At 38.2% G+C, this 72,089-nt stretch overlaps 2 protein-coding genes across 2 annotated transcripts; both read right to left on the bottom strand.

Moving 5' to 3' along the window:
* Positions 1 to 54,728: 54,728 nt before the first annotated feature.
* Positions 54,729 to 57,082, bottom strand: LOC148041905 (non-functional NADPH-dependent codeinone reductase 2-like). The gene is made up of 5 exons (XM_087683948.1): positions 56,820 to 57,082; positions 56,574 to 56,755; positions 55,973 to 56,216; positions 55,366 to 55,545; positions 54,729 to 55,148 (listed from the first exon to the last, which is right to left on the bottom strand). Exons 1-5 carry the CDS (start codon positions 56,949 to 56,951, stop codon positions 54,924 to 54,926), a joined length of 963 nt encoding a protein of 320 aa, XP_087540074.1. The 5' UTR covers positions 56,952 to 57,082; the 3' UTR covers positions 54,729 to 54,923.
* Positions 57,083 to 61,964: 4,882 nt separating this feature from the next.
* LOC148041904 (uncharacterized) lies at positions 61,965 to 63,194 on the bottom strand. Its single transcript, XM_087698726.1, has one exon. The coding sequence runs from the start codon at positions 63,192 to 63,194 to the stop codon at positions 61,965 to 61,967; it is 1,230 nt and encodes a 409-aa protein (XP_087554852.1).
* Between the last annotated feature and the right edge of the window lie 8,895 nt (positions 63,195 to 72,089).

The following is a 72,089-nucleotide window of genomic DNA, read 5'->3' as shown; positions in this document are numbered from 1 at the left end:
TTATCCTTCGTACCAAAGAGAAATCCTCGCCATGATTAAAGCCATAAAGGCTTTTCGGTTCTTTGTAGAATTTGTTCCTTTCACCATTAGAACAGACTTAAAGCATGTACCTGGCTACTTAACCAAAAAGGCACCTAATGAAATAGGGAACAAAAGACTTCTTAGGTGGTCACTCTTTTTTTATGCTCTTGATGTCACCTTCGAGCACGTACCGGGAATCCATAACACTGTAGCAGACCTACTTTCCCAAAAACCACCTTGACACAACCAACAGACATGTTGTACAATATTCCTTTACTTTTTCAAAAGCCATTTATTTGTTCCCACCTAAAGGCTCCAATGTAACTTTATTGATTCCCTCTCCACTCAGCCTCTGAGCAGGAAACCATATGCTCATCTCCATAGATGACAATGAAGAAGAGATAGACTCGTATGAGACAGAATCTTCTAGCTCAGAAGCTTCTGATACAACATAAGCAATATATGCAATACACTTCATAAAGCAAGTCTCAAGCAATACCACGTCTTCATCTCTTCTTGCCTTGACTCTTTCTCGTCACACCTGCACCACTGCATACTGGTTCTATTCTACATCGTCTCTCATTTCGGCTGAGCTCTCATCTGTTACTTTCTCTGTACTTCCGCTATTTTTTCGTTGTTTCATAAAGGATTAAATGCTTCTTGTATGGCAGCAGTCTTAGACACTAGACATTTAGAATTACAAGACATGATAGTAGGAGCTGCAGTATCACCTCTGTCTAATGGTCCAATATTCTTTGAACTCAGACCTAATTATGTCATAGCAGTTGATGATCCTTATCTTTCAGACCTTCTAATGTTACACATTCGAACTATAGGATTACAAATGAAAGCATCTTCTGCACATTTAGCTATCCAATATAGAATGGTATTTCAATGTATGTCTTTAGCCATACCCAGGGTGGTCAAAGGAGTTAATTCTTCAACAGATAAAGGACAAACTATTATTATGAAATCTGATGAAGTTACTCAGAGGTTCTTACCTGACTGTGTTAACTGGTCAGAAATAGAATTACCTATAGAATGGAACCTTGATATTAGCTCTATTAGGAAAAAGGAATTACTTCCTCCAAAAATTATCAAAGTCCAAAATAAAAAAGGAAAAACATTGCTACTTCCACAGAGACAGAACACTCCAGAACATCCGAAAGGCAGTGGTCCAACCACAACTAAAGGTTTCTCCTTCTTAGAGAACCAATCTTCTAAAATTCCATACAGAGCCTTGCTCTCATGATCAAGTTGTCCATGGAGTTTGCCAGCATTGTCAAAAGCTTATAGAAACAGCTTCCTCATCTATTCTCAATGTCATCCAGACTTTTGAGTATGAAGAGAACAACTATAAAGCTGCTCCTTATCTACGTCCTCAAAATGGTCATTCTTGGATACCAGAACTCCAGGCAGCCAATTGGACACATTTGGCCCTTTCAGGACTTATGGATAAAATGGATTCTCTTCAGCAAACCGCAGACCAATTACTTGTTTTATGTCAGCAGACACAGAAAAATATTATTGTGAAGCAAGCTACTAATGTATCTTCAGCAGTAGTACATACGCCAAGCATGGCTATAGATTGGTCTACCTTCTCCAACAAAAGGCTTCACAAAGGATGGACTTCACACTTTTCTTCACCAGCAACTGGCTCATTGAACATGCACATTTCTAGCAAAGGGAAAGAAAAAGAGATTATACCTACAGGCGAAGGTACTTCTACTCATACTTCTTCTATTGAAAGTCCTAAAGCCACTACATTTGATGAAAATGGTTTATTCTGCTATGAAAATCTCCAAGTTGAAGATGATTCTGAAGATCTCTTACAACAAATCCAAGACATATATTGTCAACCCACTGGTACATGGTCTCAGACCCCCACAGAACCCTTACTGTTTCAAAAGACAGTACAACCAGGCTCTACAGCAGTAGAACTATCCGAATACTTGGAGTTGATGTTTCCTGACTGGTCAGATTCAGATTACAAATTAGCCTTTGATGATATTGATCTTGACCTAGAAAAGATCATAAGAGTTCAGGAAGAAAATCTTGTTCTTGAAAATATGCCACTGTGCATCGACCCTGAACAACAAGATGATGAAGACCTTACAAGGAATGTTCATAACAGATTGAACTCTAGATATATGGGTGAAAGTCTTCAACAGACACCACCGGATCTACCCACTGTTGAAACACCAGCATGGTATGCTAGGGATCAGGCTTGCTTTGAAGAAAGAATATCCTTTACCCTCACATCTTCGGACGAAGATGGTGACAGTGTGATTGAAGAAGAATTCACACCCATCAATCCTCACCGGTCTAAATCTCCCACTGGTATTCTCAGAGCATAGATGAATGCACATCATTCTACTATGCAAACTTCTTCTTTGAATGCAACTACATCTGGATCTACCTCTAAATCATCCCATACCAAATTTTATACTAAGATTGGTGTTCCAGAGAAAGTTGGAAACTTCCCTATCTGGTGGATAGATGGGAAAACACCTGAAGAAATAAAACTTCTAATCTACATGATGTATGCATATGCAGGACAGAAAATAGTGGGCAAACCCCAAACTAGCAGGATTGACATTCTAAATGCCATTACACATGGATTTGTCAGTGGAATCAAGCATTGGTGGGGACATCAATACATCCACAGGTAAAAGCTGCAATAGCTCAAAGTCCAGATCGTGTACAGATATTCTTTGAGTTACTACTAGGAGAACTAGTAGGTAACAAACTTGATGATGTTCTAGAAGCTCGTGAAGCATTGTTCAAATCTAAGCTTTGCGACCCTCATTTGTATAAAGAATACTTGATATATATGAGGGATTTATTGTATGAAGGCTTAGGAGCCCATGATAACACCATGAAAGAACATCTTGTGTGTTCTTTTCTAGAACCCATTCCATTCTACTATAAACAGAAAATGAAAAATGAAAACAGAGATTTCACAGATAGTGTTGGCCAAATTATACAGACTATAGAACAAACAATCAAAGAAGTTTGTCAGCATTAGAAGATGACAGAGCTCAACCAAAGGTTTCCTCAATCTATATGCAAACAAGCACACAAATTCGACATGGAATTCGGATGTGACAAATGCTCATGTGACAACATACCAAAGTTCAGACATCATCACCATAGACATCACCATCTCCCCAGGTATCACAGAAACTATTCTCATAGTAAGTCTTTTTTCAACAAACAAGATGGTAGAAATCCAAAGTATTCAAGATACTTAAGAAACTCAAGAAAATCCTACAAATCTTCAAAAGGAAAATCACAGTATACACAAGAACATACAGATGAAACAAAGAAAAAGGAATTGAAATGTTTCATTTGCGGAAGTTCGTCTCATCTGGCGAACAAACGTCCAAAAAAGAAAGAACAGGCAAAAGCAAATGCAGCCAAAGTCAATATGATGCAACATCACATTGACTATGACAGCTGTTACTCATATGACAGCTATTCTAAAACGGAATACTCATATGATAGTGAGTATGATAAATTACAAACCATTGAACAAATACCTCATCGGCCATGGACATCCTATCCCTCTAAAAGATCTATTGCTAAAAAGGATCAAAAAGGCTAATGTATTTAGCAAGCTTGATCTTAAATCTGGATTTTGGCAATTACCCCTCAAAAAGGAAGATAGATATAAGACAGCCTTCTGTGTCCCCCATGGACACTACCAATGGACAGTCCTTCCCTTCGGCATTAAAGTAGCACCCACTAAATTCCAGGTCTGGTCTCATGCAATTTTTGGGAATTTTCCTTTTGAAGATTTGTAGGATTTTCTTGAGTTTCTTGAGTATCTTGAATACTTTGGATTTCTACCATCTTGTTTGTTGAAAAAAGACTTACTATGAGAATAGTTTCTGTGATACCTGGGGAGATGGTGATGTCTATGGTGACGATGTCTGAACTTTTTTATGTTGTCACATGAGCATTTGTCACATCCGAATTCCATGTCGAATTTGTGTGCTTGTTTGCATATAGATTGAGGAAACCTTTGGTTGAGCTGTGTCATCTTCTGATGCTGACAAACTTCTTTGACTGTTTGTTCTATAGTCTGTATAATTTGGCCAACACTATCTGTGGAATCTCTGTTTTCATTTTTCATTTTCTATTTACAGTAGAATGGAATGGGTTCTGGAAAAGAACACACAAGATGTTCTTTCATGGTGTTATCATGGGCTCCTAAGCCTTCATACAATAAATCCCTCATATATATCAAGTATTCTTTATACAAACGAGGGTCGCAAAGCTTAGATTTGAAGAATGCTTCACGAGCTTCTAGAACATCATCAAGTTTGTTACCTACTAGTTCTCCTAGTGGTAACTCAAAGAATATCTGTACAAGATCTGGACTTTGTGCTATTGCAGCTTTTACCTCTGGATGTATTGATGTCCACCAATGCTTGATTCCACCGACAAATCCATGTGTAATGGCATTTAGAATGTCAATCCTGCTAGTTTGGGGTTTGTCCACTATTTTCTGTCCTGCATATGCATACATCATGTAGATTAGAAGTTTTATTTCTTCAGGTGTTTTCCCATCTATGGACCAGATAGGGAAGTTTCCAACTTTCTTTGGAACACCAATCTTAGTATAAAATTTGGTATGGGATGATTTAGAGGTAGATCCAGATGTAGTTGTATTCAAAGAAGCAGTTTGCATAGTAGAATGATGTGCATTCATCTATGCTCTGAGAATACCAATGGGAGATTTAGAACGGTGAGGATTGATGGGTGTGAATTCTTCTTCAATCACACTGTCACCATCTTCGTCCGAAGATGTGAGGGTAAAGGCTATTCTTTCTTCAAAGTAAGACTGATTCCTAGCATACCATGCTGGTGTTTCAACAGTGGGTAGATCCGGTGGTGTCTGTTGAAGACTTTCACCCATATATCTAGAGTTCAATCTGTTACGAACATTCCTTGTAAGGTCTTCATCATCTTGTTGTTCAGGGTCGATGCACAGTGGCATATTTTCAAGAACAAGATTTTCTTCCCGAACTCTTATGATCTTTTCTAGGTCAAGATCAATATCATCAAAGGCTAATTTGTAATCTGAATCTGACCAGTCAGGAAACATCAACTCCAAGTATTCGGATAGTTCTACTACTGTAGAGTCTGGTTGTACTGTCTTTTGAAACAGTGAGGGTTCTGTGGGGGTCTGAGACCATGTACCAGTGGGTTGACAATATATGTCTTGGATTTGTTGTAAGAGATCTTCAAAATCATCTTCATCTTGGAGATTTTCATAGCAGAACAAATCACTTTCATCAAATGTAGTGGCTTTAGGACTTTCAGTAGAAGAAGTATGAGTAGAAGTACCTTCGCCTATAGGTATAATCTCTTTTTCTTTCCCTTTGCTAGAAATGTGCATGTTCAATGAGCCAGTTGCTGGTGAAGAAAAGTGTGAAGTCCATCCTTTGTGAAGCCTTTTGTTGGAGAAGGTAGACCAATCTGTAGCCATGCTTGGCGTATGTACTATTGCTGAAGATACATTACTAGCTTGCTTCACAATAATATTTTTCTGTGTCTGCTGACATAAAACAAGTAATTGGTCTACGGTTTGCTGAAGAGAATCCATTTTATCCATAAGTCCTAAAAGGGCCAAATGTGTCCAATTGGCTGCCTGGAGTTCTGGTGTCCAAGAATGACCATTTTGAGGACGTAGATAAGGAGCAACTTTATAGTTGTTCTCTTCATACTCAAAAGTCTGGATGCCATTGAGAACAGATGAGGAAGCTGTTTCTATAAGCTTTTGACAATGCTGGCAAACTCTATGGACAACTTGATCATGAGAGCAAGGCTATGTATGGAATTTTAGAAGATTGGTTCTCTGAGAAGGAGAAACCTTTAGTTGTGGTTGGACCACTGCCTTCGGATGTTCTGGAGTGTTCTGTCTCTGTGGAAGTAGCAATGTTTTTCCTTTTTGATTTTGGACTTTGATAATTTTTGGAGGAAGTAATTCATTTTTCCTAATAGAGCGAATATCAAGGTTCCATTCTGTAGGTAATTCTATTTTTGACCAGTTAACACAGTCAGGTAAGAACCTCTGAGTAACTTCATCAGATTTCATAATAATAGTCTGTCCTTTATCTGTTGAAGAATTAACTCCTTCGATCACCCTGGGTATGGCTAAAGACATACATCGAAATACCATTCTATATTGGATAGCTAAATGTGCAGAAGATGCTTTCATTTGTAATCCTATAGTTCGAATGTGTAACATTAGAAGGTCTGAAAGATAAGGATCATCAACTGCTATGACATAATTAGGTCTGAGTTCAAAGAATATTGGACCATTAGACAGAGGTGATACTGCAGCTCCTACTATCATGTCTTGTAATTCTAAATGTCTAGTGTCTAAGACTGCTGCCATACAAGAAGCATTTAATCCTTTACGAAATAGAGGAATAATACCTATGGCAATATAGCCGAGATGTAGGTAAGGGTATTATTTTTTGTTTTGTTGCTTTTGGATTTTGGGATAAACTAATGATAGCAAATTCACATGCTGATCTTCTGAAAGAGAGTCCCCAACAGTTAAAATACCTTGGTCTTCGATGAACATGGTAGATACCTTGAACTTAAAAATTCCATTTTCCCCATAGATTTGAGATACACCAATTTCTGGCAGAATCCACTTCGAACTAGGTTGAGCTTCATCAACGATAATTGTTGAGTTACCAAGAGACTTGTAGCGTTCTGAAAGTTGTCTGAAAGCAGAAGAAAACGCATTCCCGACTTGCTTGGAAGCCATTGAAAGGGTTTACTGGACGTGAGAGGACGGAAGTGCTCGAAAACGGCAACACGGCACACACAAAGCCTCAATGCCTCACAGATGAGCTATGCCTCATTATGTCACTGACTACCTCACTTCACTCAAGTATAGGAATGAAACTACTCTGCTCTGATACCAACTCACCAGAGTGCACAGCAGAAACAACGAAAAAGCAGCGGAAGTACAGAGAAAGTAACAGATGAGAGCTCAGCCGAAATGAGAGACGATGTAGAACAGAACCAGTATGCAGTGGTGCAGGTGTGAAGAGAAAGAGTCAAGGCAAGAAGAGATGAAGACGTGGTATTGCTTGAGACTTGCTCTATGAAGTGTATTGCATATATTGCTTATGTTGTATGTTTCCAAGAGTTGCAAATGAGAGCCTTTTATAGGCATATGGAGATGAGCATATGGTTTTCCGCTCAGAGGTTGAGTGGAGAGGGAATCAATAAAGTTGCTTATGTTGTATCTTTCCAAGAGTTACAAATGAGAGCCTTTTATAGGCATATGGAGATGAGCATATGGTTTCCCGCTCAGAGGTTGAGTGGAGAGGGAATCAATAAAGTTACATTGGAGCCTTTAGGCAGGAACAAATAAATGGCTTTTGAAAAAGTAAAGGAATATTGTACAACATGTTTGTTGGTTGTGTCAAGGTGGTTTTCGAGAAAGTAGGTCTGCTACAGTGTTATGGATTCCTGGTACGTGCTCGAAGGTGACATCAAGAGCATCAAAAAAGAGTGACCACCTAAGAAGTCTTTTGTTCCCTATTTCATTAGGTGCCTTTTTGGTTAAGTAGCCAGGTACATGCTTTAAGTCTGTTCTGATGGTGAAAGGAACAAATTCTACAAAGAATCAAAAAGCCTTTATGGCTTTAATCATGGCGAGGATTTCTCTTTGGTACGAAGGATAATTTTTCTGAGTGGGAGAGAAAATCCCTGAAGCATATCTATATGGGTGAAGTATGATTGGTTCTTTTTCTTCTTCACAAAAACATGCGCCCCACCTGGCATCAGATGCATCCGTATACAAAATTAAGGGATGTCCGGAGGGCAATCTTAGGTGTGGAAGATTGCTGATTAGCTGCTTGATTTGTTGTACATCTATAGTGTGAATGGGATCCCAGTGGAACTTGTCTTTCCGTAATAAGGGATATAAGTCCTTTGTGTAGTTTGCAATATTGGATGCCCAGGAATTAACCCAATTTAAGCAACCTAAAAATTGTTGTAATTGTTTTACTGATGTGAGAGTATCTGGCATATCTACAAGCTTTTTCAAGACATGGTCTTGAAGTCTGATCCATCCCTGTGAAATTTCTATGCCAAGAAAATCAATAGTAGATTGAAACATGAGGGACTTGGTTGGTGATAATACCATGCCGGAAGCTTCGACTGCAATGGCAACCTGGGATAGATGATCTAGATGATCTTCAATAGTTTCAGAAAATATTAGAATATCATCTATGTATGTGAGACAAAAAGGAAAATTCCCAAAAATTGCATCAGACCACTCCTGGAATTTAGTGGGTGCTACTTTAATGCCGAAGGGAAGGACTGTCCATTGGTAGTGTCCATGGGGGACACAGAAGGCTGTCTTATATCTATCTTCCTTTTTGAGGGGTAATTGCCAAAATCCAGATTTAAGATCAAACTTGCTAAATACATTAGCCTTTTTTATCCTTTTTAGCAATAGATCTTTTAGAGGGATAGGATGTCCATGGCCGATGAGGTATTTGTTCAATGGTTTGTAATTTATCACCATTCGCTTCTTGCCACGTTTCTGCTCGGAGTGCTTGTTGACATAGAAAGCCTGACATGCCCAAGGGGAATTTGTAGGCTCAATCAATTCTTTTTCCAGGAGAGATTGTATCTCTTCTTTACAGAGCATTAAATCCTCTTCCTTCATGCCTTGATGTACTGCCTTGGTAGGAATTGCATGTGGCTGGATGGGTAGAGAAATTGCATATTTCTGTTGTTTCTTCTTGTACATCATTGGATCGTCATGCATGAACTGTTCTAGCTTGTGTTTCATGTGTGTCATCTGTTCTTCATGCTTTTTCATTTCTTTCTATAGCCAAGATTCTCTAGCAATTGCTTTGTCATGACCAGTTGTCTCTATGATTGAGTAGATTGTTCTACCAATCCGAGGGAGTAGAGGGAGTTCTGTTGTCCGATGTTTGTAGGTGATGCCAAATTTGGTTGACCAAAAGGTGTATGGGACAAGATGATGTAGGATATCCGTGCCAATGAGAAGATCATATTTCATTTATCTCATAAGCTGAATTTCTATTGGTACTTTGATTATATCAAAGTGGAGATAAGCCTGGGTTACATGGATGAGTGTAATCCTCTTATTATTGGAGAGTTCTACTATAATAGGTGTGGAAACCTTTATACATTTTCTGGGAAAGAGCTCAAATGGAGCAATAGTAAGACTAGATCCTGTGTCTAGGAGAGCATCAACATGTAAAGAAAATTGTGGCATATTTGTAAGTTGAACACATACCATGGGAATGGGTCCACCAGTGTCTAAGGCATTGACTTTGAAAGTACATGCCTTATGTAATCTAATCTGGTTTACCGGGGTTGTAGAAGTAGGCCCTCTTTGGGAAGTAGAAGGCATTTCTTGTAATTTCCTTAGGATATCAGTTGTATTTTCTGCTAGATCTTTCTGGTTAGAGAGAATTCTTCAGTACACTTTGCATAAGGACTTGATTTCTTGTTGCATTTGGAAAAATGCATTGACCATTTCTTCTCCTGTATTTTGAGTAGCATTTGTTGTAGATTGTAGCAGCTGAGATGCAGTCCTTGGCTGATGTAGACTTTCCAATTTATGTGGTATGAACATATTTGCCTGAGTTTTTGTTTTTGGAGCTAAAGTTCCTGGTTTAGGCAAATCATAGGGGTTAGAGAAAAATTCTTTTCTTATTTTTTCCCTTGTCTTTTTGGTTTTGGAAGACGTTGTCTCAGTATCAGAGGTATCAGATGATTCAGAGAAATCATCTTTCTTTTGTTTGCCTTTGAGATCTTTTGAATAGGCAGTAAAAGCTGAAGCCATTAATTTGGGTTTTCTTCCTCTTGAGAAAAAAGACTTATGCGCATTGACTGGATGAAAATTGTGTGCAATGATGGTGTCTTCATCCGTGACTTCTATTGCGTCAGAAACAGTGTCGCCTTCTTCTTCTTCTTGGTCTGTACCTGCTTCCTCAGTAGTGCTTTCTTCTTCCTCAGCAGTGTGCCATGAGGTGGAAGAGTCTATAATCTCTTTTTCTTTCCCTTTGCTAGAAATGTGCATGTTCAAAAGTGTGAAGTCCATCCTTTGTCAAGCCTTTTGTTGGAGAAGGTAGACCAATCTGTAGCCATGCTTGGCGTATGTACTACTGCTGAAGATACATTAATAGCTTGCTTCACAATAATATTTTTCTATGTCTACTGACATAAAACAAGTAATTGGTCTGCGGTTTGCTGAAGAGAATCCATTTTATCCATAAGACTTGAAAGGGCCAAATGTGTCCAATTGGCTGCCTGGAGTTCTGGTGTCCAAGGATGGCCATTTTGAGGACGTAGATAAGGAGCAACTTTATAGTTGTTCTCTTCATACTCAAAATTCTGGATGACATTGAGAATAGATGAGGATGCTGTTTCTATAAGCTTTTGACAATGCTGGCAAACTCCATGGACAACTTGATCATGAGAGCAAGGCTATGTATGGAATTTTAGAAGATTGGTTCTCTGAGAAGGAGAAACCTTTAGTTCTGGTTGGACCACTACCTTCGGATGTTCTGGAGTGTTCTGTCTCTGTGGAAGTAGCAATGTTTTTCCTTTTTTATTTTGGACTTTGATAATTTTTGGAGGAAGTAATTCCTTTTTCCTAATAGAGCTAATATCAAGGTTCCATTCTGTAGGTAATTCTATTTCTGACCAGTTAATACAGTCAGGTAAGAACCTCTGAGTAACTTCATCAGATTTCATAATAATAGTCTGTCCTTTATCTGTTGAAGAATTAACTCCTTCGATCACCCTGGGTATGGCTAAAGACATACATCGAAATACCATTCTATATTGGATAGCTAAATGTGCAGAAGATGCTTTCATTTGTAATCCTATAGTTCGAATGTGTAACATTAGAAGGTCTGAAAGATAAGGATCATCAACTGCTATGACATAATTAGGTCTGAGTTCAAAGAATATTGGACCATTAGACAGAGGTGATACTGCAGCTCCTACTATCATGTCTTGTAATTCTAAATGTCTAGTGTCTAAGACTGCTGCCATACAAGAAGCATTTAATCCTTTGCAAAACAACGAAAAAACAATGGAAGTACAGAGAAAGTAACAGATGAGAGCTCAGCCAAAATGAGAGACGATGTAGAACAGAACCAGTATGCAGTGGTGCAGGTGTGACAAGAAAGAGTCAAGGCAAGAAGAGATGAAGACGTGGTATTGCTTGAGACTTGCTCTATGAAGTGTATTGCATATATTGCTTATGTTGTATATTTCCAAGAGTTACAAATGAGAGCCTTTTATAGGCATATGGAGATGAGCATATGGTTTCCCGCTCAGAGGTTGAGTGGAGAGGGAATCAATAAAGTTACATTGGAGCCTTTAGGCGGGAACAAATAAATGGCTTTTGAAAAAGTAAAGGAATATTGTACAACATGTCTGTTGGTTGTGTCAAGGTGGTTTTCGAGAAAGTAGGTCTGGTACAGTGTTATGGATTCCCGGTACATGCTCGAAGGTGACATCAAGAGCATCAAAAAAGAGTGACCACCTCAGAAGTCTTTTGTTCCCTATTTCATTAGGTGCCTTTTTGGTTAAGTAGCCAGGTACATGCTTTAAGTCTGTTCTGATGGTGAAAGGAACAAATTCTACAAAGAATCGAAAAGCCTTTATGGCTTTAATCATGGTGAGGATTTCTCTTTGGTACGAAGGATAATTTTTCTGAGTGGGAGAGAAAATCCCTGAAGCATATCTACATGGGTGAAGTGTGATTGGTTCTTTTTCTTCTTCACAAAGACATGCGCCCCACCCGGCATCAGATGCATCCGTATACAGAATTAAGGGATGTCCGGAGGGCAATCTTAGGTGTGGAAGATTGCTGATTAGCTGCTTGATTTGTTGTACATCTATAGTGTGAATGGGATCCCAGTGGAACTTGTCTTTCCGTAATAAGGGATATAAGTCCTTTGTGTAGTTTGCAATATTGGGTGCTGAGGAATTAACCCAATTTAAGCAACCTAAAAATTGTTGTAATTGTTTTACTGATGTGAGAGTATCTGGCATATCTACAAGCTTTTTCAAGACATGGTCTTGAAGTCTGATCCATCCCTGTGAAATTTCTATGCCAAGAAAATCAATAGTAGATTGAAACATGAGGGACTTGGTTGGTGATAATACCATGCCGGCAACTTCGACTGCAGTGGAAACCTGGGATAGATGATCTAGATGATCTTCAATAGTTTCAGAAAATATTAGAATATCATCTATGTATGTGAGGCAAAAAGGAAAATTCCCAAAAATTGCATCAGACCACTCCTGGAATTTAGTGGGTGCTACTTTAATGCCGAAGGGAAGGACTGTCCATTGGTAGTGTCCATGGGGGACACAGAAGGCTGTCTTATATCTATCTTCCTTTTTGAGGGGTGATTGCCAAAATCCAGATTTAAGATCAAACTTGCTAAATACATTAGCCTTTTTAATCCTTTTTAGCAATAGATCTTTTAGAGGGATAGGATGCCCATGGCCGATGAGGTATTTGTTCAATGGTTTGTAATTTATCACCATTCACTTCTTGCCACGTTTCTGCTCGGAGTGCTTGTTGACATAGAAAGCCTGACACGCCCCAGGGGAATTTGTAGGCTCAATCAATTCTTTTTCCAGGAGAGATTGTATCTCTTCTTTACAGAGCATTAAATCCTCTTCCTTCATGCCTTGATGTACTACCTTGGTAGGAATTGCATGTGGCTGGATGGGTAGAGAAATTGCATATTTCTATTGTTTCTCCTTGTACATCATTGGATCGTCATGCATGAACTGTTCTAGCCTGTGTTTCATGTGTGTCATCTATTCTTCATGCTTTTTCATTTCTTTCTATAGCCAAGATTCTCTAGCAATTGCTTTGTCATGACCAGTTGTCTCTATGATTGAGTAGATTGTTCTACCAATCCGAGGGAGTAGAGGGAGTTCTGTTGTCCGATGTTTGTAGGTGATGCCAAATTTGGTTGACCAAAAGGTGTATGGGACAAGATGCTGTAGGATATCCGTGCCAATGAGAAGATCATATTTCATTTATCTCATAAGCTGAATTTCTATTGGTACTTTGATTATATCAAAGTGGAGATAAGCCTGGGTTACATGGATGAGTGTAATCCTCTTATTATTGGAGAGTTCTACTATAATAGGTGTGGAAACCTTTATACATTTTCTGGGAAAGAGCTCAAATGGAGCAATCGTAAGACTAGATCCTGTGTCTAGGAGAGCATCAACATGTAAAGAAAATTGTGGCATATTTTTAAGTTGAACACATACCATGGGAATGGGTCCACCAGTGTCTAAGGCGTTGACTTTGAAAGTACATGCCTTATGTAATCTGATCTGGTTTACCGGGGTTGTAGAAGTAGGCTCTCTTTGGGAAGTAGAAGGCATTTCTTGTAATTCCCTTAGGATATCAGTTGTATTTTCTGCTAGATCTTTCTGGTTAGAGAGAATTCTTCAGTACACTTTGCATAAGGACTTGATTTCTTGTTGCATTTGGAAAAATGCATTGACCATTTCTTCTCCTGTATTTCAAGTAGCATTTGTTGTAGATTGTAGCAGCTGAGATGCAGTCCTTGGCTGATGTAGACTTTCCAATTTATGTGGTATGAACATATTTGCCTGAGTTTTTGTTTCTGGAGCTAAAGTTCCTGGTTTAGGCAAATCATAGGGGTTAGAGAAAAATTCTTTTCTTATTTTTTCCCTTTTCTTTTTGGTTTTGGAAGACATTGTCTCAGTATCAAAGGTATCAGATGATTCAGAGAAATCATCTTTCTTTTGTTTGCCTTTGAGATCGTTTGAATAGGCAGTAAAAGCTGAAGCCATTAATTTGGGTTTTCTTCCTCCTGAGAAAAAAGACTTATGCGCATTGACTGGATGAAAATTGTGTGAAATGATGGTGTCTTCATCCGTGACTTCTGTTGCGTCAGAAATAGTGTCGCCTTCTTCTTCTTCTTGGTCTGTACCTGCTTCCTCAGTAGTGCTTTCTTCCTCCTCAGCAGTGTGCCATGAGGTGGAAGAGTCTGTTGTATCAGAAGCTTTTGAGCTAGAAGATTCTTTCTCATACGAGTCTATCTCTTCTTCATTGTCATCTTTTGTATCAGAACCAGTGTCATACTCACTATCATATGAGTATTCCATTTCAGAATAGTTGTCATATGAGTAACAGTTGTCATAGTCAATGTGATGTTGCATCATATTGACTTTGGCAGCATTTGCTTTTGCCTGTTCTTTCTTTTTTGGACATTTGTTCGCCGGATGAGACGAACTTCCGCAAATGAAACATTTCAATTCCTTTCTCTTTGTTTCATCTGTATGTTCTTGTGTATACTGTGATTTTCCTTTTGAAGATTTGTAGGATTTTCTTGAGTTTCTTGAGTATCTTGAATACTTTGGATTTCTACCATCTTGTTTGTTGAAAAAAGACTTACTATGAGAATAGTTTCTGTGATACCTGGGGAGATGGTGATGTCTATGGTGACGATGTCTAAACTTTGGTATGTTGTCACATGAGCATTTGTCACATCCGAATTCCATGTCGAATTTGTGTGCTTGTTTGCATATAGATTGAGGAAACCTTTGGTTGAGCTGTGTCATCTTCTGATGCTGACAAACTTCTTTGACTGTTTGTTCTATAGTCTGTATAATTTGGCCAACACTATCTGTGAAATCTCTGTTTTCATTTTTCATTTTCTATTTACAGTAGAATGGAATGGGTTCTGGAAAAGAACACACAAGATGTTCTTTCATGGTGTTATCATGGGCTCTTAAGCCTTCATACAATAAATCCCTCATATATATCAAGTATTCTTTATACAAACGAGGGTCGCAAAGCTTAGATTTGAAGAATGCTTCACGAGCTTCTAGAACATCATCAAGTTTGTTACCTACTAGTTCTCCTAGTAGTAACTCAAAGAATATCTGTATAGGATCTGGACTTTGTGCTATTGCAGCTTTTACCTGTGGATGTATTGATGTCCACTAATGCTTGATTCCACCGACAAATCCATGTGTAATGGCATTTAGAATGTCAATCCTGCTAGTTTGGGGTTGTCCACTATTTTCTGTCCTGCATATGCATACATCATGTAGATTAGAAGTTTTATTTCTTCAGGTGTTTTCCCATCTATGGACCAGATAGGGAAGTTTCCAACTTTCTTTGGAACACCAATCTTAGTATAAAATTTGGTATGGGATGATTTAGAGGTAGATCCATATGTAGTTGTATTCAAAGAAGCAGTTTGCATAGTAGAATGATGTGCATTCATCTGTGCTCTGATAATACCAGTGGGAGATTTAGAACGGTGAGGATTGATGGGTGTGAATTCTTCTTCAATCACACTGTCACCATCTTCGTCCGAAGATGTGAGGGTAAAGGCTATTCTTTCTTCAAAGTAAGCCTGATCCCTAGCATACCATGCTGGTGTTTCAACAGTGGGTAGATCCGGTGGTGTCTGTTGAAGACTTTCACCCATATATCTAGAGTTCAATCTGTTACGAACATTCCTTGTAAGGTCTTCATCATCTTGTTGTTCAGGGTCGATGCACAGTGGCATATTTTCAAGAACAAGATTTTCTTCCCGAACTCTTCTGATCTTTTCTAGGTCAAGATCAATATCATCAAAGGCTAATTTGTAATCTGAATCTGACCAGTCGGGAAACATCAACTCCAAGTATTCGGATAGTTCTACTGCTGTAGAGCCTGGTTGTACTGTCTTTTGAAACAGTGAGGGTTCTGTGGGGGTCTGAGACCATGTACCAGTGGGTTGACAATATATGTCTTGGATTTGTTGTAAGAGATCTTCAGAATCATCTTCATCTTGGAGATTTTCATAGCAGAACAAATCACTTTCATCAAATGTAGTGGCTTTTAGACTTTCAGTAGAAGAAGTATGAGTAGAAGTACCTTCGCCTGTAGGTATAATCTCTTTTTCTTTCCCTTTGCTAGAAATGTGCATGTTCAATGAGCCAGTTGGCTGGTGAAGAAAAGTGTGAAGTCCATCCTTTGTGAAGCCTTTTGTTGGAGAAGGTAGACCAATCTGTAGCCATGCTTGGCGTATGTACTACTGCTGAAGATACATTAGTAGCTTGCTTCACAATAATATTTTTCTGTGTCTACTGACATAAAACAAGTAATTGGTCTGCGGTTTGCTGAAGAGAATCCATTTTATCCATAAGTCTTGAAAGGGCCAAATGTGTCCAATTGGCTGCCTGGAGTTCTGGTGTCCAAGGATGGCCATTTTGAGGACGTAGATAAGGAGCAGCTTTATAGTTGTTCTCTTCATACTCAAAAGTCTGGATGACATTGAGAACAGATGAGGATGTTGTTTCTATAAGCTTTTGACAATGCTGGAAAACTCCATGGACAACTTGATCATGAGAGCAAGGCTATGTATGGAATTTTAGAAGATTGGTTCTCTGAGAAGGAGAAACCTTTAGTTGTGGTTGGACCACTGCCTTCGGATGTTCTGGAGTGTTCTGTCTCTGTGGAAGTAGCAATGTTTTTCCTTTTTTATTTTGGACTTTGATAATTTTTGGAGGAAGTAATTCCTTTTTCCTAATATAGCTAATATCAAGGTTCCATTTTGTAGGTAATTCTATTTCTGACCAGTTAACACAGTCAGGTAAGAACCTCTGAGTAACTTCATCAGATTTCATAATAATAGTTTGTCCTTTATCTGTTGAAGAATTAACTCCTTCGATCACCCTGGGTATGGCTAAAGACATACATCGAAATACCATTCTATATTGGATAGCTAAATGTGCAGAAGATGCTTTCATTTGTAATCCTATAGTTCGAATGTGTAACATTAGAAGGTCTGAAAGATAAGGATCATCAACTGCTATGACATAATTAGGTCTGAGTTCAAAGAATATTGGACCATTAGACAGAGGTGATACTGCAACTCCTACTATCATGTCTTGTAATTCTAAATGTCTAGTGTCTAAGACTGCTACCATACAAGAAGCATTTAATTCTTTACGAAACAGAGGAATAATACCTATGGCAATATATCCGAGATGTAGGTAAATAATACCTAGATGACAGCTATCCTTATCTACTCTAGTTCGTGGCTCAGTTAGTATGTCACCTTAGTTAGTTGAGTTTGGTTTGAGACCCATATATAGGGTTCTTCTATTTCTTTGTACTAGACTTCTTTTTGGCTTACACAACTAAGAAGAGGAAAACTGTTTTCAGCCTCCACCTGTGTGTGTATTCCCCCATTGTGCAAGCAAGAAAGCTACAAGTGAGTCTCCTTCCTTCTCTCCCACAATCTTGACATCTTCTTCACAATCTTCTTCAAGGAAATGAACTAGAACTTGACCAATGCAATGAGCATGCTGGCTTCTAGTTAACCATCCTGCTGTTTTCAGCTTTGGACCAGTATATGTAGTAACTGAAAATGTATTTTCAGTAGCCATGGAATGAAATTCAGCAAGTATAGATTCTTCACCTTCATCTTCTTCCATCAACTCTTCTTCATTGTCATATCTTGCATGTGATAGCATGTCAGCAACTAGATTCGCCTTTCTTGCAATATGCTTTAATTCGAGGTTGAGAGACTTAATATATGCAATCCATCTTAGCATACCAATGTCGGGTGTAGAGCAGTTGGCAATCATGCCCAAGAATGGAAGACAATCAATTTCTACCACTACGGAAGCACCTATAAAGTATTCATGATCACACTTTAATGCTGTTACGACTCCCCACAATTCCCTTTTTACTTGTGCATATCTTCTTTGACGTTCATTGAGAACTTTTGCTCCAAAAAGAATTGCATACCTATTACCTTCAAGATCCTCTTGGCCAACAACCCATCGTATCCCAATGGGACTTGTATCCACAGTAAGAATGATGGGTTGACCATTTGAATAGTCAACCCTTTTGAGAGTGGGGGCTGAAATTAATAGCTTCTTTAATTTACGCATAGTGAAAGTATGCTCTTTATTCCAAGATAATATTTGGCCTTTTCTTAATAATTAATAAAGATTTTCGGCTACATGAGAAAAATGTGGTATCCGTATGAGATAGAATACACATGCGCCAAGAAATCTTCTCACCTCTGAAACATTTGTGCATTTTTCTTGCATTCTGCTGATGGCATCTATCTTGATTGGAGAAGATTTGCATCCATAGGGGCCACATAGATGACCGATCACTAGGACTTCTTCTATTCCAAAAATCGACTTAGCTCCAGAAAGGGTAAGATGTACCTCTTCTAGCCTTGTCAAAATCCTGTCACAATCATGAATATGGTTAACTACAAATGTCCTGCAACCATCTTCGTCAAGCTCCTCATTCTTTTCATTGACTTCACATCCCTTGATAGGTACATCATAAAGAAATGGAAGCGTAAGTTGTGGAATAAAGTCCCTTAAGACTTTGTGCATGGCATTCATCATACGGGCTATGGATTTTGTTGCACCTTGTGGTAGAGTGCACATCCGGACCAATCTAAGAGGTGTCTTCATTGTGGTAATGTCTCAGCTTTCTAATGAAAGCTAAAATTGGTCATATCTTGAATATAGATCGCCCATAGAATACATTTCTCTACCTACAAAAGCTTTAGCAAACTCATCAACAATTGGACCCGAACCAACATTTCGGATTGTGACACGATTGAGAGGTTGTAAATCTTGAATGAATCGTAAAGATCAATTTTTCTTAGGCACAGTAAACCATCAGTTTGAGTAAGGTGCTGAAGAAGGTTCTAAAATCTTCATTCTGATCTTCTCAGTTAGAAGTTCCAATAATTTGGGCAGATGCACCCTTCGAACGGGAATGGGCTTGAGGTTCCAAGGCACTGTCAAGATTGTGGGAGAGAAGGAAGGAGTCTCACTTGTAGCTTTCTCACTTACACAATGGGGGAATACACACAAAGGTGGAGGTTGAAAACAGTTTTCCTCTTCTTAGTTGTGTAAGCCAAAAAAGAACACACGTACACAATAGAAGAACCCTATATATGGGTATCAAACCAAACTCAACTAACTAAGGTGGCATACTAACTAAGCCACGAACTAGAGTAGATAAGGATAGCTATCATCTAGCTATTATTCATGGGCGGTGTACCAACCGCATCTACAGCTAACAAGTCAGTGACATAAATGCACAACGGTCACCCTGGCATATCACGAGTGGAGCTCGATATCTCAACACTCCCCCTCAAGCTCAATCCCAATTCCAGCACACCAAGCAGGGTTCTGAACTTGCGCAGCTTCTCGGTGCCCAATGCCTTTGTAAATATGTCAGCTACCTGATCCTCTGTGCTGACATAAACTAGATCAATAAGACCTAGTAAAACCCTCTCCCGCACATAGTGATAATGCACCTCAATGTGCTTTGTTCTAGCATGATAGACTGGGTTATTTGCCAAGTGTATACTACTCATGTTGTCACAATAAATGACAACTGGCCCATCTGTAGGTTGATGCATATCATAAAGTAGCTTATGCAACCAAGCTACCTCACATGCAGCCATTGCTGCACCCCTGTACTCAGCCTCTGTGCTCGACAAGGCAACTGTAGGCTATTTCTTGCTGCTCCAAGTGGCTGCAACACTCCCAAAAGAGAACACATATCCACTGGTAGATCGTCTATCAGAAATACTACTAGCCCAATTAGTATCACTGTATCCATGCAACTGTATCTGAACCCGAGTCTCATAAAATAGTCCATACTGCAATGTGGACTTCACATACCTGAGTATGCATCTAGCCGCATCCAAATGTGATTTCCTTGGAGCCTGCATAAACTGACTTACCAATCCAACAACATAGCTCAAATATGGCCTGGTAATAGTCATATAAATCAAACTTCCTACTATGTGTCTGTACATAGTAGGGTCTTCGAGAAGCTCACCTACATTTGCACTCAGCTTCACATTCTGCTCCAAAGGTACTGAAATAGGCTTACAGCCTGTCATCCCATATTTGGACAGCATGTCCAATCCATACTGCCTCTGCAAGAGCCGTATCCCACTTGGTGATCTAATCACCTCAATGCCCAAGAAATAATGCAGCTCTCCCAAATCCTTCATCTCAAACTTCTGCTTCAATAGCATTTTCACATGAAGGATATCTTCATCACTATCACCTATGATAATCAAATCATCAACATAAATGACAAGCAGCATAATACCTTTCTCTATTTTTCTCACATAAAGTGAGAAATCTGCCTTAGAAATCTGAAAGCCAATAGTGACAAGATACTGTCCTATCTTGTCAGACCATGCTCTAGGTGCTTGCTTCAAGCCATACAAGGCTTTCTTCAACCTGCAAACAAACTCAGGATGAACAGCATGCACATAACCTGGTGGCTGCTCCATATAGACCTCTTCTTGCAAATCACCATGCAAGAAGGCATTCTTTACATCCATCTGATGTAAAGACCATCCCTTTGATGTAGCCATAGCAATGACTACTCTTGCCATCCTTGCAACCGGACTGAATGTTTCTTCATAATCAATGCCATATGTTTGTGCATACCCCTTGACTACTAATCTTGCCTTGTATCTGTTCACAGAACCATCGCATTGTGCTTCACCTTATAAACCCACTTACAACCAATTGCATTCTTATCTTTAGGCAAAGGTACCAATTCCCATGTAACATTTTCTTCCAAGGCATCCATTTCTTCATCCATGGCTTTCTCCCATTTTTATTTTCCCATGGCTTGCTCAAAAGAAGTGGGTTCTGGTTCCTATATCACTTTGACTATATAGGCATAGTGAATGACTGTAAATCCATCATATTTCAGCCTATCCACAGGATACCTAGCTCTGGTAGACCTGCGCAAAGTAGGCTCACTTTTAGATGCTCTCAAAACATCCCTGCTCTTCCTTACTCCAGGTGTAACAACAGAAGGAATATCCAACTCATCATCAATGCTCTGTTCTGAGCCACTGGATTCACCATCCACATAAGAGTGACCTGCATTCACATCAAACATGGGTTGATCTACCTTCTCTTTTCCTTTTCGTGAAACCTGAATACCACTATCTGCTTTGCTTTGACAAGATTCTCCTGATCTCAATCTACCTGTCCATGGTGAAGAATGTGAACCACTACTAGAGGACACTCTAGGTCCACTAATATCTTATGACTGCTGCTGTGAATTCTATGCAGCATTACCATTTTGTGCATCTACATCATCAATCACATTTACTGGTTTATACCAGCTACTCATCTCATCAAAAACAACATCTCTGCTCACTGTAAACTTACGAGTAGAAGGGTTATAGCATCTATACCCTTTCTGCTCGCAAAGAGTAACTAATAAAGATGCACTTCTCAGCTTTTGGATCCAACTTGGATCTCAACTCATCTGGCACATGAACATAGGCAATGCAACCAAACATTTTCAAATGAGAAATATCTGGTTTCCTACCAGTATACCTCTCCTCTGGAGTCATCCCATGTATTGCTGCAGTGGGAGTCTTGTTCATTATGTAGACTGCTGTAGCAACTGCTTCAGCCCAGTAAAAATCTGGCAAGTCTTTTTCGTTGAGCATGGCACGAGATACCTCTCCAATATGCCTGTTTTTCCTTTCTGCAATTCTATTTTGTTGTGGGGTATGACTGCATGAATATTGCTGCTTTATGCATGCTCCTGCAGGAACCTTGCAAACTCATTTGAGAGGTACTCTCCCCCTCCATCTGACCTTAGGCACTTTATTTGCAAGCCTGTTTCTTTTTCAACCATAGCTTTAAGAGTTTTGAAATGCCCAAACACTTCACTTTTCTTTTTCATAAAATACACCCAAACTTTTCTGCTATAGTCATCAATAAAACTGACAAAATAATGACAGCCTCCAAGAGATGCAGCTTTAGTAGTCCACACATCAGAGTGGATTAATTCCAATGGCTTCTTACTCTCTTGAACATGTCTAGGAAATGGTTTCCTTGCCTGTTTTCCAAACTGACAGGCTTCACATACCTTATGCATTTCTGCAACCTTGAATTTGGGCAATCCTGCAACAATATTTTGGGCCTGCATTGATTTAAGTCGTTGTACATTAACATGACCAATGCGTTTATGCCAGATATCAATATCTGCAACTACACCGGTCCCATGTGCAAACATTGCTGCACTCAATTCAGACATGTCTGCATCCAACGTAAACATTCTGCCCTTCTTCTTTCCTTTTGCTATCAAGTGACCTTTATTTTTCATATCCTCAACAAAGCATCCATGAGGATTAAATCTGACCTGCAAGCCCTGCTCAACCATTTGACCAACAGAAACCAGATTCTTGGTGATATTCGGGACATGAAATACATCAGACAAGTATTTCTTTTTCCCATCCTGCATAGACAAGGGAATTTTTCCAATCTGCACAATAGGATGTGCAGTATCATCACCAGTCTCCACAAATCCTGGTTTTTCCATTTTCCTTGCATCCTCCATCCATTCTGCATGACCTGTCATGTGGTTTGATGCACCTGAGTCAACATACCATACATCATTGCTTTCTTCTGCACTTGTCACAGAATTGTTCATGTGCTGCACCATGAACAAATGCTCATTTCTGTCATCACCCTGTCTACTAGAAGATGCATAATTTCCTTGTTGCAGTTTTCCATTCATGATGTCATTCTGCTTTTTATAGCAGTCTTTAGCCATATGACCCATTTTACCACAGTAGTAGCATTCAACATTACTGTTTGCATTTTGACCTCTTTGCCATCCACCACGACCTCTTTGGCTCCCCCTGCCTCTAGAGTTACCACGTCCTCCTCCATAGGACTGATTTTCTTGAGTTTGCTACATATTCTGATTTCTACCACAGCCTCCAAATCGGCCTCCTCTACCTCTGCCTCTACCTCTTCCAGCATTTGAGTAGAAGACAGCTTCTTTTGAAGTTCCTCCTGAAGAAGATGCACCACCATTTCTCTGCTCCTCAGAAATTAGAAGAGCAATCAACTCCTCAAAGTCAGGAAATCTTTCATGAACGGAAATGGATGTTCGAAACTGTGCATAATCCTTTCCTAGACCATTCAAGGTCACGGAAACTAAATCATCATCTTCCACTGGCGACCCAATGGAAGCAAGTGCATCTGCAATCTTCTTCACCTTCATGTGGTAGTCATTGATGCTCATATTTTCTCTTTGCACATTATGCAACTCTTGCTTGAGCTGCATTTTCCTGGCTTGCGTATTTGTGCTATACATTTTTGACAAAGTATCCCATGCCTCCTTTGGCATACTTGCATCCTGAATATGCACAATCATAGAGTCTGAAATACTGATAGACAGCCAGTACATAACTTTCCTGGCTCTCTCATGCCATGCTTTGAATGCCTGCATTTGCTGTTGATTGGGAACATCAGGAAGAACTAGTTCTTCTTCATTTCCTGCAACAAATTCCCAATATCCTTTTCCCATAAGGAAATTCGTCATTCTAAACTTCCAAGCCTGGAAGTTGTTCTTGTCAAGCTTTTCAGTGACAATCTATGAAAGAGAATCAGACGCCATTACAGAATACTGCAAAAAATTATGTCACTGCAAAAAACACAGCTTCACCCTCACAAGGGCAAATCTGCAAAACTGGCGAAAGTGGTATTTGACCACACAGTCACTTCCTAGTGACGATTTTGCATAAACAGGAACCAAGGATGATTCTGAAACTCCCAATGTCTCTGCGCACAAGCATACGATGCAATTTCTACAGTAACTTTTCACCGACCTGTAGAACAGTGGCTGCACAGCATAAAACTGAGCCTTTTCCTGAGTGCGTGCAGAAAACTTCCGCCTCTAAAACAGGCCCCGAAATGGCCTCAAATCAAAAAAACAGGGTCGCCGAGAACTAAAGCTCTTTCCTGCAGCATATACTGCCCTCTTGCTTCAACGCGAAGGGCGTCTCAACCTGAGACAATGCACTCTTGCAATTTCCGGCTGTGCTACCTGCAGAGATCTGCTCCCAAAACAGAAAATGAAAGCAACACTGCTCCTCTTACCAGAACACCACGAGCTTGGCTTGCTTTCTTGAGCTCCTTACCACGAACAAGGCTCTGATACCATGTCAAGATTGTGGGAGAGAAGGAAGGAGTCTCACTTGTAGCTTTCTTGCTTACACAATGGGGAAATACACACAAGGGTGGAGGCTGAAAACAGTTTTTCTCTCCTTAGTTGTGTAAGCCAAAAAGAACTCAAGTACAAAGAAATAGAAGAACCCTAGATATGGGTCTCAAACCAAACTCAACTAACTAAGGTGGCATACTAACCAAGCCACGAACTAGAGTAGATAAGGATAGCTATCATGTAGCTATTATTCATGGGCGGTGTACCAACCGCATCTGCAACTAACACGTCGGTGGCATAAATGCACAACGGTCACCCTGGCATATCACGAGTGGAGCTCGATATCTCAACAATAAATGCACAACAGTCACCCTGGCATATTACGAGTGGAGCTCAATATCTCAACAGGCACATGTGGGACCGTAAAAATGACCATAGGAGTCACAATATTTGGATCCCACAGCCTATTTCACTTGGTTGAAATGCAAAAGCTTTTCCATGTTTCATTAGCATTTGCATAAAAGAGTGTTTTTCAGTCAGTGAAAGGAAATATTTTTTACCTATTTTGAGATCTTTTATACTTTCAGATGTGAACTTGTGACCAATGTTGGAAGGATCACAAAGACTTGGCTGATTTGCTACCCTATCAGTGAGCTCTTCACTTTCAGGAGGCAGTGGGACTGCCCCACAGGTTTGACTTTCTTATCCACTGTCTTATATTTTGTCTCCACTTGTGCTTCAGCCTTGTTGAGTAAACCATAGTCTTCCTATTCAACAAATTCTTGAATTGTTTGATAAAAGTCCAATGTACATACTTCTATGGACTAATTTCTAGCTTGATTTTCTACATGAGCAGTTGCATATATTTCAGCCAATGTGTCATAGTAATCAATCAAAAAAAAAAGCCCGAAATATCTTCATTTTAAACCATCATGTCATAAGTTTTCAGCTCCCTTTTTACATGACATAAATAATTTCTTTCAACCTTAGTCATGGCTGAAAGAGACTTATAACAGTCCATACTATTGGCTGTACATACATACAAATTTGCTAGAGACACAGTTTCTATAGCATAAGGAGGTTTAATATTTTTACATGACGCACTACCATAGCCTCCCTTTATAGTAGTGCAGCCCGAAAAACCCTTGAATTCTTGGGCATCAGGAGGCACAGGATAATCACGCAATCAATCTTTGTTTCAATGATGGTTAACACACACAGTAAGAAATTGGACATCTCGTTCATTATCCTTGCTTCGGATTCGAGCATAGAAAGAACCATCATCAAGAGCTTTTGTTTCCAAGTGGGCTTCAGAAATGTAAGGTTGCCCAAGAATGATAGGGTAACTGCAAGAGCCTTGAACAAAAAAGTGAAAATTGTCTTTTATGTCTCCAATAGTTACCTACACATTAGGACATACAACATATAACTCTCCAGAAGAGTTGTTTACAGCTCTCATTCGCCAACCTGGATCAACATCTATGGGCCATTTGCCACTTTCATAGAGACTCCTTGCCATGACGTTTATCTCCGAGCCATGGTCTAAGAGTGCAATACATAGTGTTTCTTTTTCTCCAATTTTGACAACTGTCTCCGTTGTTTCTCTTGTCCAATGCATACGGGAGTAGTGACTGCTTGGAATGAACCGAGCCTCTTCTTCCTCATGCATGTGCTATAGACGGCCTTCTTTTTGAGAGGTGGGCTGCCCAACTAGTTTGGACCAGCTGATCATTACATTTTCAGCTTTCGCTTCTTTAATTTTTTCATTCGTGTTTTCTTTATCTTCAGCTTCAATTGCTGCAATTAATTATTTAATTGCTTCAAGTTGAATTCCTTGTGAAGTCAGCTTCTCTTCATCCTGCACATAAACTCAAAGAACTTGCAAAAAAGCATGCACTGTTTCTTCCGCTTCATCACCAACATATTGTCTTTTCCTTTTGATTACATTAATAATTACATCATGGAATTCGCGTTTGGAAATTCCAAGAATTTCGCCTAAGGTGAATTCAATTTTACTTCCTAGAATTTGTTCTTCTAGGACTCGTTTAAGATCGGACTGCAATTTGTAGCCTGGTTGCTTGCCTTTCTTATTTCCTTCGGTCTTCTTTGTTTGTGGCACATCTTCCATCTCTTGATCTGGGGTTATATTTTCAGTAAGATTTGGTTGTTCAGGCGTTCTTCTAGTTACCCGTTTCGGAGGGTCAAAAGAGGAAGGCATTGGTTCATCTTCTCTTCTTCTCTTTTATTCAATCAAGACTTCTTTATGATTGACGTCAGCCAAATGTGCAAAGGCAGAAAAAGAATCTACCGGTTCTTTCCAACCAGTTATTCCTCGAATATACTGACTGGCATTAGCCAAATCTTCATTGGCTACTTTACCACGTTCCATTTGATCTAGTGCCTGCATCCATACTTTAGATTGCACATTAGCTTTACATGCTTTCAAACTTGATTTGATTGGCTCAATTTGCAGCCCATAGGTAGCTGCATCAATTGCTATATAGGCATTCTTTACAGCTAAATCTTCTAATCTTTTCTTCATTCCACCATTGCCAAAATTTGGCTCCAGTGGAAGACCAGTTTCAGTCGCATAAATTTTTCCATCTTTCCAAAAGATGACCTTATGTGCTTCAACCTCACAGAAGGCAGAACAATCCCTCTTGTCATGTTGTTGGCTGTCACACCAAATACAGTGCCTCTTAAAGACTTCTCTCATGGGTCTTTGATTTGATGCTTGTCCTCGCTCTTCAACTTTGACATCCAGCTTCTCTACTTTGGAACTAATTTCTGTAAGATTTAGATGAAGGTCACACATGCTTTTAATGAGTTCATCCATTACATCATTTTTAGAAGGAATAGAAGAAGAAAGAGTTGGTTGATTAGTCAAAGGGATAGGGGTTTTTGAAGGTGGAACAAGCTCCATCAATGGAGTTTTTGAAGTTTAAGTAGAGCCCACTCGTATCCGCTCTCTTCGAGCAATCATGTTAACTGCATCAGTAACATTTATCCATGCAGTCTTGACTCCTGATTTGGAGGTAGCATCTTCTAGGCGATCAGCAAGCTTCTCTTGTAAAATGGGATCTGTAGCCTTAAGAAATAATTCAATCTTCTGACCTTCCATACTTTGTTGTTCTTCAGCATCAAGTTGTCCAAAAACACAATATTAGTGAGTTTGGGAATCTCCCAATTCCCATTTTTTGAATACTAAAAAGGTGGCACCCGGATAACATGCCTATAAGTTTCTTAAAACTATATGATTTGACCTATCATTGGAAAGCGCTTGAAAAATGGAATCTATTGAGCTATAGAGCGTTTGATTTGGAGTTATAATGTTAAAGTTATGAAAAATTCAAAGATTTGACCACATGTCCCAAATTTATGGGAAATTCCCATATTCCCCAATATGGTGTTCAAATTTACTTTCAAACTCAAGGTATAGAGCTGTTGCAGCTAAACCTTTGTTGGGTTTTTCAACCCATTTAGTGAAACTTTTCTTCGTCATTAGACCAGATTCTTCTAAGAAGAATTCTTCATGTAGGGCTTTTTTGAATGCAGCCCAATCCTCATCTTGTTGAAAAAGACCATGGATTCTTTCTTGAAGACCATGCTTGGCTAGTCTGGCAAAATAACGGCTCCATGCATGTTGTGGCACACCAAAGAAGAGCATTTTTTCAACATATAAGCAAATAAAAACAGATGCATTTTTACCATTAAATTGTTTTAATTTACGCCCAACTTTCTCTAGGGCCTTGATAGTTGTGGAATCAATCTTCTCTTCATCTTGCCTTTGTTATTGTTGTTGTAACATTTGGATTTGTTATTGCTGAGTCTGCTGCAGTATGCGCACCAATTGTTGTAGAGTATCTTCTGAAGAATCCCCCATCTTGGAGTTCTCTTACACCAACCTTCACGTTGGGTTCACCAGTGTTGCAACGCGTAGGGTTAAGGTCACCATAGGGGTTTGGCAAGAGAAGAATGTATGGGGATTCAAGAGCTTAGACTTCGGAGATGGTAGAGATAAGAGAAGGATTGAAGGTTTCAAGCCAAGTTCTTGAAGATAAGAGACATCAGAGTGTAGGTAGATTCGAGGAGAGGAGTAGAAGGAAGAGAAGGGGTTCGAAGAGATTGAAGATGTAGAAGAATACTCCCAAAAAGAATTAGAAAATATAGAAGAATACTAACAAAGATGAAGTCTATCAGTTTCTTTCATCATTATGAGAAAATATAACTCTAATAGACAAAAATGTGTACAAAATAATACCTTCCTCTATGCTACTCAAATTGCTAATTTGATGCTTCCAATGGCTCCGAAAGGGGGGTTAAATACCAGGACAACTGGCCAGAATCCTGCCAGATCACTCCTTCATCTCCCACTTTCGAAGTGATGTTCACTGCCTAAAAACAATGATCACATGTCACGCAATTTCGCTAATCTCTTTTTTTTACATAAAATCCTCTCAAATTGGCTGAAAGCTACATGCTTTCTTTTACATGTCCTCCTAATCTAGAAGTTATCTATAGTTTTATGGATTTTTACAAGAGATAATATCTAGAATATCAAAAATTGACTAAAAACTTGTCCAAAAAAATCTAATATTTTGAACCATGGATACTAATACTAATGCCTAAAGTGGCATTGGTTCTCTAAATCTAAAAGGAAGCCACACTCTAGATTTTTTTACACAGTGTGCGCGTAGCGGCACGACAATGTTCTATTCCTACCTGAGATGGTTAGGATTCAGTGAACCTCATTGAACTCTCTCTCCTGACACAACCTTGAGCCCTTTGCTCTTGGCTATAACTCGCAATTCACTGCAATGCTCTCCTCCTCAAGGCCAGCTTTGACATCAACTACTGGTCTTTCATGGTGCGCTATCCTTGTCAGTTGGCTGTACTATGTAACAAGTCATCGGATGTCAGCTAGGTACTCTGCTACGTTAAGTTCAAGATCAAGGTCAAGATTGTTCTCATTCGAGTCAGTGCCTGCCATAGTAGTTGCCTCTTGTCCCACTAATGCTTCTATGAGGTCAACTAGGCCAGCTAATGTTGTATCCCTAATATTGGCTAGCCTTTCCTTCCTTCAGCGGTCTGTTAGGTGTGTATTCTCTAGGTCTTTGTTCCCCAGTGTCTTGGGTCACTCGCTTGACTCTCAAGGTTGTACTCATACTGGTGGGTTTGTTTTTAGCTTAATCCCACTTAGTGTGTTCCTTGTTAATCCAACAGTTTACAAATGTGCAACACTTACACACTTAGCAGTGCAACTCGATATGTGCTATGCAAAATCAGGTTTTCTAGCTTTCACATGTGCTTAAATGCCTACAATGCCAAGTGCGACCTTTTGATGAAGTCAACTACGTCCAATCAGTTTCTCGTTCTTACTGCTTTTGGAGGGGGTTTTGATTACTCCTAAAAGTCAACCAAGTGAGTCAACTTAGGTCAACCAAGTGAGTCAACTTAGGTCTCTATCCATAGTAGCGGCCAATGGGCAATTCTTTCAGTCATTCCTAGGCTACTAGTTCAAGGTTTTTGAGTGTAAACAATTCTATGGTTTCACCTATTGGTTGGAACTTCACACTGGTTGTTGGTCCACTGGCAACAGACCCTAACAAGTCCTAGAATTGGCCAAAAATATTCAATAATAGGGTGTAAATAACTCATTCGAGTCCTAGACTTGGCCATCCAAGTTGCAAATTTGGTCTTCCAAGTGGACTCCTCAAGGTATCTGGCCATTCGAGTGATCAACTCTTGGACTACCCATTTGAGTGTCCAAGTGGCCATCTAAGGCCCAAGTTTCTCCCGCATGTGAGGCCCAAATTTGGATCGAGTCCAAGTGTTCTTGTCTGATTCAAATGTCCAAGTGGTCAAACTCTTGTTTAAGTCAAACGTCCAAGTGAGTCAACTTAAGTGGCTCGAACGTCCAAGCCAGGTCAAGACTCAGTCATCCAAGGCTTCTAGTCTCTCACTATTTGAGTGGTGCCCAAAAACACACTGAATGTCACAAATATCCACTTTAATGACTTAATACTCACTATCCAATGCACCCAGGGTTCTAGAGCAATGCAACAATTAGCAACAGGGACTCACAGCATAGATAGAAGGGCTGAATGTGTGATGGCAAGGATTGTAGGTATTGCTGCCTATAGACCTATCACTCCCTATCTCTCTCCTCTCACTAGCTCTCCCTCAATCTCACGAATCCATCAATGGCTCCACAATTCAAGATGCAACCTCAAGCAAGCTTCATCTACAAGCCTCAAGCATTGACCTCCATAGCCACACATGCAAGAAGGGGAAAGAGAAGAAGATGATGATGAAGAGAGGAGAAGAAGAGCTTCTCCATGGTCCCTCACTCTCTCTCACACACTGTCTCCCTCTCTCACACTCCCTCTCTCCCTCTCTCATGCACAAGAAGAAAGTAAGAGCAAGAAGCAAGAAGATAGCAAGTTTGGCCACACACAAGAATGAGCTTCTTCATTCATTTCTTGACTTTTATACATGCCCTTATCCACTCCTTGGGCAGCCATCCCCCTTTTTGGTCTGGTCTTTATCCATTCCTATACTCTCTTTTCCTCTCCTTCCTATTAACATAGGCTTCAGCCCACCCCTCTCATTCTTTATAATTTGCACAAGAGGAGAGAGCTCGGCATTCTTTTACAAAATGAATTGCAATGCGCCCAGCACTTTTCTTCCTAGCATATCATGGTGTGCTTATTATTGTGTGCTTCCTTTTATGTTTGAGACTTTTTCATGCACTTCGTGTCTTCAAATTTTTATGAATGCTCCTTTCTCCTCCGTCTTCCTCTTGCCTTGGGATTGTCTTCCATTTTTTATTTTTCAGCTTTTCCATCTTGATCTTTCGAGGGTGTAACAATCATTATGTAGTAGTACTACCTTGGTCACTGTATTCGTAAGTTGTCTAGTCCTTGTTCTCTTAGAGAAATGTGATGTGACTATTTGGTCCCGAATTAATTATATCAACTTTGATTCCAAAAATACACTTCCGATTTAGACTTAAGTACATTTGTGTGTTTGATTTCTTTTGTTGTGATTATGTCTCGCTCTTCAACTTAGGCTCTAAACATTGAAAGCGATGTCAATGTTTGTTTGTGTTAGTCTTGAGTGCACCCATCATCATTCCTATGGAAGCTATGCTTGGATACTAATAACGTCTTCTAGCATGCATATACTGGTAATACATACTATGAGTAACATGTATCTAATAAATATGAAAATTCTCATGGGTAGCATGGTCATGGGAAGCAACATGTAAACCTATATGAGCAGTATGGAAATGTATCTGGATAGCATATTAATGCTTATGGGCATCATCCTCTTGAATTAGTTTCTTATGGGAAACAAAGACACAATGATAGTACATATTCTTTTGGATGGTATGAATATGAGCATCAGTCATTTTATTCTCAGCCACATGATAATCATGAGCAACATGGACAGCAATATGACATATATATTGTTGAATTAGATAGTGATGATGTGGGCAAAATTTTGTATTAAAAAAAGATGATTAACTACTGGCAAGATCGGAGAATTGCATGCTTAAGGGTTATGTTACAGATATTCTTTTCCAATTTCCACCAATCACAAAGCTTAATCTAGGGGGAAGCATGCAAAAATACTATTGTTATTGAATATTTTAATGAAGAGGATGAAGATGGTCGTGTTGAAGAAAATCTTGATGTAAGTCAAGAGAAAGGTAAAGGGTCTAAGGTAGTAGCCTATGAAGCTTTTGAAGGTTATGATGAGGAAGATTATGTAGATCATGACCAGCATGAGGAAGACCATGACCATGAGTTCCTATTCGATTTGTTTGCTTATGTTTTTGAGGGTCTAAAAGTACATGCATATGATTCCATGGATGATGATAACTATATCTTGGTGTCCAACAATTTAATACATGGATAGGATGATACTTTTCCTTTTGATCCTAGAGGATTTGAAAATGAAACCTTTGTTTAGACTAGTCCTTGTTCCCACATGTTCAAGGAATCATGTGAAGAATGATGTTAGTTCATAAGCTCTATTTCATTGTAGTTTGTCACAAGACTACTCTCTATTTTAGACTAGAATTGATGCTGACTTAATGACAGAGTAATTTGTATAAGCTAAAAGTTCTAAAAAAGAGCTTAGTTTGGAGCTATCAAAAACCCATCGGCCTATCAAGAGATATTGTTGATTTAGTACAATAGGGTTTGTAATGGATAGCATAGTTGTTGCCCATCAAAAGAGCTCCTACTTGATGGCAACTAAGTGACCAAATACTTGCCTTTGTGGCTTTTCCCAAATGTATATATAGAAAATTTGATCCTCAATAATCTTTAACATGATATGTCTTGGAAATTTGTTTAAAATTTCGAAGGTTTGTCACTATGTTTTTCAAAGTCGATTTCCAACTATGTTTTTTAATTTTAAAGTTCATTTACACCACAATAAGTTTAAAAGTTTCGTACTTAAGTCAAGTCTCTCCTTTCATTTTTTTCCCATTACTCTTCACTCTACCCTCCACCTTTCTATCCTTCATTATCACAATCATCGCACATTCCAAGCTTCCTATCAAGAAGGTTCCTGCAAGAGCAAGAGCTCAACACTCTTCTGAATCTAGTGAGCGTACTGTGAGTGACAAAGGTCCCTTGGCCAACAACGGTGGCCCTACTACAACTAATAATGGTGGTGCTATTGTGTCCAACAATGGTGGCCCTAGTGTGGTCAATAATGATGGCTTACCATTGTCAAGAAATGGTGGTCCACGTGCTCCAGTTGCTCCACCTCCCACTACTGCTCCAACTGGTAATACACATCCTCCAACACATAAGAAGCAAAGATGGAGACCAGGCACATTTGTGCTACGTGAGATACGAAAATTCCAGAAGAGTGCCAATTTGATTATTCCTAAGGCACCATTCTCTAGGTTGGTGCGAGAAATATTGCAAGATCTGCAGTTAGGGCATCATCACAAGTTCTTTTCAAGGAACCAGGCAAGGAATGTGGGGTGATGGTCAAGTCAAGCCTTGCTTGCTCTCCAAGAAGCATATGAAAGTTACTTGATTAATCTAATGGGTAATTCTCAACTTTTAGCCATTCATGCCCGACACATCACTATTAAGCCCATAGATATGGTTCTTGTTCGTAGGATCTTCAATAACAAGGATGCATTTAATCTTAATGTCAATGATATGCTTTGAGAAGCTACCTTGTAATTGGATCTATGTTTTTAGCTTAGGTTTGGTTGTAGATTGTAAGGAGCTTAGTTTTGGTTTATCTTTCTAGTAGACCTTCAAGTATTTGATAGCAATGGTCTATAAAATGGAGCTAACTTTTTCCTAGCTCTAGTTGTACTTCGTGCAATGCACTATCTACCATGTATTTCATGGTTTCATAATGCCAAATCTGATATTTGATCTTCTATTTTTCCATGATTTGCATTGTGTGTATTTCCATGTTTCTAATTTTGAAAGTAGTTTTGTTAAGGATAAATTCAATGCACAATCACGCACACATCAATGATCAATTGTACATGGGCCGATGCATTGTATCTTTACTGTATTTTGTGATTTGGTAACACTATATCCGATATGCGATATTCCATTTGACCCATGACTTACTTTTTGTGAATTTTTAAGTTTCTAATATTTCACGTAGTTTAGTTGACAACACATTTAATATGCAGTTGCATACACTCGGTGCAATGGTGAGTTTTTCTATTATCAGTGAAGTATAATCAAGTTAATGCATTTTCAAAAAATGATTGAACCGTCAATTTTATAAATCAAAATCTGGTGAAACTTCACCCATGTGCCGGGCATCATAAAAACTCATGGATATTAAAAAATTTGCCCCATCAGAAGTCTCTGGGAAACTTGTCTGAAGGCTCGCGTCTGTGGCCCTGAATTCCCACAGACGCCCTGTGTCCTAGAGACTTCTGATGATGCCAAAAAAAAATTTGGTAGTTGATGTACCCTAAAGGATTCCACATGTAAAATTTCATGTCAATCGGATCATGGTCATATTTTTCCAAAGCTTGGATACATTAATTTAGGTTTAAGGGTTTTTTGAAAGTTTTGCTATAAGTTTAAAGTTTCACCTCATTTTACACCTTTCACTTTTGAGTTTTGGGTTTTCTCTCCTAGAAGACATGGCACGCACCAAGCAAGCGGCCCGGAGACACCCCCTTAGAAATCCTATGCAAAGGCCACCTCCCCCAACTCCACCACGACCACCACACCAGCATTGCAAGCATCGATGGAAGCCAAGCACAGTGGCTCTTCATGAGATCCGCCATTACCAAAAGACCATGCACCTCCTGATACCAAAGGCTCCATTCCAGAAGCTAGTGTGTGAGATTATGGATGACATACTCATTAAGAATAGCACGAGGCACTTCCCAGATGGAACACGCTTACAACAACCCAATCGCTGGACTGCCCAAGCCCTCGCACTACAGGAAGTTGCTGAAGCTTACGTCATTGACTTGTTTGGAGACTCGGTCTATGCAGCAGTACATGCAAGGAGAGTCACCGTCACTGATAGGGATTTGTAGATAGTGAGGCTCTTCCGGCGATGGAAGGATAGTCCTTGTGGAGATCAACAACGATAGGGGTGTACTACCAAAACATCTACGGAATGTAGCTTCCAAAGAGATTTTGTAAAACCTTGGTTGTAATGGATCCCATGTAAAATGTTATGAATATGAATACAAATTTTTTGGCGCATCTTATTTTTGTTTATTCACTTTTTATTTATTTTATTTATGTCTTTGAGTTATCACTACATGCGTTCGAACGAATACATATTGCGCAAGAACTCGATAAAGCACTACGTATTAAATTTAGGGTACGAATCGTGTTGCGTATAAATCCGATAAATAAATGTAATATTCAAGTAAAAAACAATAATAAACAACGTGTATGACAAACTACATTGCACGCAAATCCAACAAATATTGGTTTTCATTACTTCAAGAGAAGATTACAAATTACATTACATTGGTGATGAGATATCATTTGGCACTAAGTACATCTACTCTCTCCTTGGCTTCTTTGAGCTAGACTCCCCATGGTCATAGGTAGCAACACATTTTGCCCTAGTAGTTCTTGCCTAATGACATTGGGGTCTTTAATACTCTAGCAACCATGCTACGGGCCACCATGGAAAAAAGTGGCCCAGACCTAGTACTAGAGAATAAGTAGAGGAGCTTCGAACGTCAAAGCAACACTACAATATCCAAGCTAGAGTTCGTTGGGATGGTCTTGAAGGGCCCAGCCTTCATTAGTGCCCTCAACTTCAAGAAGTTCTTAGAAAAAGCCGAAGAGCATGTCTTATGGAATATAAAAATGTCCCTCACAAGATGGCCAACATACTCCTTCATTGTTGAGTCCTACACCCTTCCTTGGCTACCAGATCGATCATCTTGTCTAGATGAAAATTCATCTATATAGACAATGTCTTGCATCACACAAGTTCATTGTCAGACTCACTGTGTCAAACTCACTATGCATGGAGTGTGGTGAAGATATATACATCAGATTTGCATCAAAATTTACCAATAGGGTCTCTAGGGCATCACGAGTATGCATATCGAATTTTGCCGGGATCGGGCACCCAGAGCTGCCATGGCCAGAGGCTTGGTTTTGGGGGTTCGATCCCGACAAAATTTGATGTGCACACTCCCGATGCCCTAGAGGCCCTACTAGTAAATTTTGATGCAAATCCGATAACATTAACTGATACATCTATATGTTGCTATAATGGAGCATCCATGTCTACTTCTGCAACTGGGCCACCCTTGTCTCTCTCTTGGGGAGGTACTGCATAGTCAGGTTGAGGTCCAAAAATGCTTTCTTGCAACTGCTCGAATACTTCATCTGAGATCTCATACTGTGGTGCCGTATTCTCAATCTGCTCTTGGATGCTCACAATAGCAGAGATGTCATTGACACTCATGCCATCATATCGAGCCACCTCATCAACATGTGCTGGCGCATCTTGTATATCAAAACCTATAAAATCATCAGGTGCATCACGCACCATGATAAAATATAGTTCTTTTTCCCTTAGCTCCAAAATTTCTAGCATATCTTGCATATGTAAATATTCCACCCCCTCGATGATGATAGCATGGAGAGAAGTGAGGGGTGGCTCATCACTTGTGTCGGCATCTCAACAAGGCAAGGAGGTGGGTGCACAATGGCTAAGCTTTGTGATGCCTCTACTCTCAGATCAAGTGTAATCTCTTCAGGCTCCCTCTTGAAATACTCTATCTGTGGCCAAGATGGTGTGTCAATGTCTTCCTCACTATCCTCTTCTCTCTGCACCTTAGTGCACAAAACATATATGGCAAATGCTGCATCGTGCTAGATGAGATCCATTGTGGCGTGGTCCTGGGATGGGGTGGGCACTGCTCTGGCACGGAGATACTGCCCCACATGCATGAGGGCTCGATTTATTGCCTTTGCATGGCTTGATCCAGCATGTAAACTATATAGGAAATCTATGGGGACCCATCTAAGAGCAGAGTCCAAAATAGAGCAGGTGAGAGGGTTTGCCGAATCACAAAACGATGCCAATATACAAGAGCTAGGGTCTACGGTGGAAAGCGAGCTCTCTAGACTCAAGGTTGTGCAAAACCTAGGGTATATCTAGTCTCCTATATGTGCGTAGTGTGTGGAGCTAATCCATGTGGCGAAGGTGGGAGTGGTAGCCATGGCACACAAAGAGAGAAGGGAGGAGAGCACAAGTGTAGGGAAGTAGAGAATGAAAGTGAAAATGAGTTTGGAGTTATAGCTTTTATGTATCTAGGGATTTAAATAAAGGTTCTTTTTTAACCCTAAAGTTTCAAATTAAAACTCTTACCTTAGTTTATTTATTTCAATACTTCAAAGTAACCGTTAAAATTACGCATACAGACAAATGCTTCATTCTACATTATTATATCCTCGAATATACTTAGATCGTTGAGTATATTCAAGTCCAACTACATAAAATATAGAAAAATTTTAAGAAAAGAAATTTGAAAGACCTTCAAAATCCCTTGGATCCAATTTAATATTTAATTTTAAGAAATAAGTAGAAGAGATTATCTATAATATATCATTATGCAAAGACAATATTTCATAGATTATAGAACTTCATCCTGCAATTTAATTATGATTTTAATCAGCACGATTGACTAATTACAGTATGTATTATCGTACGCTTAGATTATAGTAAACTAATATTATCTAAATTGAAAGTACTCATAAGTTTTTAAAAAAATTATATTTGTACTTTATATATAAAAAAATTACAAGGATTCCACTATCTCAAGGATATGTGGAGAAGCACATTATTTACATGTCATGGATTGCTCACTACGAATCCTAAATTTTCTATTATCTAACTTGAAATAGAAGTTGCAAAGAGGATCATTGGACATTAATTGGATTTATTGTCTTAGAAAAGAAATGGGCGAATGGCTCTCTACGGTAACCATAAAAGGATTATGAACATTCCACAAGATAACCACATCTATGAGAGTTGTATGTATCTCATCTCGGGTATCTTTGATCCAAGCTTATCCACTCCCCTTGCAAAATTTTCCATCTTTTATATCAAAAGCGAATGCACAGAGTTTGTCTAGTGATGAAATACCTATAATAAAAATAAAAATAATGGTAAGTAAATGCGAATAACATAGTAATTCATCTAAGCAAGACCTATATCAATTAAATTAAGGCATTCAAAGTAGTAAAAAATATTTACCTGAATGTGAGATCAGATTGGTTGACCCTGCATTCAATCGTCTCATCAAAATGTGTTCTTTTGACTTGCCAAGAATCACCCAATAGCTGACTCATCCATTCCTCGGATGGACACTTGCATTGATAAGTAATCTTTATTTTCTTCCAAACATCACATAAACCAAACAAATGTGCAAACAATGAGAATGGAATAAACCAACTAAGATGCACATATTTGGAGCCTTTGGTGGGTTTCATAGCACTATTGATGTCAGATTTTATCTTGGACTTACATGGTCCTGACAACTCTAAGCTACCAATCAACCATTCACCACTAAATAGTGGCAGCAATGTGACATGCCACAATCTCTAGCTTTCTACTACATACAATGAATTATAAAAAAAGATATTTTGAGTTGCAAGTTGACTTATAGAGTTATTATCATAGATCAAAGAACCTATGTCTTCATGCCAAACATGTATCTTGCCACTCAAACATTCCACATTTTGCCATTCATGCAAAGTTGATGGATATAGAGTTGTCAGTAAAACAAGATTGAATTAGAACACTGCAAAGATTTTTAAAAACAACTCAGATGCAAAAGAGTAAACAATGATAAAATTTAAAAACTTATTGTTTTGTTTATAATTTGCAATGTAGTTCTTGTCATGTACAAAGATTTTTTTGTGCGTATAAACATGTTGGATCAACACTTTTGTTATTGTACTTGTTCCATTGAACACTTTTCTGAACTCTAAAATTCTACCTTTCCAATGTTTGCTAGGGTTTGCAACATCCTTACGCCTGACCTTGAAACTCCCTCGAGTACTTGGATGCATCAAAATCCAATCCAACTTATAGTACTTATCACAAATCCAATTACCGCCACTATCTTTCCTATTGAAGACCTCCACTACAAGTATGTTACTGATGTTTTCCCTCCGTGAAGACATCTATGATAACCAAATAGAAAAGTTACCTATCAGCATGTGTATAATTTACAAATGTTCTTTCCAAATAAAATGAAATTTAAATGGAGCAATTTAAAAAAATATTGTACCTGCAATTCTTTTCACAAAGAAGCCCAGAGATGTTGAACAAGAAGTTGACTTATAACAAGACCATTGTTCCTTCATTAACAAATTTCTAGAGTACAAAAACAAAAGAAATATCGAGTCAAAGCATACATATAACTTACATAGGCTTTGTCCAAATGATTTGAAACTTAACCATGGAGCAACATAAAAAAGTGGCAATATACCTATGGCTCTCTTTGCAAAGAAGCCCAAATATGTTGACAAAGTTGAGTTTTAAAAAATCATTATTCTCCACCCTCAAAGACTCTGGGAGTAAAAAAACAAAGGAAAACTCAATATATGCATATAGCTTGCATACATTTTGTTCAAACGAGATAAAATTTAATCATGGAGTAGCAAAAAAACAAGACAACATAGCTGTAACTTTGTTTACAAAGAAACCGTAAGATGTTGAAGAAGAAGTTGAGTGTTCCAAAATATCATTGTTCTTGACTGTAAGAGACTCCTAGAGTACCAAAACAAAAGAAATTACATGTCAGAGAATGCACATAACTTGCACAGGTTTTATCCAAATGAGATAAAACTTTACCATAGAATATCCATGGAAGAGAATAATATACCTGTAAAGTTTTGTGAAGAAAATCTTAGGCCTTTGGTAGAACAAGCTCTCCTCTCATAAAACGTGTGAAACCCACTCTGCATTTGTGTAGAGGAAATGAAATTTCACAGGGTTACAGATAGGGCAAGCAACAATGAGGTTGTAAGATTTCGTCAGGAAAGAAGAAGTGGGAAAAGAGATATGATAAATTTGAGATCCGCCTAAGAAAGAGGGGGAAACTGAAAATGGAAGAAATGAAAGTCAAACATAAAAAAATAAGAAAATAAAAATTTGAGTCACAAACTTCCAAGTGTTAGCATTGTATTCCCCATATTTTCCCTTATTTTATTACTGAGAAAAGATTTGGATCAAGATATGGCTAGAAGATTCATGCTACATGAATCTGGAATCCCAGCTCTCTCATTGGTTAGGACTATATTTCTTTATTTACTCCTTAAGGGGCAAAAAAGAGAGTCCATATTTCTCTTATTGCTAGCACATTGTATACTTCTCATGTTGTCACAAAAAATAACAACTGGAACATCCCTCTATATATCTAAATTGCTCAATAACTTTTGCAGTTACCACCTCACATGCTGCCATAGCAACACATCTATACTCAATCTTTGTATTCGATAAACCAACTATTGGTTGCTTTTTATTGCTCCAAGTAATCATTTGTACTACCAAGAGAAAACATGAATGTAATAGCAAAACTTTTGTCAAACTCTACCATCCCAATCTACATATTTGTATCCAAATGCATGTAAATCCTTATTACCTCATTAAAATTTCTATAATGCAAGGTGGAATCCACATACCTCAATATATGTCTAAAATAAGGCTTGCTAGGTACCTACATAAACTTACTCACAAGCCCAACAATATAGCTCAATTCCAGCCTTGTGATAATCATATAAAATAAACTCCCTACTATCCTCCCGAATATAATAGGGTTTTCTATCTCATTCCAAATACTTGCACTCAACTTTACATTTTGCTCTAATGGCACTAAAAGAGGCTTACACATTGTCATACCATACTTGGATAACATATCCAAGTCATATTATTTTTGGGATAGCCATATACCATTAGCACATATGATCACCTAAATACTAAGAAGGTACCTTAGCTCACCCAAATCCTTCATCTCTCTATTTCAAAAGGCCCTTGACATTAGTAATCCCACTATCACTCTCACTTATAATAATCAAATTATGCATATAGATGACTATGACAACCAAACTTGCATCACCCTTTCTCAGATAAACTAACTAATTTATATCAAAAATATAAAAGCCGATGTTGACAATATACTCTTTCTCTGATCTCATCAATTCATCCTCTAGGTGCTTGCTTCAACCCCCCCCATAAAGCACCTTTTTTAACTTGTACACATATGTGGAGTGCTCTAGATCCTCATAACCTATTGGCTACTCTATATACACCTCTTCTTGCAAATCATCATGCAAGAAAGAATTCTTCATATTCATCTACTGCAAACTCCAACCCTTGGTTGCTACCAATGTAATTACACATCTTACAATTGTCATCCTAGCAATGGGATTGAATGTCCCTTCATAGTCTATGCTATATATATGCTAATAGAACCATTTGCATTATACTTTATTTTATAATTTCATTTACAACCGATATCTTTCTTGCGCTTGGGCAATGGTACTAGATTCTAAGTCCTGTTAACATAGGCATCTCCTCATCTATTCTTACATCCCACTTAACATGACCAACAGCCTGCTCAAAACAAGCGGGTTCAACATCCTCAACTATGTTTACCGTATGGGCATAATGGTGAGCTTCATAATCCTCAAAACCAAAAATTCTAATAGAGTACGTCACCTTGCTAGACCTACATACCAGATAAACACTTTCAAGTGTGATATATTAGGCCTTTTGCCTATAAAACATTATTCAGGAATCATATCATGAATTGTAGCTATGGGACTTTTGTTTATAATAGAGATAGTAGTATGAATAGCCTCAAATAAAAAATACTTGGGCATATTCTTTTCATCCATCAATGTTGGTGTAGCTTTTGTAATAAGAGAGGTATTCTCCCCCTTTATCTTACCTCAATCACTCAACTTTCAAATGTTTCTATTTCAACAACATCCTTGAAAGTTTTGAAGTACTCAAACACTTCACTCTTTTCCTTCATGGAATATATCTAGAGCTTTCTAGGGTAATTATCAATAAATGTAACAATATAATTTTCACCACTAAGAGACACATTCTATATAGGCCCCCAAACATATATATGCATAGCATCAAGTATATTCATGGTTACATCTCTCTCATGTGAAAAAGGTTGTATTTCCTACTTCCCAAACTAACATACTTCTTTAACCTTATATAATTCTACAACTCTAAATATAGGAAAATTTGGAATCAACCCTTTGGATAACATTAGTTTCAACCTTTGCACATTTGCATGTCCAATATGTTTGTGCCATATATCAATATCTGCAACCACATCTCTACCTTTATCATACATAACAACATTTATAATAGGAATTCCTACATCCAAAGTAAACATGTTGACCAACTCTGTTTTCTTTTGCAATAAATATTTACTTATTATTAAGATATTTAATAAAATATCCCTTCACATCAAATCTAACTTGCAACCCTTGATCTACTATGTGATCAATTGATACCAAATCATTTGTGATGAGCAGCACATGTAATATCTGATAAACACTTTGTTTAACCATGATGGAATGACATAGGAGCTTTTCCAATGTATGAGATCAAGTAACATCAATCATCACACATCTCTACTTTGTAAGTCTTTCATCTCTCTAAATTATTTATCATGGCTAATCATATGATTGGCTACACCTAAATCAACATACTATACATCATCATATGTCCCTTTTCCTATAACATCATTCACCATATGCTCCATGACAAACAAATACTCATTTTTATCATTGGTCTATCTTTTAAGACAATGAATAATTTCCTTTTGAAATTTACCACTATGGATATTATCCTTCTTATCATAACAATTGAGTGTAATATGACATATTCTTTCACAGTGATGATAGACAATACCAAAATTGCTAGAATCTCTATTCTACCGTCCACCTCTTTCTCAAGAGATCCCCTTGCATCTATAATTACCATAGTCTCCAAAGATCAACATATCATCAAATATTTGATTTATCATTTATTTTCGATTATCACTTACCCAACCCATACCACAAACTCTTAAAGAGAAACTACCATGTCCCCTTTTTGAACTTAAGTAAAATGCTTGGACCTATTCGCTAATTCTTTTATATGAATCACTCTTCGTGTTAATTTCTTCAATATTGATGAGAGATAGCTCATCAAAATCTAAAAATGGCTTCCATACATATACAAAAGTAACAAAAGAATTCTAGGCCTTCTCATTATTAAGACCACCCCCCAAAGTATACGAAACCAAATCATCATAATCAAGCATTGTATGAATAGCTGCTAAGGCATATACAATGCTTCTTCAAAACATACTTAAATTTCTAGACATCTTTCCTTTTTTTCAAATGTTGTTGAGCTAAATCTTTTGTGCCTTTGTATTTACTGAAAATATGTTTTGGAAGGTTGTCCAAGCTACATGCAAAATCTTTACATTTATGATATGCCAGAGTGTAGTATTATCATAATGATTGGGAACAATGAATATATTACTTTTTCATCTTTTTCATTCCATTATTTTCATGTCTTTAATTCTTCTATAGTATTTACAAGATTACTTAGCTTTGGTTCTTTTTCTTCACCTGAAACAACCTCGTAGAGGCCTTTTTTAATAACAAAGTTCATCATCACATGGAGCTTTCATGATTGGTGGTTGTTCTTTTCTAGCTTTTTAATAATAGAGTTTCCACTATTCTTAGCCGAAAAATCTAAGTACCAAATAGCAAGCAAGTCTTCTGCAATCTTTCACAAGATATGCACAGTAATAAATCAGGCGGAGTTTCTCACTGACTTCTCAATAATGCATATGCTTTGAAATTTGTTTGTAGACCAAAATTGTGTTGTTGGCTTCCTAATAAACACGTCAAAATATACAAATTTGAAAATTGTAACCTATGCACTTGAGAACAGTCGACAAAATCCAAACATCAATATATCCTAAAACTAGGCCAGAAATACATTGGACAAGCCCTAAAAATCTATACACCATTCTACTTGCACATCAAATCTCACACAGTAATCTAAGATTTTTGTTATGTTCTAAGTGCCTTCACAAGCACTATCCACTCGAGGGAAAGAGTAAGGATATAAGAAGAGAGATAGAAGCCAAAACATTTTCTTGCTAATTTTTCTTCCTTCTTCCTCACAAAATACAATGTACACAAAATATAGATAAGATACAACTTACAGAAAAGTGTCCTACTAAGCCAAAGAATTATATAACTAATGAGAGCGGAATTTTGGTGCCGAGAAGTGCTTAAAAATAGCTAAAAATTACGAATATCAAGGGAAAAATATTCAACATCGAAGGCGGCGGCTCGATCTAGGACGATTTTAAGCGCCAAAGTGCTTTAAAGGCGCCCGAGCGACACTTGTTGATTTTTCATAATTTTTCAGACTATCGTGCGGATTGACAAGAGTTACCGGCCAATGCGGGATACCAAGCCGAACGGCCAGGATTTTTCAGAGCTCAATTCAGAGTCCGGACGGGGAAATGGCCAAGAAATGGGCAAGATTTGAAAAGGTGGACATGAGTTTGGCCAAAGGAGTGGTGACCTTTGGGGCCTAGGGGGCACTTTATGCCAATTTTTGACTTAGCAACAAATCGTGGTGGGAGAAAGAGGAAGAAAACGATGCCAGACCACGCCCGAAATTTGCGCCATGGGATGGGAGGAGGCGACATGCAGGCTGCACACAACCCATGCAAATGATAATTGCCCTTGTCTACCTTCTCCCTGCTGATCATATCACTACCTCTCACCCGAGAAATGGTGGTCTCTATGAAGAATTCTGATTTCAGTCTTTCTCTCTCCTCCCTCTCTCTCCCCTAAAGGCAGATTCATGTGGTGAAGAAGAAGAAGAAGAAGGGATGACGGATGCTTGTCCAATGAAGACCGGATTGCTCCGTGGTGTAAGAGGAAGAAAGATTGCTGATTGTGGACTGTCATGAGCATTAATGGTGGCTGAAAATCAGTCCTGAGATATGGCAAATAAAAACCCGCAACCCGCAAAGAACGGTAATCTCATTTTTACAAAGGAAATTGATGTTTTACGCAATTTGCTTCATGAATATTGGTTCCCATGGGATGATTATGCATTATGATGTTGTTTGCAATGTCTTCCAACTGTTTGAAATCAGAAAATTAGAAAATCATAAGTGTTGTGGATGAAATTAATAGTGTAAAACCCGTAAAACACGCGAAATATGGAAAAATTGGGTGTTTTTTAAATATCAATGAAAAATATAATAAGACATACCAACTAAATTTGTGATTTTTCTACAAATGAACCTAAGGGCCACAGCGCACAACTCATTTTGTATTTTCAGTCATTTAATATTGCAAAAAATACAAGAAAAATAGGAAAACCCCACTAAAAATAAGGGAAAAATGGATTTTGAGTACCGAAAATTAAGGAATAGTAGAAGTTCCTAGATGTGTTGTCTTTAGTTAGGAAGGTAGTTCAGACCACCACTTAGGACAACCTCTTTGATAGATTTTTTAGTTTGTCCGTGTTAGAACAGTTGGTTAGTGACTAGCTTCGGACCTTTTATCAGATTATGCTAGGTCTACTCCTTGTGGATGGCATGCCTTGGTTCTGTAGGGGGTAGGGGGAGCATTATGCTGAGTTTTATTATATATTTGTTTTATATCAGCTTGATGCTTCCTTTGGTTGTTTATGTGCAGATATGATCGTGGGTTCGACGGGCTAAGTCGCCCTATCCCATGGTTGCCAATGAGAGCGAAATTTTGGTGCCGAGAAGTGCTTAAAAATAGCTAAAAATTACGAATATCAAGGGAAAAATATTCAACGTCGAAGGCGGCGGCTCGATCTAGGACGATTTTAAGCGCCAAAGTGCTTTAAAGGCGCCCAAGCGACACTTGTTGATTTTTCATAATTTTTCAGACTGTCATGTGGCTTGACAAGAGTTACCGGCCAATGCGAGATGCCAAGCCGGACGGCCAGGATTTTTCAGGGCTCAATTCGGAGTCCGGACGGGGAAATGGCCAAGAAATTGGCAAGATTTGAAAAGGTGGACATGAGTTTGGCCAAAGGAGTGGTGACCTTTGGGGCCTAGGGGGCATTTTATGCCAATTTTTGACTTAGCAACAAATCGTGGTGGGAGGAAGAGGAAGAAAATGACGCCAGACCACGCCCGAAATTTGCGCCATGGGATGGGAGGGCAACATGCAGGCTGCACACAACCCATGCAAATGATCATTGCCCTTGTCTACCTTCTCCCTGCTGATCATGTCACCGACTCTCGCCCGAGAAATGGTGGTCTCTATGAAGAATTCTGATTTCAGTATTTCTCTCTCCTCCCTCTCTCTCCCCTAAAGGCAGATTCATGTGGTGAAGAAGAAGAAGAAGAATGGATGACGGATGCTTGTCCAATGAAGACCGGATTGCTCCGTGGTGCAAGAGGAAGGAAGATTGCTGATTGTGGACTATCATGAGCATTAATGGTGGCTGGAAATCAGTCCCGAGATATGGCAAATAAAAACCCGCAACCCGCAAAGAACGGTAATCTCATTTTTACAAAGGAAATTGATGTTTTACGCAATTTGCTTCATGAATACTGGTTCCCATGGGATGATTATGCATTATGATGTTGTTTGCAATGTCTTCCAACTGTTTGAAATCAAAAAATTAGAAAATCATAAGTGTTGTGGATGAAATTAATAGTGTAAAACCCGTAAAACACGCGAAATATGGAAAAATTGGGTGTTTTTGAGATATCAATGGAAAATATAATAAGACACACCAACTAAATTTGTGATTTTTCTGCAAATGAACCTAAGGGCCACAGCCCACAACTCATTTTGTATTTTTAGTCATTTAATATTGCAAAAAATACAAGAAAAATAGGAAAAAACCACTAAAAATAAGGGGAAAATGGATTTTGAGTGCCGGAAATTAAGGAAAAATAAGAACCATGTTTGTGGATGTATGGGGGGTCTGAAGTATAAGGTTTAGCCTCATTTCAGCCCTACCTTTATGTGTTAGTGAGTTTTTATGGCTTTTCATACAATGAAAGTGTGGAAAATGAACCCTAAACTTATGCACCATGCACAACCTAAACAGGTGAGGGGGTAGAGTGTATAAAAGGTGTTTAAATGCTGAATGGAATGATGAAAAGCTTGCTGGTTTTTATGCATACCATTTAGGTTGGTCGATAATTAAAAATTAAGAACCTAGTAGCACGAGGGTTTCTCAGTGCTAGGTTCATGCAACGCCGCATACGAGCGATAGTCGAAATCATTGAAAGAAATGTTTTCCACATGTGCACCAATGCTGATTTTCTTAATTGTTTGAGCACATGGGCATTCATAATTTGCATGAAGCATAAAATGATAAAAGGTATCAGACAATACCTCCTGGATGCATGGCAATTGCTTTCTAGAGGAATATGACCAACATTGAGTGAGACAGATTGTCCAAGCTGTAGGCTAAGCATTGGGTCTAGGGGAAAGAAAGTGAGGTATGGTACATTCCTGGATAGGATCAATTGGTACCTTGAGTGGAAATATGTGCGATATTGTGTTATATATCTTTAGCGACGCATCGAGGGGCCAATCCCCAAGTTGTAGGAGAGTCGCAGTGAGGTAGTGGCAGTCAACCGTGGGAGGACCTCCTATGTTTGTGCTTCGTGCTATTTGGCAATGTGTTGGGACTCCCTCTGAGGAGTGTTAATTGGGTTAGAGTTGGACTACGAGACATGATACAAATGCAAGATGTTTAGGAAGATGATGTATGTGTCATCCACGCTCCTGGCCGCGAGGCCGTGGGGTTATTGAGCACATGATAGAGGTCCGGCTAGTGCATGAGCCAGTGCCGGCCCGTTTCAGGTCCCATCAACTAATGATACTAATCTATTGGCACTATGCGAGTTGTAGGTAGGTGTAACTAAATAAATACAATAAGAGATAAGTCAGTGGCCATGTGAGGATCATAATGTCCACAAATGTCCTAAAAATATATGTGGACCCATCTAACTAGGCGATCCATCATCAATATTCGCACGTGTTGACCTTGCCATGCCAATAGAGGGGTTTCAATTCAAGAGTGCCACGCATTGAGGTCGATATGTTTGACTCACATAGACATCACCTTCTTCTAACTCTATAGAGTTTCAAGTATGGCATGATAGGGGAAGTTTCTCATCTAAGAATAAACGAAGTGCCCACAAAACCTCCATGAAGTTTTACGTGATACTCTTAGAAGAAGCATAGATGGTCTTGGCCAAGGATGTCTCTTTTTAGGCCATGCAATGACAATTGTGGACAATGATGAGTAAAAATATGCATGGAAAATAATTGGAAAGTTTTGGGCTAGCCTTTTTCCCATGATGTTGCTGATAAGTGCTACTTAGATGTGAAAGAGTGTGTTGAGAGGGTTGTTCTAGGAAACTTGGACATGACTAGATGTACCATTGTGTGAGACAGTTGGGTCCAATGTTCAACAACAACCATTGATAAACATCATGTTGGTTTCACCAAGGAGATAGACATCTTAAAAGCCACAGATAGCACAAGGAAGATCAAATCAAGCTGGTACATTGTGGAGACCTTATGTAAAGCCATTGAAGAGATAGGGCCTCACCATGTCATGCAAGTGGTTATGGACAATGTAAAGAAATACAAAAAGTGGTTTTGGATGATGCAAAGAACTACAAAAATACAACCACACTATCCATGGATTATGTGCAAAGGAGGATACAATACCTACTTGCTTAATTTAGTGTTGAAATATTGGTATGAAAAGGAGAATGGAACTTGGTTTGCTGCTATTATTCTTGGCATCCCATATTCATATGTCATGCACGCTAAATCTTCTTATCAAGACACAAATTTGTGCCCATTTTTACACAAATCTTAGAGGCCCCTAAGGAGATTAGGAGATCCATTGCAAATCCATGGCACAAATCTCTCAAGGCTTCTCAAAGAAAGAGGTTTCTAAATTACATTTAGCAAAGGTGGGGCCATATACCATTGCAAAGAATTGCATGATTGCTAGATCCCGAGTACTAGGGATAACTAGATTTTTGGAGCAATTATGAGGTGGTTTGATTTTTGCACTATGATGAACATTTTCTACGAAAAATATGAGCCATGACACAAAGAATCTATCAAGGAGATCCCCAAATTTAGATTAAGAGAAGGCTCCTCTAATCTCTTTGTGCAAGAGAGCAACCAACACGGAAGTGCTAGAACATGAAAGAAAGGGATACTTGCTCATATCTAAGACCCTTCGCAACACATATACTAGTGCACTTCCCTAACAACTCCAGCTTAGAGCAAACTTGAACCACATAAAATATGTGTACAACACTATTTGAAACAATTTTTTGGTAGACAAGGGCAAGAAGATGGTATGTATATGTATTGCAAAGACTGGATCTTGTGGATTCTTGAGAGAGATGACTACGACCAAGGTATGCACCTATAGATATATAGCTATTATGTAAGGATAAAGGCATTGATCTTTGATAATAATGACCATTTTAAGGGAAAAAATAAGGCTATTGCAATGGACATTGAGATCCGAATGAACCTAGAGGTAGCAGATGTTGACACTAAGGAGTGGCTCACTCATAGCAGGCTGACTCAGTCCCAAGCAATGCTCAAGGAGTTGCAATAGGAAGAGGCAATAATGGATAAGCTTTCAAGCTTCACATCTTTGTTGGCTTTGATGTAGAAAAATTTAATCATTATAAAGTATTTACCCTTGGAGAGTTCCAAGCTTGAACATTTTCCATAGAACACTTGGTATACACAATTAACTTATAGTGTGTGACACTTAACTTCCACAATGAAAGAAGATTTTCTTGTGTGCACAATTGAAAAAATGTGCGTGCGTGCGTGTGTGTGTGTGTGTGTGTGTGTGTGTGTGTGTGTGTGTGTGTGTGTGTGTGAAAGTGATTTTTTATTTTTGAAAAGAAAAATCAAAGAGATTTAGCACTATAAGTTGAACCAAATCACCTTTAGCATTCCTTATCATTATGTGTAGATACAAATGCAATTACATTACAATCCACAACTAGGTTCTAATCAAATTCAAATTTTTGGATAGCATCGAGGGTGCTCTCTTGCTCCCTTTGGACAAGCTTTTTCTTCAAGGCTTCTTCATGTGTATGTAGGTCAAATGCTTCCCCCTACAGTGCCATCCCAAGTGATGGTCATATTTTGATTGCTTTTACTAGGTAGATGCAAAGTGCTCTGGCAACATTAAGGGTCATTCTTGTAATAGCTATGCAAGAACGAAAGAAAAGCATATGAGCATGGTGGATAAGGATTATACTAATACTCCATAAAGACAAATTGTGAAAAGTTACAAACACGAGCCACCATGACTATAGACTCGAGGTAGAGAGCACTCACAAGTGAGTACAAGGTGCCTTTATATAATAGCTTTCATCAAGTTGTGTCTTGTAAGCTATGTTTGTGTGTCAAGACAAATATTTTTCTATACTCTCAACTTGTGTTTGTACACTTTCCTGTATACAAGAGTTTTTTTAAAATAAAATTTCATCATGAGGTATTAATAGGTGTTGCACTCTATCTTTGGTGTTAGATTGTACAAGTTTATTAATTTGTTGTTTGTTGATGTAACATTGTCATTTTTCAACGTAACATTAATCTCATAACATTTTAAAGTTGGTCATCACACAACATTCCACATTTATATTGAAAACCACACATAATTGAGGACTTTATCAATCAAATACACAACCTAAAACCCATCCCTTCAAGTAATACAAGAGAATTAGGACATGATATTTGGCCAAATACACAACCAAATACCCATCACTCTACTATCGCCATGTCGCTTGTCACAATGCTATCTAATTAAATTCACAACCAAGTGTCCATCAATAGGGAGAAAGCGAAGGTGTCACAAACCAAAATGACACCTCCATGCTAAGTTCACAACAAAGTGCTAGGTCAATTGTAACATAATTGCCAAAAGACACTCACTTGCCAAATTCACAATTGACTATCTGATTGGCAAAGCATCTTGTGGCCAAACGTATGCACCCATCACAAGACAAAGGTGTCATGACATGTACATGCCAAATATATGACACATGCTAATCCACATTTCCCACACATACACACAATGATGATAGGGGAGGATCACCTCATGAAATGAATACATTGAGTATAGGGTGTATGCCAATCAATAGGCTCCCCTCTACCACACGTGCATGTATATGCACACGCATACACACACTGGCCAGAGAGCACTACTTCATGATATTCATATGTTGAGTACACAATGCATGCCAATGGAAAAGTCCCCTACCATGGACACACATGTATATGCACACACCCACATGCACGCACATTGAGTGTGGTAGGAGAGAACCACCTCATGACATGCATACATTGAATGCACAACACATACCAATTAACATGCCCCTTGCTAGGCATGCACATGCAGACATGCACACACACACATACGCTTTGGGGGGGCAAGGGGATGGGAGGGAGAGAGAGAGTACCTCAAGTGACAAGCTTTGAATGAAACCTAGTAGGCCCTATGTGCCCTTTTTTGTAGATTTCAAGGCTCATTGGGGAAAGAAAAAAACCCGGCAAGATCTTTACTAGTTATTGGGTCACTTGTGACCTACTAAAGGGTAAAAATGAGTGAGGATGAACACGTAAACATAGTAGCTACTCACCCTCTTTACTTGCCCGAGTCAAGTAGAGCCTACCACCAATCAGTTGAGTGCTCGGATTAGTCAAGCAGCAATATCTCAAATCATGAACTTGAGAGCAATCATACTTGAGTACTAGAAATGCGCGAGGAGTCCACCTATAAAAAATCATCTATATAGTATGCATTCAAAGGATATTAAGAAATACCCTTTCTTTAGCTATAAGGCCTTAAAATGACCCATTTTACTTTACTAAACTTACCAAATAAAAAATTAATTCAAAAAAACCTTTTGTAAATATAATCCTTTAAATTTTACTAAATATAATATCCTTTCATTTGAACTCAAGTGGTATCTTACATATTCTATAAAGTGGACTCCCTAGGTAGAAATGTTGAGCTCACTTGATTGGATGACAACCAAACAAGTCATTGGCGAATTACACTTGATTTTATTGACTAAGGTTTCATTCCTAGGGCACCTCAAGTGTGGGCATACTCAAGCATAGCTAGGGCTAATATACCTTGAGCATTCGTTAAGCACATTCACTCGAGCGCTAAGACCTCAAATGCATACATGGATTATGCCTCTCATATGTACTAAACATATGAGTCTCAACAACATGTACTCGTGTGTTGGAGATCAGGTTGAGGTTAGAATCACTAGACCACCTGGGCAATTAAGACCCCTCTAGTGCCTACAACCTCCGCTTTTGAACACACGCACACCTAAGCCCATTCACCACTCAATTTTGCAAATACTTGAGTGTGCATGCTTGTATGCAAGGTATATCCACACTACTCAAGTGTAACCCTACATTGCCACCCTACCACTTGAGGCTAGCACACTTGAGTGTTGAATATTTTCACTATCCTTGAGTGATGAGCACAATCAGTAGCATGAATAAGTGGATTAGGTCACTTCAAGGCTAGCTTACTTGAGTAATGAGAGTAGGATTACCTTTTCATCTACATGATCACTTGAGTGCCTAGTACAGCCCTATTAGATGCTCCAAGTCTCTACCTCAGTTTTCTTCCAATTAAGGAAAATCATCTTGCATAGATTTAAAAACATTAATGTAGCAATATACTTAATTTTATAAAGTTGGGCTCACTTCCATGCAAGTCATAAGATCTCCCTATAGATATCTAGGTGATTCTATCTATGGTTAAATTAAAAAGAGTTCCTACATCCAAGTATGATGTGTAAAAGGGCTAACCAAAGAACTTCACAAGAGGATTGAGTTCCTAACGTCAAGATAGAAAGCCTACAAAGATACATGTTATATTTTCAAGATAGGTCTTTTTTAAAAGGATATTTATGCAATCAACACCTCACTACTCCATATGATGCCAATTGTGGTCACATGCAAAGGTGCAAGAAGTATTGGATAACCTTTCAACACTATTTCCAGTCTCTTCGAATGTCTAAGCATAACCATAGTGATGAGGCTTTGAAATGTGTTGGGTGCATGTGAGGCAAGGGCTTCTTTCCAAAAGCAATCGCCTTTTTACTTCCAACAAAGGCTTGTAGCAACATAGGAGCAAATTCAAAGAACAAAGAGATATATGTCAAGGTCTATAGGCTAGGGCTAATGGAACATTCTTGTGCAAGGAATAGCATGTGTGTGAATTGTGGTTTCGTAGCATATAATTGCCAAAGGGTAATGCTCACATGTACTAAAAGCACACTTGTTATTTATACATCTCGATAGACTTAGTGAAAAATATACATTTAGTTACTTGTACATTTAAAAATATTAGTGCAAAAGTGAAAAAGAAAACGTTGGCAAGAGATCCAAGCTCAAGGGAAAATCAATCAATGTACAAATTGGTGGAAGACCTTGATTCCACTGATAAGCAAACAAAAGAAGACGGTGCAAAGGGCCACACCATTTAAAATCGATGATGGAAAGAAAGTACATACTAAGGGACAAACATGAGAACAAGTTGGCAATATTGGTAATGGTGAAAACATGAAAACTAAAAACAAACAATGGTGGAAGTAGTTGTGAAGATACTCAATAAGAGAAGGTAGAGTATCACTTGTGCAAGAGGCTAGGAATGTTAAAGAGAAGTGCAAGGTATATTGAGAGGGCTAAGAATATTAATATTTTAGAGTATTCCAAGCTTAATACTACTAAGGTGAAAAGAATATATTAATTGAAGAGAGCCAAATTTCATTACCACAAGTGGAGATTCTACTATTAAGGAGGATAAGCTTAAATATATGATCTTTGCCAAAAAAAAAAGTGTTAAGAGGAAAGGAGGTAACATTGTTGAGGAGACCAAAATGGAGGGTGGGTCAAGATTATCTATGCCAATCCCATAGATAAGAGGGTTGTGCTAATTGTTGAGCTTATGTGCTCAAGGAGGCCTCTCTAAGTGAGGATCAATAGGCCGAGACCATTCATAAGACTATGCTTGAGGAGCTAGCCAAACATGTGCATGATGAGCCTTTATGTGAGAAGGATACCCTTACTACTTAATTTGTGGATGACCAAGCAAATGTAATGGTAGATGAGGCCAAGAACAATGACAAGAAATTTACTATCCATGCAGGCATAATACTTCTTTATTATTTGATCTTTTGTATCATGTGAGGTGGAAACAAAGGGATTATGAATTATGTGGAGTATAATAATGACCATATGTTGTGTATTTTGAACATGTATAATCTATTCTAAATTGTTTATTTTAGGCCAATAGAAAATCCAACTATAAAATCATAAAATGTGTAATAATAAAAGGATAATATTGGTCTCAAGGGTAATGCTTAATTATAAATGGAGTTGATAATATTGACCTCAATCAAATGTTGCTAAAAAACGATTTTATAGTGAAGAGCATAATAAACAGCTCTTGTGCAATTCACAATAGGGAGCTTCATTATGGTCCTTCATGGCTTGGTTTTAGAGCTAAGCAAGGTTATGAGCAATGTTAAACATGTGATAACATAGTACATCATGTATATGAGGTGCTAGAGGTTATGAGGGGCTAGATGATGGCTACACTTAAGAATCCAAACCACAATCATGTATAATCCTAGTAACTAGGGTGGAAAGAAGGGGGCTCCCCTAAATATCCCACCCACGGCTTACTAGTTGGGGGCCCCCACAAAGTAGGGTGGAGCCTAGGAATCTAGGGGAGCCTAGTTATGATGCCTAGGGTCAAGAGAGAGAGAGAGAGAGAGAGAGAAAGAGAGAGAGAGAGAGAGAGAGAGAGAGAGAGAGTGTGTGTGTGTGTGTGTGCGCGCGCGCGCGCACACACAAATAATATCAAAGATGAATCAAAATGCATGTTGTGTGCTTAGGCAAGGTCAGAAGGTCCTAGCCATCGTAAAAGGCTTGAAAGGAACTTTGCTATCCTTCAAGTTGCAAAGATAAATTTTCACTCGGGATACATGTTGCAAAAGTATATGCCTATTTCAAAGTGCTATTTCTCATTTTGTTATTACTATCAAATTTTTGCCAACATCCATGCTTTTATGCAATAGAATGTGACATAAAAGGTTTTTATCCCACCAGTATACATATAGCAACATTTGATGCCCTAGCAAGCCAAGGTTTTAAAATGTTTGGTGGATTGTCCATCAGATTTCTCCATCCCACAGTTCTTGCACATTTTTAAAAGGACCGCTATCACTGCATAAAAACTGCCCTTCAATTAGCTTTTTCTGCTTGATTTTGCCAATGTCTTGGTGATCTTCTTGAGTCAGGTGCCAACCAAAGACCTGAAAGTTCTCAATCATCCGTTTTTTGTTGAAACTCTTGGGGAGTACACTCACCCCCTGGTCCAAAGCCCATCTCAATGCTACCTGTTATTTCAAAGGAAAGACCACCAATTGAATAGACAAGCCTACCTCAGACTTATGATCTAAAGAGGCAATTAAAATAAGTGAAAATATTTTAACATCATCTGCTAGGTGTAATAAGCAGCTACTTCAGTACTTGCTATGGAAAAAGAGGCAATTAAAAGGTCGCTGACATGGGATGCCATTCAAGCACACATTATATGTGATCATGAGCACACACCTGTGCAGGAGACTTGCCATACTTAACAGCAATGTCCTTGACCACTGGATCATCAAGCAGAGCTGGGGAACCCCACCACATAAGGGGAGCCCCTAAAGGTGAATACGCACTGATATGAAGATTGAACCTGCTGCAAGTGTCCCTCAGCTGATGTTGCTGCCATTTAGGGTGCATCTCTACCTGGATCAGATAACTCCACATATTAGTTGCTGTAATATCATATCTACACACCATCAATGATGAGCAAATAACTCCACAAGTTGGTCACTGTGAAGTTATACCTAGATACCATCAATGATGTTGTTTTATACTCACAGACCCTTTTCTGCTGTGCAGAAACATATCATCCCTATTTTACATGAACAAGGTTACTTTGACGTTTCAGACAAATCAAGGTTTTGGATACAGCCTACATTAGAATCTGATTGACCTCCTGACCCCTTAGCATCAATAGTTGTATTTGAACAAGTCAATATCTATGCGCGTATTTGCTAATGATAAGAATTCCAGTCAAACTACAAAGATGTTTGTGAATGCCACCATTACAATGTCTTTCCACTGCCCATCAAGCAGGTGAGGGAAATATCAAATAATCACCATCCTCTACCTGGTTGACTGCAGGAGGGATATCCGCAATCTGGATCAAGTCAAGGATCTTCTTGGAGGAGAAATTGCTGACACCAATGGCTCTTGTAAGGCCCTGATGCAGGGCTGTCTCCATAGTGCGCCATGTGCCACGGACATCAAGGGGCAGGACATTGTCAAGCTTGGGCTGTAGGTCTGAGACAGGTTCCTTCAACCTGGCTGGCACGTGTATGAGGTAGAGATCCAGATAATCGAGCTTCAATGCTCTGGCAAAAAACAGAATAAAGCTCCAATCAATCTGTCAATTGCAAATCCAGAAGCCATCATTCTCTGATGATGGACCATGGACCCTCAATTCCCCAACAAATCAAATAGACCTTCAAGTCTCTGACAGTTTCCCATCATGCTCTGATAATGGAGCTACAATAATTTGAGAAATTGCAATGGTCTGGCAATTCCCAACGCAGAAACCATCGTTCTCTGATAATGCAGCGAAGCTTGAATTCTTATATGCAGGCACGACTGTTTAATTTGAGCCATGAGATGCCTTGGAATGGCAGAATGAATATACTTGTGCCAACAGATGATTAAACAGTCATCAGTTGGAAGGAGAATAAACTGACTTGAGGCTTTTCTCGAGGGCGGGCAACACGGCCTCAGGGTAGTTGTCGGTGGATTGAAGCTTTGAGGTGATGAAGAGATCCTCCCTCCTTACGATGCCGGACGCCATGGCGTCCGCCAGGGCTTCCCCAAGGAAGCCCTCGCTGTTGTAAGCAGCTGCTGTATCGAAATGGCGATATCCAACCTGCGGCAGAAACATGTAAACAAAGACGAGACAATATGGTATTTGAGAGAGAGAGAGAGAGAACCTCGATGGCATCCAGCATGGCGGCCTTCTTCTCTGCGTAGCTCAGCGCGTCATCAGAGCCAGTCCCCATGCCCAGCAAGGGAATCGATGCTCCATTGTTGAGCCTTGCCACCTGCACTGATCCAGCAGCCATGTTTTTCCTCAATGATGGTGGTGATTTGGACAATCACAGTAGCTTTTGTAAAGCAGACATGCAAACCCACAGAAATAGCAATGGAAAGAGTTTGGGAGTGCTAGGAACTCTAGGGATACAAAACTTCCCTCAAAACATTGCACATGTACCGGACCTGACCTTTTGTATTCACATGTGGATGTAGTTGTAATATATTAATATATATAAGACTGAAGTGTTTGATATATATTAAATATGTATTAATATAGTATGTTGATTAAAATATTTTGATATAATGTATCATTATTAACATATAATAATATATTACGTTATTATTAAATATAATATACATGTGTGTGTGTGTGTGTGTGTTTGTGTATATAGATGAGAGAGAGAGAGAGAGAGGAGGAGGAGGAGAAATATAATATTTAATCGTTGAGCACATTAATTATGTATAAGTATAGCATATATACGAATTGGTAATGATATTATTATATAATTAAGTATTATTAAAGTATTAACTACATAAATATTATTAATATGTATATGATGTATGATGTATCACATATGATATACAATATATGATGTATATGATAATATATATATATTATGCAATTGTGAAATGTTAATAATAATCATTTAACTTAGTGTGTTTGTGTGTATGTGATATTTAGAATTTTGTGTGTGTACATAGATATGAGAGAGAGAGAGAGAGAGAGAGGAGAAAAAGAAGAAGAAGAAGAATGATTTTTATGTGGTAAGTAGGAGTAGGCATGTGTCAAGTCCCCTGAAAGCTTGAGGAGGACCACGTCTTGCTCCCATGAACCCTTTGAAAGTTTTCTAGGGGTTACCACAGCTGTACCCCTAGCGCCGCATCCATGCTCATGCTCTTTTTGCAATCCGTTTGTGCACGCAACCATCGAACCTTGTGCTCTGTGGTTTTTCACCATCATCCACCTCAAACTTTGTAGGGAGGGATGATCACCACTTGAGAAAACGACAATTGAACTTCCTTAGAGCCCACATGCCTACGTGCTATCCACCCATGCTCCATTTCCAGTCCAATCACACATATAGCCATCAAGCCCCATGCCATGTGGTTTTTCACCCTCGACTATCTCAAACTTTTGTAGGGAGAGATTGCCACCCTTTCAACTATTTAAAAGTGGAGGTATGCGTAATCTTATTTCTAATACTTTGACACCACATGTGTCTAGGTACATGATACCTCTCTCTCTCTCTCTCTCTCTCTCTCTCTCTCTCTCTCTCTCTCTCTCTCTCTCTCTCTCTCTCTCTCTCTCTCTCTCTCTCTCTCTCTCTCTCTCTCTCTCTCTCTCTCTCTCTCTCTCTCTCTCTCTCTCTCTCTCTCTCTCTCTCTCTCTCTCTCATATTTAGTATACACATGCACATATCATATGGTTGAGATACGCAGAATTGTATTATGCACTAATCTATTTATGCTACTTTAGCTATATGTAGGGATGTAGGGATGTTGCACATATATATTCATATACGTGTATATTTGCAAGTTAAATGTATGTGATGCATTTAAACAATATTCTTGATTTAGTTTTAGATACATCCTAGAATCATATTGAAAAAACATTTAAACATCATAATACATTTATAGAACATGTTTATATATGTGTGAAGCTATGTTCTTAAATACATAAATACTTATATATAACACAAAAACTTTGGGGTCTCTCACTTGATTTTTTTGTGACTCAACCACCTATGAACCCTCTTGCCAAAATAATGTATACTTCTTATTCATTGATTTTTTTACATGGTTGAGATACATAAATTTGTATTATATAACAATACTTTCATAGTACTTTAGTATTACTATAAGTAGGGATATTGCTTGCATATTCATATACAAGTACATGTGTAAGTTAAATTTATGTGTTGAATTTGAACAATATTCTTAGCTTAATTTAAGATACACCCTAGAGTCATATTGAAAGAACATTTTAAAAAATGCACATTTACAGTTACCTTGTTCAATTTCCATCATTAAACTTGATGAGAGGATCAATCAAGATGACCTTAGTTCAATTCTTGTGTTTCATTTCTAATTGAAAGCCTATATCCCATCCTAAGACATATCAAGTCACTAAATCATCCAAGGTGGGGCAATTAGCGTGACCTCATTAGGTCTTCATACCTCACCTATAGCCCTTATGGGTTAGGCTTTGTCATTGCCAATATTGAACGAATGATTAGCCATCATTGAGCATTCGCAACCAGGTAGAGGGCTTGCACTATAAAGCATAACATAATAAGTGAGGGGTTTTGCTATATGCCTTAACACCAAGTTTGAGAAAAAAGTTGCTTTCTTGAAAGTATGACAACCACAATAGCTTCATTACCAAAAATATAGTATAAGATTGTTGAGGGTCACATAACTTAATTAAAAAGGGGCTCTTACTACAATTGAGTGAGGAGACTCCACTCAAAACAAAAAATAGTTAAATTGGGTGTTCCAAGCAAAAGGACTTGGATTTCTCAAGTGGAATGCGATGATGATGATAATATATTTGTATAAACATAGATCTAGGATTGCTTTTTGCATCTTGCGTAGGATGGAAATCATCAAACATAACCTAAAGAGGGATAAGGCTTTGATCGAAACTTTATATAATACTAGGCGCTCCGCGCCTAGACTCCGCCCGGCGCTTCGCGCTGGGGCCGGCGCTATGCGCCAGCTTTCTCCCGGCACTTCGCGCCGGGATGTGAAGCACAAATGTTTTAATTTGTTCACACATTCTTCCACTTAGCAATGAATCAAATAGTCTTGCAATTTTTAAACTTCATTATAAAATCTAACAATTCAATACAATAACATTGATTATCTCAACCATAATAATTGGAAAACATAACTGAAGCAAAAGTGATTTTTAAATATCACTGAAAGAATTCCAACTATAACAACACGTAAATGGAAAAGAGAGTATATAATGTTTTCAAAAATATAGTTGTACTGTCGAAAATCAACTATCGAAAAGAAATCTTTCTCTTCTTAGATGAATTATCAACAGTGGATCTAGCACGGGGAACTTGTGTGGGCGAAGCTGTGACACGCCCCGTCCCAGATTGTGCTGCAACATCTAAAAACAAAAAAAAAGACTTTACAAATAACAATATTAAATTTATAAAGCAAAACATTAATGAAAATGATGAGTAAGTATTACCTGGGAATGTGATATGATTGGCTCTAACATTAGTAGAGCACTCGGCGAAATTTGGATGAAACTGATGCAAAGTTACAAAACATGATAAATCTTGAAACTCCCATTTACTCCAGTCATTCAGTATGTGTCTAGTGTGGGACCGAGATATGAAGTACTCAACATCTGTTTGTCCAACATAGTAGCATTGGATCCATCCAAAATATAAAATTTCTATATATAAAGGAGTGTTTTCATTAGTAAATCCACCATTGGGTAATCTTTCGATTACCCTAGCCAAAGTTCTATGGATAATATCATCCGTAGCAATAGTTCACAATGCTTCTTGAAGTCTCATTTGATAAGGAGAGGCACGAAAATATTCAAATACTGTTTGGGCCATCTATTAATAAAATTTAGAAAACATAAAAATTAGTAATATTGATCAAATTTTTAAAAAAGGAAAAAAAAGACTTTACAATATTGAAATTAGAAGACCAATTTAGAAGAGAAAAAGAGTTTGTAATGCATATTGTATAAAAGAACTTTATACATGATAATTTCTCAAAACTTACTTTTGTATAAATGCAAACAAAATTTCATAGAAAATAAGTCAAACATGGTTTTATTCAAGGAATATAATATTTCAAAAGAGCATGAGAGATTAAAACATTTCATTTTTTGTTAAAGGAAAAAAGTTGAACTTACTTTTCTTTGAAAACCTTAATACTTAAAAAGAATAAGAGACAGTAAAATAGTTCATTTCCTAAAAATATATTATTAAAAAAGAATAACTAAACTTTGATGATATTGCACCAAAAATTTTATGCAAGTATAATATGATAGAAAGTTCAAATAACATTTTATGGTAGAAATAATTTAAACACAATGTTCTCATATAGTAAAACAAACATACATTTAACTCCACATAAAATCATGAATATCTATCCATACATGAGAGATGTGATTAAAACATTAAAGTATTAAATCAGAGAAAATAAGTCAAACTTGCTTTTCATCGACGAAGAACTCACTACTGAAAAAGAGAATAAGAAAGTACAACACTGCATTTTATAGATATGTGAACAAAGAAGAAAAAAAAGGCTTTGATTGTATTGAAATAAAAATATTATGCAAATATAATATGAGAGAACAAACATTACACTTTTGAAAAAATAGAGGTTACAATACTTTCTATAAAAATTCATTATATACAATATTAATGGTACCATTTACCATGTCCTCTTTCTCATTAATCAAGACTTTCAATCTGTCCGGAGACTTTACTCTTGAGAAAGCAACATAGAGTTGACCATGAGTAAAGACTGGGGTTTTTAGATATATCCCCAAACATGATAATCTTTGGCCTTGAGATTTGTTGATTGTCATTGCAAACGCCAAACGGACTGGGAATTGCAAGCGTTTCATTGAGAAAGGAAGTTCCAGTGTAGTTGGGATGAAAGTTATCCTCGGGATAAAAACTCTGTCATCAATATTGGTCCCTGTAATTATCTTTGCATCAATGACCTTGTTATTGAAAGCCTTGCATACCAACCTAGTACCATTGCATAAACCTTTAGAAGGATTCAAGTTCCTGAGCAATATTATTGGAGCATTTACTTTGAGCAGCAAGATATGAGGAGGAATACCTCCATCGAGGTCAAGGGAATTTAGATATTCCACAGAATAGAGGAATGAGTTCTCCTCGGTTCTATTCATAGAATCAGCATTGTAGTATTGTTTAACCTCTCCTGGCATCAGTTGCAATGCATGATTGTTTATTATTTCCACATCATTGTTTCGAGGCGCAAGAATGGCACGTCCACTAAAGAACGTTTTGTAATCAATTACACAATTCATTTCACAATAGACAAAATTGATCGTCTTGCATAGATCCTCCCTTTAACAACAATGCAGGTGGAATTTGCAATATATTATTAGTATGTGTCAAATCTTTTCCATCTCCAATGTCTTGCAACCATGCATCAAACTGATCCTGATCTAATGCGACCCGCATATTCTGTGTAATTTTCAAAACATTGAAATATTGCCACAAATTGGAACAACATATAGCAGCACCGACAATATCCTCACGTGTACCCTTTGGTACAACATGTAATATTTGCCTAAAATCTCCACCTAGTAGAATAACTTTACCACCAAATGGCATATCACACTGCATTATATCCTTTAAAGTTTTGTCCAGTGCCTCAAAGGTATTACGATGCAACATAGGAGCTTCATCCCACAAAATAAGACTTGCCTCTTTTAATAGTGTTGCAAGGTGACTTTGAACAGGTATATTCCATGTAGAATTATTATCTACCTGCAATGGAATTTTGAACTTTGAATGGGCAGTACGACCATGTGGCAAAAGCAATGCAGCAATACCAGAGGATGTTGTAGCTATTGCAATGCGACCTTGACTGCGAAGCTTTGCAAGCAAACATTTGTATAGGAATGTTTTTCCAGAACCGCCTGGGCCATCTAAGAAAAATGGTTTACCCAAATCACTATCAATAGCATTCATTATTGCCATAAAACAATTTCTTTGTCCATCAGTCAACAAAGCTTGCATTGTTAAGAAGGTATTCTCTTGTTCTACCTTATCATATAGTTGTTCATCAAGGATCAAAGGATTTGTGTACTCTTGCATTGTCACCTCAGGCAATCCATGATACTCTACCAAATTGTGTCCATGTTGATCTAAAAGTTTTTGAATATGCATCAATGCATGATTATTGGCCTCATCTTGCATATCAAAATTTCGCATATTTTGCAAGGAGAGTCGATGTTTTATATCCTCTGTCAGCGGACCTAAGAACTCTTCCCATATAGCCCCAGGTCGGGCAGGCGAACAAAATACCAAGATGGATGCAAACAAATTTCTTAATTGAGCACCGGTTTGCATCAATGCAGCTTCACGCAAACACATTTTCCATTCATCATCTGTTTCCAACATTCCTTTTGCAATGGAAGCCTCCTTAAAACTTGAATATACCACATTATCAACCGTACGCAATGCCTCAAAGGATGTGCATCCCTTGTATACAGTGAGTAGTAGGCGCAAATAGTATTTTTCTCCACACATAGGTGAAACCAAGTATATTCGACCACATGTGTTTCCTTGCTTTCTCTTTGTCCACTTTTTTTTGCGTGCATTCCAAACCTAAAACATTGGAAAGTCTTGATAGAGAACTGTATTAGCATCAGGGTGCAAACGATTGCATGTAAACCATTCTGTGAGAGTTGTTTTTTGAGCATTTTCATTTTGCACTACATCACAAATGTTATGAGAGTCACGAAAGGAAACAGTATTGTCTCCAGGTAAATGTATTTGCAATCGTTGAATATCGGGTTTCTCATCATGAAGTTTGAATTCAAATATTCGCCAACATGCTTCAGAAGCTGAAATATATCGTGCATCTAAGTACCTCTCAATCTCATCAATATTTTGTGCATCAATATTTTCTGTGTCAATATCATTGGATCCGGAACCACGCGTACTTGTAAACTGAATGGTTGCTCGATCATGGCCCTTATATACATATTTATACAAATATTTGACAGTTGCAATTGTCGAGCAAACCTCAACATTTATGTGAGCACTATACTTGGAACTCAAATAAGGATTGTAAGGCACTATCCATCGATTATCCAAGAGGTTACCATTAGCATTATGAGTCCTTCCATCCTCTCGACGTCTGTATAAAGGATAACCAGTTTTATCAACTGTAGTTGTATGTATAAACTTTTTTGGATAATGCTTTATACACTATCCGTCCACCATGCAAGCACTTTTTGGATTGAACTCACCACACGGACCATGTATGTTACATTTAGTAATAATTTGATACAAATTCGAAAACCTTTCCTTATCAGGTAGCTCGTCTATCATAATGACGTGCTTCTAGTGGCTTAAAGCGTGGTTCTAATATCAAGAGCGTATGTGAATGAGGCAAGCCTCTCTTTTGGAATTCTATGACGGACACATATCCAGCAACTTTACCAAACAACTCCTTTTTCACTATCGACTGCATCATGTCCTTATGTTTCAAATGAAAAACTCTAGCAATTAAATCTAGTCGATCATGTGCAGTTTGACCAGGCAACAAAGCATCTATAATTTTAGACCACTTAGGATTGCATGTCATGGTGATAAACAAATCAGGTTTACCTTTGCTACGCACAATTGCCATAGCATCTTGATATAATTGGTACATGAATCTTGGTTCATCTGTAAAGCTAGATGGCAATACTATTCTCCTGCCCACACCAATCCCAGGGATATTAGTATCAACTGCATCTGAACCATTGACCATATCAGTCAATCCCCTACACATTTCAACTCGCAATGTTGCTTGATTACGACAACACCAAGCCAATCTATATTGTTCAATGCTACAATAAGCATCGACAATGTATTGTTGTAGCAAGTGACCACCACGCAAAAGACATGCATTAGTATCATCTCGAATCTAAAGTCGAAAAGCATAATACTGCATTTGAGTGACACAATCTTTATTTGCAAGATTATTGGCATTAATATGAGCATCCATAAATGCATATGGAACTTTAGTATGCCATCCATCCTCTCCATTTGGAAAAAGAAGAACATATAATAGTGGCATATATGCCTTGCGTAAGTTAGAAATATAAATCAAGTGGCCTTGTCGTGTGCGAACTTGAATGCTATGATGATCAAGTGTATCATCATCATCTTGTCCAGGCATGATCGCAGCAACCTCACTTGTAGTGGGAACTGAATATCGTCTAGAGGTGGATCGATTTTGAAAAATGGACATTCTTATTTCTACTAATGGATTGCATTGCAAGCTTGCACCAATTGCTATAAAGGCCTGTGCGTAAGCATTGTGATCATGCATCATTTGTTGAAGCTCTTGTAGTAAGTTTGGCAAAAGCCTAGGTAAAACCCCCATGCGATTCAATAACTCATTATCAGTGTCATAAATATAAAGTTGTGCAAACTTTGGTATTTGTTGTCCATCCTCACTTGGCAATAGGGAACCCATCCGGTGATATATTGATCCATGAACTCAAAAAGTATAACCATTTCCATTTTGAGGCAAAAGCTCATCAATTTTTGCACCCATTGAAACAAAAGCCAATGTGCTATTATAAGCACGTATATTTTTTTTGAACTCTCTACTTTCTGGATGTGTGCCATCAAGCAAATTACATAGAGGTTGTGGTGGTTGCTGTAGAAGTGGCAAAATTACTTTCCCTTCTCTACAACAATGCTTTCCAATCGAAGTTGTACGCATTGTTTTAGTTTCATCGTGCCACAACTTAGCCATGAAATGGTGACAAACCTTGCAAAGGGTACCAATTGCATGCAAATTTGGTTTTTGGAAGAGCAAAATTGTTACTGATGGATGAATATCCAAATTAGGTGGCATGTCATGGAGAATTGAACAAAATCCACCATTTTGAGGTAGAAATATAGGAGCTTGAATACTGTATTGGTCATGTACCATCTCAGTACTTGCACCTGCATTATGGATAGCTTCATTCTCTTATTGAATAATGCAAGGCAATTGAACATCTAAGGACAATAATGGTGCACCAGGCATTTGAGCACTTATATCAATTGTTGTTGTAGTGCGATGCAATTGTTGTAATTGTGTTCTTGCTCTTGCCCTGTGTCTACGTTCAACTCTAGTAGCATCAAGCATTTGCCTACAATTTCTTAATCCACTATCTGGATTATTTGTGTTTCCATTTCTTTGTCAACTTGTGCTACGTACCCCCACTCCGAAGGGTAGCAATTCATGGTTATCCAACATCTCAACATCTATATTGTGGATAGTTGCATTGTCTCCTTGACGAATAGGAGGTGGTTGAACTTCCAACGGCAACAATGGTGCAACTGGCATTTGGACACTTGTAGCTTGGATGGCATTGTATCTATCTCTATCTATGGTAGCATGATGCAATTGTTGCAATTCTGTTCTAACTATTGCCATGTGCATACGTTCAGCTCTCGTAACATTAAGCATTTGCCTATGCACACTCAAGCCACCATTAGGATTGTATTGTTGAGTTGTGGTAGACATCTGAACCTTAAAGGATACCAAATTATGAGCAGCAGAGCAAGATGCAGCGCGAAATTGATTGGTTTGATATAGCTGATTTGGGATTTGAACATCCATATAGTTTCCATTTGCATGATGTTGTTCATACATATCTCTTGCATGGTCACGAACATGTAATTTAGTCCTAACTCTTGCAATATGCCTATGTTTATGTCTAGTAATTTTGAGCATTTCCCTACGTGCACGTAATACACGATCTCTAGGCACAGAATGTGTTCGAAGTACCATTGTCGAGAAAAACTTGAGATAAAAAGAAAAATGTACTTTGATATTACTAATTGCATACTTTTATGACCTAGGCGTACTAAAATTTCTTCCTATCTCTTAGGGAAGACTTTAGCAAAGATATACCTCAAGATAAATTTGTTCTAAACACTATTTCAATATAAAATTTGAAGATTATAACATCAGATAAGCAACAATATAATCTTACATGTGCAAGAATATAAATTGAAAGAGCATATTATGTCATTATCATGGGGCATACAAAAGTCCAAATCACATGAAAATTCTCAAACCCAACAATAGAATGACATATCTATCGGAGGATCTAACAAAAAGTTATTGAAATCCTTAGATATGCTAAGAGAACTATGCATTGGATGATGAACTCATGCGACGATTCAATAGGTTCAACATTGCAAAGAACCTATTGAGGCAAACTTTTAGAGATGTGACATGCACATCGAGGCAAATGCTCTCAGGTGCAAGCACGCTTGCATTCTTTTGAGCCAGTAATTCACACACTCCATCCTCTATACGATTATTGCTCTCAGCAAGGTTTCATAACTTTTCTGCATGGTCTTCCAAAGCACACCTTGGCCAGTGCTTGCGAACCAACTCATAGATTTTTCTTATATAGCCCTTTATTTCATCTATCTCGTCTTGCAACATTATCCCATCAGCCAAGCCTCCTTCATATTTTTCTGCCAGGATTTTTTCGATCCTTTGAAGGCGATCACCAAAGTTTTGACAGAAGGAGTTCGAAGCTCTTTAACGTTTGTTTAAACTCTTGATTTGCTTCTCAATTGCATCCAACCGATGCAGGAGCTTTAGGGATACAACAGAAGTGTTGTGTCCTTTGACACGTTTGAGGGCACGCCGTATTGACTTCCTCCTAGCCATGTCTTTGGCTTTACGCACATTCATTCGTGCATTGGGAGTACACAAAACAATGTCTTGGACATGGACATTGTTTATTGCATCATATGTTTCAGCATGCTCCATACTGCCATGGTTACACAAAGTATTAAGAGATCACTGAGAGAGAGAGAGAGAGAGAGAGAGAGAGAGAGAGAGAGAGAGAGAGAGATAGAGAGAGAGAGAGAGAGAGAGAGAGAGAGAGAGAGAGAGCATATTTAAAAAGTAATTGAATACTTTCATGACGTGGGCGCACCAAAGTATTACAATATTTATGCATACATGAGAGAGACACAATGAGACTATGTCGAGAAAATATTTGACACATCTTTTTCTCCACATCAAAGCATGAATATCCATACACACATGAGGGACATCATAAAAGCATTAAACTATTAAAGTATTCAAGCATTAATTACAACTTAAATGAACAAAATATTAATTAAAATATTATTAGCACATATATACATATGAATGCATACTATTAACACAAACATAATAATGCTATCACACATTTATACTAAAACACATACACACATTAATTAATCAAACACTTAAAACACGTAATATACCTTAACAATGTAATGACACACATAACACATTAATTAATAACACGCATAATACACATTATTTAATAACACACATTCATTTTTAAACGCATAGTACACATTAATTATTAGCACATATATACATATGAATACATACTATTAACACAAACATAATAACGTTGTCACACATTTATACTAAAACACATACACACATTAACTAGTCAAACACTTAAAACAAGTAATACACCTTAACAATGTAATGACACACATAACACATTCATTAGGAAATAATATTAACGCACTTTTATATTAAAAGACATGACATGCATACATTAATAGTAACACACTTTCATATCAAAAGACATGACATGCATACATTAATAACACACATAATACACATTATTTAATAACACACATTCATTTTTAAATACATAATACACATTAATTATTAGCACATATAAACATATGAATACATACTATTAACACAAACATAATAACGTTATCACACATTTATACTAAAACACATAACACACATTAATTAATAACACGCATAAACACATTAAGAAATAATATTAACACACTTTCATATCAAAAGACATGACATGCATATATTAATAACATGCATAATACACATTAATTATTAGCACATATATACATATGAATACATACTATTAACACAAACATAATAATGTTATCACACATTTATACTAAAATGCATACACACATTAATTAATAACACACTTCAAACACGTAATACACCTTAACAATGTAATGACACACAGAACACATTAATTAATAACATGTATAAATACATTAGAAATAATATTAACACACATTTATATCAAAAGACATGACATGCATACATTAATAACACGCATAATACACATTATTTAATAACACACATTCATTTTCAAATGCATAATAGACATTAATTATTAGCACATATATACATATGAATACATACTATTAACACAAACATAATAAAGTTATCACACATTTATACTAAAACACATAACACACATTAAAACACGTAATACACCTTAACAATGTAATGACACACATAACATATTAATTAATAACATACATAAACACATTAAGAAATAATATTAACACACTTTCATATCAAAAGACATGACATGCATACATTAAAAAAACACGTAATACACCCTAACAATGTAATGTCACACATAACGCATTAATTAATAACACACATAAACACATTAAGAAATAATATTAACACACTTTCATATCAAAAGACATGACATGCATACATTAAAAAATTAAACATGCAATAAATTAAAATATTTAAATTTTAACTTTTATAACTTTTAGAGAGAGAGAGAGAGAGAGTTTAGAGAGAACCTAAAGAATGTGACCTAGAGCCATGCATTGAATATGTGAGAAATCTTATGTGGACTTTCTAGAATAACTTCAAATTGTGGGACTCTTCTTTCCAAAAATATTTTATTGAGCGTACTAAACTTTGAATTCCTAAGTTCAATTTGGAAAAAAAAAGTCATAGCACTTGATCAATATTAACCACTAAAATCATCCTTATGATGTAAAGATAAGATAGAGATTTTGAAACCACGCAAGCATTTTTCACATGGGGGTTTGGGTCTTGCACATGGGCTAAAAGGCCTATTATACATTCCATTCAACTTTAATGTAGCACAAATTCCACATGTGTGCATGCATGCACGTCTATGTGTGGTGCGCAGATCAGACGCAGATAGCTCACGTGGTGAATCCCGGAAGGTCCCCAAGAACAAAGTACTCTACTTTTTAGCACAAAAACCCATGTAAAAGCAAGCACGACATGAGACAAGAGACAAATTGGGTTGAATCTCCCCCATGCCTTGTGTGAGCGCTCACACAAGGCATGGGGGAGATTCAACCCAATTTGTCTCTTGTCTCATGTCGTGCTTGCTTTTACATGGGTTTTTGTGCTAAAAAGTAGAGTACTTTGTTCTTGGGGACCTTTGGGAATTCACTACGTGAGCTACCTGCGTCCGATCTGCGCACCAATGTGTGACCTCCTCATAAAACCAATCATTCTTTTCAAGGGAAAGAAAAATGTCCTATTACAAAACTCCCTTGAGACAAAGCATCCCAAAGCACAAAGCAACCTTATAAGGGACTTCCATACCAAAAATTAACTTTGTTTATGTCAATTATTGCATCTGATTAAAATTATTGATAGACTTTGTGGAAGGCATCCAATGATTTTCTTGTTCGATGCCATTAGAAAGATAATGACTTGGTATATTGTTGGTAAGAAAAGCAAAGCCTTCTCTAAAAACTTTAATAAGTGATAAGGACACATAAGGTTTCACTTTACAACGGCCACTCCTATCGCCCTCTTGCCACCATCTCTGTTGTTGCAGAGAGAGAGAGAGAGAGAGAGAGAGAGAGAGGTGGCGTGTATTCGCGACAGGAGAGCACATGGCTACCGCCGCCTACACTGCCATCACAGCCGCTTCTATCGCCCTCTCACCACCATCGCTGCAATTGGAGAGAGAGAGAGAGAGAGAGAGAGAGAGAGAGAGAGGTGACGTGTGTTCACGATAGGAGAGCACATGGCTACCGCCGCCTACACTGCCACCACAGCCGCTTCTACCGCCCTCTCGCCACCATCGCTGCAATTGGAGAGAGAGAGAGAGGTGACGTTGTTCGCGACAGGAGAGCACATGGCTACCGCCGCCTACACTGCCACCCACCACAGCCACTTCTACCGCCCTCTCACCACCGTTGCTGCAATTGGAGAGAGAGAGAGAGAGAGAGAGAGAGGTGACGTGTGTTTGCGACAAGAGAGCACATGGCTACTGCCGCCTACACAGCCGCTTCTACCGCCCTCTCGCCACCATCGCTGCAATTGGAGAGAGAGAGAGAGAGAGAGAGAGAGGGAGAGAGAGGTGACTTGTTGCCGCTGTTGTGGGAAACTTGAGCCAACTCATAATGAATCTGAAGTACGGACCTCCTCATTCAGTTTGCAAAGTGCGGACCTCCGTCAGGCATGCTCTCGAGAGTAAGGACGGACCTCCTTATATAGAGGAGGAGGGTCGAGGAGGGCAGTGGGGGCAGGTCGAGGATCGAGGCCGCAGGTGGGAGCAGGTCAAGGAGACGCAGGTCGAGCAGGTGGAGGAGGCGCAGTGACGTTGAGGCAAGCAGGTCGAGGCGGGCAAGTGTTGTCGTGGCACTTGCCCCCGCCATCTTCGTGGGGAGGCTGGGGGCTGCCACGTGGCAGCAGCCCCCGACCTCTCGTTAATATATAGTAAAGATATCCTTCAAGTCAATTTTCACTAAACTTGCTTGGTCACCTTTATCTTTCTTTTTATTTGAACTGCTAACATTGAATTTTTTTCAAGTGTGTTATTGATAGGTATAGCTTACATAGGGTCAATTAGAATAAGTTATGTAGTCACTAGTGAAATTTTCCACCATACTATGCATGGCCAAGAACATAAGTGTTGGTATGTCAAGGGCGATGTCCTTATACTTTGAAGTATGAACTATAAGGTAATGAGACCTTTATATCATGAAGTATGGCCTTTAAGAAGACTATGAGATTGATCAAGTCTTACTCTCACCTTACACTCCCTTCCCACTAGACAAGGCCTACCCACAAATGAGTAAGAATGTAAAGGAAAATGTAGATTTTCTATAACAAGGATAAGGAAGTTTTAATAGAAAGGATATGCATGTCCTTACTGAGATTGGTGGCTTTTCCATGGAGTTTTAATATGTAAATACATTTTTTGGTTTTCCATCCCTTATAAGTTACTGGTGAAAGAGACATCTAGAAAATAAATAACATGAAGGATATGTTTCACAATCAAGTTGCGCTTTTTATAACTTGAGTTTATTTATGTTTGTTGGCTTGAATACCTCAACGGTAGACAAACTGGGAAAAATGCTCAAAAGAAATGAATTGAGGCTTAGAAAACTATAAAGGATAGGAGAGTTGGATCATCAAGATAAACATGAACCGCATTTTCATTTTCTTGCCTAGTGTAGTGCTTTAATGCTTAACATAAGTATGGTTGATGTTTTTTGTCTTACTTTTTTCCTTGCATTTATCTAATGGTCAGCTAGGACTTTTGTTGGATAATATAATTCTTATGCAAGTATGACTCACTTTTTTGGTACTCTTTGCTTTCCATTGATGATGTGAAAGCCTAT

This window comes from Lygodium microphyllum, chromosome 1, assembly GCF_053477565.2.
Source record: "Lygodium microphyllum isolate KBCC chromosome 1, Lygodium_microphyllum_v1.1.10, whole genome shotgun sequence".
Lineage (NCBI taxonomy): Eukaryota > Viridiplantae > Streptophyta > Polypodiopsida > Schizaeales > Lygodiaceae > Lygodium > Lygodium microphyllum.
Note: the sequence above shows the minus strand (reverse complement) of the source record. Positions and strands in the feature narration are given on the sequence as shown.

Bases quoted from the DNA above. Each gene is read 5' to 3' on its own strand.
- LOC148041905 (XM_087683948.1), bottom strand. From the start codon at position 56,951: ATGGCTGCTGGATCAGTGCAGGTGGCAAGGCTCAACAATGGAGCATCG. The intron at 56,756-56,819 runs GTTCTCTCTCTC...TTTCTGCCGCAG, and splicing joins CCATGCTGGATGCCATCGAG to GTTGGATATCGCCATTTCGA. The intron at 55,149-55,365 runs GTGTGTGCTCAT...TTGAAATAACAG, and splicing joins ATGGCAAGTCTCCTGCACAG to GTAGCATTGAGATGGGCTTT.
- LOC148041904 (XM_087698726.1), bottom strand. From the start codon at position 63,194: ATGTGTGGAGAAAAATACTATTTGCGCCTACTACTCACTGTATACAAG.